This window comes from Neoarius graeffei, chromosome 21, assembly GCF_027579695.1.
Source record: "Neoarius graeffei isolate fNeoGra1 chromosome 21, fNeoGra1.pri, whole genome shotgun sequence".
NCBI lineage: Eukaryota > Metazoa > Chordata > Actinopteri > Siluriformes > Ariidae > Neoarius > Neoarius graeffei.
The window spans coordinates 50,322,756-50,382,055 of NC_083589.1; the positions used below are offsets into that span (position 1 = coordinate 50,322,756).

Genomic DNA, 59,300 nt, shown 5'->3' on the forward strand with positions numbered 1-59,300 from the left:
TGAGTGTGAATGGTTGTCTGTGTCTATGTGTCAGCCCTGTGATGACCTGGCGACTTGTCCAGGGTGTACCCTGCCTTTCGCCCGTAGTCAGCTGGGATAGGCTCCAGCTTGCCTGCGACCCTGTAGAACAGGATAAAGCGGCTACAGATAACGAGATGAGATGAGTTAACCTAACCTGCATGTCTTTGGACTGTGGGGGAAACCGGAGCACCCGGAGGAAACCCACGCGGACACGGGGAGAACATGCAAACTCCGCACAGAAAGGCCCTCGTCAGCCACGGGGCTCGAACCCGGACCCTCTTGCTGTGAGGCGACAGAGCTAACCACTACACCACCGTGCTGCCCAGTACGGCATGTCATTTTAAATAAATAAAAACGTTTAATCTTTGCCAAAGTGCTATAGGAAGACAAACTAGATAGATACTGTGACTAAAGTCACAGTGATTTGCACTAACTCTTACAAACTGGGACGTCTGGTCACCGCACCCTATGGTAAGTGATAGAGAATGACAGTGATGGAAAAAAATCCGTTTTTCATGGATCATTCCAGTTCGGTGATCTGGATCAGCACTAAAGGTCACAGCAAATTAATTTAGCCCAGAGGTATTCTTCTTGTGAAATTTGGTGAGGATTGGTTGAAAACTGAGGGAGAAATAGCATCCTAAAACTGTTAGGAGGTTAATGATAATAACAACAAGAATAAGAATAATAAAGTAGAAAGATCCTGAGCGAGAGTAACAATTTGTGCTACCGCTGCTAGCGCAAATTAATAAAACACTTTAGGAAGGGCAGTTATTGGAAAATAATCAACTTCAGGGTGGTAACAGTAACTCTCTGTGTTGGTCAGGCTACATCACACCAGCCCATTGATTATTTTCCCATAACATTTCTAACACAAGGGTGGCACGGTGGTGTAGTGGTTAGCGCTGTCGCCTCACAGCAAGAAGGTCCGGGTTCGAGCCCCGTGGCCGGCGAGGGCCTTTCTGTGCGGAGTTTGCATGGTGTCCGCGTGGGTTTCCTCCGGGTGCTCCGGTTTCCCCCACAGTCCAAAGACATGCAGGTTAGGTTAACTGGTGACTCTAAATTGACTGTAGGTGTGAGTGTGAATGGTTGTCTGTGTCTATGTGTCAGCCCTGTGATGACCTGGCGACTTGTCCAGGGTGTACCCCGCCTTTCACCCGTAGTCAGCTGGGATAGGCTCCAGCTTGCCTGCGACCCTGTAGAACAGGATAAAGCGGCTAGAGATGATGAGATACAGTATCTAACACACCCTGTCTTGTTTTATTCCCTACACAACACACAGCTATTTTACACAGCGCTAAACAGTGAGAAGTTTGTAGTCATGTGTTCTTGCTAGCAGTGAGGCGGAGGCAAGACAGAAGAAACAATTTATTTGATTCATTTATTTTTAGCCTTTATAGTACATTTCTATAATGCAAACAAAGATAATAATCTGAAAAAAAAAACAGAATCGGGTCTGTTGTAACGCAGGAACAAAACATCTGTCTGTGTTTATAGAGGTATTATAAAACATTAAATGTAATGATTCCTCCTATGAGAAAAACATTCATCATTTCTCTTCCTCTTTGCTTCCAAAGATTCCTTCTCTTTACACCATCATTGCAAAACTAGGATCTGGGAACAATAAGGAGATTGAAAAAGGAATTAGACTGTTTCCCTTGGCATTGCTATTTCCATGGAAGGGATTGCGTACATTGCATCATAACATCATATCCTGTATGTGTCTCAAATCCTGATTTAGCAACAGGTCAGGAAACAGAACCTTGTCGTTTGATGGTGTTGATTTTATGCATGTTAACCCCATACCTGTTTCCAAGTGCTTGTTATTCTGTCTACTTGGGAAAACACTGCAAATCTAATTAAGCTATTATTACTTTATAAGAGTGAGGGCTTGTGTGGAAGTGTCCCTTTGTGTACGGTACACCCATCCGCCTGCTGTTTTCTGCAGTTATCTAATCAGCCGATCCCTTGACAGCAGCACAATGCATCAAATCATGCAGATACAAATCAAGAGCTTCAGCTAATGTTCACCTCTTCAAACATCAGAATAGGAAAAATTGTGATCTCAGAGTGTGACTTTCACTGTGGCATGGGTGTTGGTTTGAGCCGGATGGACTGGTTTCTTTGAGTATTTCAGAAACTGCTGATCTCCTGGGGTTTTCACACACAAAAGTCTCTAGAGTTTACACAGAATGGTGCGATAAACAAAAAACATTGAGTGAGCGACAGTTCTGTGGGTGGAAACAAACGCCTTGTTGATAAGAGAGGTCAGAGGAAAATGGCCAGATGAAATGGTTTGAGCCGCCAAGAAGGATATAGTAACTCATAGCAACTCTCTACAACCGTGGAGAGCAGAAAAGCATCTCAGCATGCAACAGCAGAAGACCACATTGGGTTCCATTCCTGCAGCCAAGAACAGGAATCTTAGAATAGAAGAAGCCTTTATTTGTCACACGCACAATCAAGCACAGTGAAATTTATCCTCTGCATTTAACCCATCTGAAGCAGTGAACACACACAAGTGAGCAATGAGCACACACACATACTCAGAGCAGTGGGCAGCCATGCTACAGCACCTGGGGAGTAGTTGGGAGTTAGGTGCCTTGTTCAAGGGCACTTCAGCCCAAAGCTGCCATGTTAACCTAACCATGTGTCTTTGAACCGTGGGGGAAACCGGAGCACCCGGTGGAAACCCATGCATACACGGGGAGAACATGCAAGCTCCATGTCCCCGTCGGCCGCTGGGCTCGAACCCAGAACCTTCTTGCTGTGAGGCGACAGTGCTAACCACTACACCACCGTGCCACCCAAGAATCAAGAACAAGTTCCTATTAAAGGGGCCGGTGAGTGTGTATATATGTGAGACAGTAACACAAATGTGTATGTGCTAGCTGGTGGTAGTTTTCAATAGGTCATCAATACCATAACGGCAACATAATACATCTCGGGGGCGTCGTGGCTCAGGTGGTTAAGGCGCCATACCATGAATGCGGGCGACCCGGGTTCGATTCCGGCCCGAGGTCATTTCCCGATCCCTTCCCGTCTCTCTCTCTCCCGCTCATTTCCTGTCTCTGCACTGTCCTATCCAATAAAGGTGCAAAAAGCCCAAAAAAATATCTTTAAAAAAAAAAAAAACATAATACATCTCATCATCTCTAGCCGCTTTATCCTTCTACAGGGTCGCAGGCAAGCTGGAGCCTATCCCAGCTGACTACGGGCAAAAGGCGGGGTACACCCTGGACAAGTCGCCAGGTCATCACAGGGCTGACACATAGACACAGACAACCATTCACACTCACATTCACACCTACGGTCAATTTAGAGTCACCAGTTAACCTAACCTGCATGTCTTTGGACTGTGGGGGAAACCGGAGCACCCGGAGGAAACCCACGCGGACACGGGGAGAACATGCAAACTCCGCACAGAAAGGCCCTCGCCGGCCACGGGGCTCGAACCCAGGACCTTCTTGCTGTGAGGCGACAGCGCTAACCACTACACCACCGTGCCGCCCTTCAACATAATACACAACAGGATATTTAAAAAGTATGATTTGCTTGGTTTGTGCTGTGAGAATGACCACAGCCTGGAATGATTACACTAACACAAGTGCAGTGTGTCAAAACTGAGTCATGACCTTTTCACAGCACAAACATCCCGAAGAGAGCTGCTCTATCTCCGAGACTGCTGACGGATATCTGAACTACATTGTGATAAATGAACGTGTTGATAGAAGCAGTAGAGTAAACAGCAAGAGTCATCACGAATAACAATAGCAGCACTTAGTACAAAGCCCAACAACATCCAAAATTCAGCGGATGAGCATGTTTTTACTTTATAAACAGGGTAACTGAAGAATGAATAGAGGAACTGTTTAGCCAAAGTCCATCAGTAGAAGAGACCTTCTTAGGTGATGCATTTGTGGGCTGCATATGACAAACATACCACAGTCTAAACCTATGTACATTTAAGACCTTAATCCTATTTCAGCCATTAATAACATAGGGTTAGGGTGCATTCAAATAATACAGCTTTGATGTTTGGTTGTGTGACTCAATGTAGTGTAATTATCAAATTATCATCAAGAACAAACCATAGCTCATTTCTTCAACTGGTTAATGCCACAACACAGTTCAATTCTCAGTTCTGAAGGTGTTGAAGTCAGAAGGTGTTGATTAAGTTTCTAATTTTGAACAGCGCTGACAGTAATGCTGTCTGCAAGGCAAATGACAGGTTTATAGACATCACTGTTTCTATTGAGGTTTTTCACCCACGTGACCAAGTCATGTGATGCATCGTTAGGCTGCCATTTTGGACGTCACGGCTCGAATCAGTTTGAATGCGAGGAAGGCGACAAACGAAAAACATAAAAGAAAAAGGAGCGAGATGCAGAAAACACCTTCACTATCCAGCGACGTAGGGCATTTACAGGGCGAGCAGAGGGAGAGGTATTTGCAAAAATTGAGGTTAGCAGGCTTAGAGAACGACGTTTACCTGCTTCCACCAGGATTGTTCACTGACGTACGGAAGTACACGAAGCCCTCGTCTTTACCTGACTTCGGCCCACATGATCTGTATACCTATGTCGTTAAAAACCCATCGCCATACACAGGTATTGATCTGAAAGCGTATAAGAGTTTGGATGCCTACAAATATTTTGTGTCAGGCTGGGTAACATGCCTACATCAGCGGGTCGTCCCTGGAGCCGGTGGTCGCCATCTTATTACAGCTAAGGTTTGTTCACATTTTCATTTACTTTCGGTCCTCAGGATAAACAAAATGTTATTAAATGTCATTGAAATAACTTCTTAGTCTGTTGAGACATGGCCCGTTATAAATTTGCTGTTACCAGGCAATGACCAAGAACTGTATTATTAGGGTCAGTGTCTGTGTTGTAGCAGTGTACTAGCAGCTAGCTGTTAGCACTAGCTAATGTCAACAACATAGTAGCTGGTATGTTACTGTAGCAATGTTTACGTTCAGTCATTTGGATGACTGTTAAAACCTTTCAGCCTCAAGTTTTTCCTTTACTGTATTTACTAGTTTACTGTAATTATGATCCGGCAGCTATTTACACCAGATCCAGTGTAAATAGCTGCCGGAGCGCACTCCGGCTTGCTCCCCCTCAAATTAAGCAGCGCGCTCCGGCTTGCTCCCAGACCACTCCGGGAGCAAGCCGGAGCGCGCTGCTTAATTTGAGGGGGAGCAAGCCGGAGCACGCTCTGGAACCTCGGCCGGAGCACTCTGGGAGCAAGTCGGAGCGCGCTGCTTAATTTGAGGGGGAGCAAGCCGGCGCGCGCTCCGGAACCTCGGCCGGAGCACTCCGGGAGCAAGCCGGAGCGCGCTGCTTAATTTGAGGGGGAGCAAGCCGGAGCGCGCTCCGGCAGCTATTTACACTGGATCCGGTGTAAATAGCTGCCGGATCATAATTACAGTAAACTAGTAAATACAGTAAAGGAAAAACTTGAGACTGAAAGGTTTTAACAGTCATCCAAATGACTGAACGTAAACATTACTACAGTAACATACTAGCTACTATGTTGTTGACATTAGCTAGCTTGACCTTCAAAATGGCGGACACCGGGGCGTCACGTGACCCTGTGACGTCAGGTGAAAAACCTCAGTAGTAGCAACTTGTATGATGAACATGCCACATAAATAGCTTTGGAAGGAGTCTCCAGTGTCAGCACTTTGTAACACTCTAAAGTTTAAAGTAACTTTTCTACCACGGAAAAGCCTTCAGAACAAATTTATTTTTTTTGGGTTTCTCGACAACATTACAATTTTATTTTTTGTCTCATTAACTGCAAGATACAAACAAAAAGAAAGGCTAATGAGGAAACATTCATTTATAGCCGTTCAATCACAAGTGATAAAAGGAACTAACTTGATTCATGGAACATTCCATAACATGAAACGTAACCATAAATGGATAAAAAGTCTGTGGCATTCTTTAATAAATAATACATTGTAATCATTGGCAAATTGGTGTGGTATAAGAGGAAGAAAGCATCTCAATGCATGCTGTTATTGATAATAATTATACATACAGAACACTTTTTCGATGGAATAAAATCATGTATTCTATTCCTTACTCATGGGTTTCATTCATTTGGTTTGATAGGATGCAATATTGTTAGCATATCGCTTATCCTACGTGTATTGTGTCACTCTACCCAATGAAGAATAAGCGTTGAATATGGTTTACGATATTGCATGGTTGTCAAGACAACATGACGTCACATGTCGGAAACGTAAAACTTCCGTACTAGCGAGCGACTGTGACAATTTGTAAACAAACATGGCCGCCAGGTTTGCTTCGTTAAATATAGAAGAGAATTTTGAAAGAGAAAGACGTGTTGAACACCCAGAAGGAATGTGTATGTATGTGTAATAATAATAATAATAATAATAGGGCGGCACGGTGGTGTAGTGGTTAGCGCTGTCGCCTCACAGCAAGAAGGTCTGGGTTCGAGCCCCGTGGCCAGCGAGGGCCTTTCTGTGCGGAGTTTGCATGTTCTCCCCATGTCCGCGTGGGTTTCCTCCGGGTGCTCCGGTTTCCCCCACAGTCCAAAGACATGCAGGTTAGGTTAATTGGTGACTCTAAATTGACCGTAGGTGTGAATGTGAGTGTGAATGGTTGTCTGTGTCTATGTGTCAGCCCTGTGATGACCTGGTGACTTGTCCAGGGTGTACCCCGCCTTTCGCCTGTAGTCAGCTGGGATAGGCTCCAGCTTGCCTGCGACCCTGTAGAACAGGATAAAGCGGCTAGAGATAATGAGATGAGATAATAATAATAATAATGGCTTTTTTTCATGGTATATCAGATATATTCCATTCAGCTAGCATGATATTGAATGAATTGAAGATGAGATCAATATCATGCTAGCTGAATGGAATATATCGGATATATCACTCAACACCAGACAATATTATTTAAATAATCAACTCTGTGGTAAAAACAGTTAACTCCACTTCACATTAGGCCATATCACACTAACCCAGGAATGATTATTTTGCCATAACTATAATACTACCATAATTTGATTAAAATCCTTTAGTGACTTTTATATATGGATTAGCTTATTGCTGCCAATCCTAGCATCAGTACATGTTTAAAGAAAAACAGCACATGCAGATAAGTGCAGCAAAGCTCAAATAAGATTTATTTTCTTGAACAGATGATTTTTGTATTCATAAACACTTTTAGCTTGTAGCTGTAGCTATCTGGACTATACACTGAGTAAATGTGATTCAAACAGGAACTTTCAAAAAAGCACTGTAAAACATTTCAGCCTTGTTTACTTACGTCCACTTACTTTTCCTCTTTAACTCAATGAGCTCTGAAAAGTGTTTTAATTTGAACTAATCTGTGCAAGTTTTCAAAGGTTAGACTTGAATTACTTAGTTGTCTTGACTAGTTGAGACTTTTTCTGAATTGAAACAATCGTCAAATTGAGTTACACTACCGTTCAAAAGTTTGGGGTCACCCAGACAATTGTGTGTTTTCCATGAAAAGTCACACTTTTATTTACCACTATAAGTTGTAAAATGAATAGAAAATATAGTCAAGACATTTTTTCTGGCCATTTTGAGCATTTAATCGACCCCACAAATGTGATGCTCCAGAAACTCAATCTGCTCAAAGGAAGGTCAGTTTTATAGCTTCTCTAAAGAGCTCAACTGTTTTCAGCTGTGCTAACATGATTGTACAAGGGTTTTCTAATCATCCATTAGCCTTCTGAGGCAATGAGCAAACACATTGTACCATTAGAACACTGGAGTGAGAGTTGCTGGAAATGGGCCTCTATACACCTACCGTATGTAGATATTGCACCAAAAACCAGACATTTGCAGCTAGAATAGTCATTTACCACATTAGCAATGTATAGAGTGGATTTCTGATTAGTTTAAAGTGATCTTCATTGAAAAGAACAGTGCTTTTCTTTCAAAAATAAGGACATTTCAAAGTGACCCCAAACTTTTGAACGGTAGTGTAACTTGCATTTTCAAGGCAGCAGGTGAACTTGCATTTCCAAGTTAAACCAATTTGAAATGTTTTACAGTGAGATCCTTTTGGTTCTGAGTTAAGTTAGAATGAATAATATCGCAAAAAATAAACCAGAAATGTCTTATGTTTAAATCATTATTTTATAATAATATACAGATCCTTAAATGTGACAATGTTTATAATAGAAGATGGCAATTAAGACATGAATATACAATGAAAATATAAAAATTGGAGTGTTTAATTAAAACAATAATAGTACTACAATAAAAATCAGACTTGACGTAAAGCATATTTGGGCTTTATCGAATACCACGCCCCTTTATTCCAACAATAGCGTAACATCTGGGGGACAGGAGTGGGTTGAAGAGCTGGACCAGGGTGGAGTAGGACACATTCTCCTGTTAAAGCATATCATTTCATATAAAATTAATAGTTTAGAGAGGCGCATGGACACTATATCGATATCCATAGTGCTATATCTGTTGCTGCAGATCAGTCATGAATAGCTATGTAGTTTAACATTCTTAGACAACAATGAGTGAAAAGCTGACAGCAAAGACTGTCCCGGGCTACTGATTTCTCCAACAGATTCCAGTATTGCTGGCTTCATTACCTGTTCCTTCAAGTAGCACAGACGGTCCAGCAGGATAAGACCTTCAATACATGGAGCCAAAGTCACCTTTAACTGAGAGCGAACACAACAGAGTCAAACGCCATTTATTTAGGGTTTTTTTCTTTTGCTCACCCCCCCGTAATATAGATAAACACCTACAAATGTTCTATATTCTGATAAAATACTAATATGTGTGTTTTAAAAGCCTTATTTGGACAGGGTTATCTCCAGTAGTATCACTCAGTCAAGTCCAGCCAAATCGTTCACGTCTATAATTTTTTACAGGTTACACATTTACACATTCCTGTGTCCATGCAGTCTTTAAAATACTGTACTACTTTTAAATGATCTGTAAAAATAACTCCAGGTACTGTATATCCTGTCTGAATTGGCATGTTAGTAAAGAGTCCATTATTTTACATGGGAAAAAGAGACACATCACACTTTTTCTTATGTATGAAGACACTCCAGCATGGGTGTAAAAATGCGTATGGACGGTATGGACACGTCCATACCAATATTCAGCGGAGTTTAAAATGTCCATACCATTTTTGAATGGAGAAGCCGCGATGCGGGAAACGCTGAATAAAAACACCAAACGCGGTATCGCTTCCAGCTGATTTTCAGTTGTGAACAGACCTCTCAAAGACGGCTGACTATTGGTGGGGACAGGTAAAAAAGCTTTATGAAGCTTTGATTGGCCCACCTCCCGTTGCCTTGACGTTGCTATGGTTTTTTGTTGTCATTGGCTGTAAGCAGTAGCAAGCGGTAAAATCAGCATCCAGCTCGCTGCTACAGCAAAACAGCACACAGGCAGTGATGTCGGGCAATAAAAGAAAACGTAAGGAGGACATAAGACATTATTTTACCCAGTCAACGGTAAGCTATTCAAAACAAAATAGCCTTGTTAGAGAACCTCTTCAGACAGTGACGTTTTCTTCTGCCAAGCGCTCTCTCTCTCACACACACACACTAATAAATGCTTGTAGGTAATGCTAAATGTTTACTTATATTTACTTTTTTCTTGCTCATTGTTTGCATGTATATGCATATGTATATATGCATGTGTATATGCGTATGTATGTAACCTCTGCAATAAAATGTGAAAATGTAAAAATGTGAAACAATTGTCACTTAACCCTTTCAACTTAATGAATAAACATTTTTGCAAAATGCACTACAACTACCAAAACTCTTCACACTTCTCCCACCCATACCTACATTACTTCCAGATTCTGAAATTGCAGTAACTCAAAAGGAAGCACATGATGTTTCAAATGTGTGAAAATAGTAAAAGTTGTGTAAAAATGAAGCAGCAGCACATAATTTTGATTGATTGTGTTGTTGTATTTTGGGTAGGTCATCCACTACAGCGAAATTCACAGCAACTTCAATGTCCACTTTCTCTGTGTGATAATGTATTGCCCGTATACATGCAGATGTTAGCCTAAGTCTAAGTGTACCTGGTGCTAAAAATCAAAATAACACAAAGGAATGGACAACCAATCATTTGTGCAGTGTAGGCCACATTTCGTGCGACAACCATGGCGCACTGGGGCGCTTGGCCAAATTATGTCCCCACCAATATCAACACCGTTTTTACGCCCTTGCACTCCAGGAAGCACTCTTTAGTATTGTCTGCCCAAACCAAACCAAATTTGACCAGGTTTAAAATGCCAAGCAATGAAATATTATAAAGAATACATTCTAGTAATGATCGTTTGGAGAGTATGAATTAATTTATACCAAGATCTTGTATCGTATTGAGAATGTACAAATCGCTTCAAATAATTAGACATCCTACACTGACATAACATAACAGATATCTTGTCCCGTCTGAATAATACTAATTATTCTATCCACATTCACTGGATATGAGCAATCACACGCTCTGACTGGCTACTCTACTACTAGGATATCAGCTCATATACCATGAGTAGAGAAAAACAAAATGGCGGACTGTGTTGCTGAACCAACCGAGGATGAAATAAAAACTCAGCTCGAAAAAAAAAATTCCAAAAAATACAAAAAAAAAAAAAGCAACAAAATATGAAATAAAAGAATTTGATGGTAAAAACGTATCTTTTTTTATTTTTCAAGAATTATTATCGCATTTTTCACAAATTGTGGTTGTCATTTCAGCGGTTTGTTTACATTCTAAGTGGAAATTATTTTGTTGGATGTTTTGTATCAAGTTTTTATTTATTGAATTTGCAAAAAATACAAATAAAAATGCTCTGTTTCTCAAAATCCAGTGAATGTGGACAGAATAAAACAGTTATTCCACTCAATCTCGTCGTACATGGCTTATAGACAACTCGGTGCTACGCTCCTCATTGGCTATCAGCTCATGTACGACTTGATTTCATGGAATAACTGTTAAATAGACTCTGAAATAAAAAAAAGATCTTTTATATTGATAGTTTATTCCTTCGATTCAGTCATTTAAAATAAATTCCTGTTTGTTTTGTAATTTTCTTTTAAAATGTACTAACTTTTGCCTGTTTCTAATTGTCTTCTGATTTTTGGTGATGGCACCATGCACGTGTAGACAGGATGAAAAAAAAAATGTAGTGTTGCATGTAGACTAGCATCCTGGTCTGACTCCATGTTCTTTTAAAGTGCCTCCTATTCAAAATTCACATTAAAATCCCATCCAGAGCAACTGCACTCTGAAATACGTGAATTATAATTTCTGTTTTCTTTTTTGTCTTTAATTCGATAATAGTTCTCATTATGTACAGTGGTGTCCAAAAGTCTGAGACCGCGAATGAAAATGTTTCTATTTTTACTTCTCTTGATTCAATAGATGATTCAAGAGATGAGGCATGAGGAAAATCTGACCTTTTCTACAAAGCAGTTAACATGGTCAATCTTACAGATCTGTTGGCATTTAAATAGGGACCGAGAAATAGTGCAGAACCTTGAATATTAAAGATGCAAGATACTGAACATTTACTCTCTTTCTTTGAAATATTTCAAATTTCTATAAACTTCTGTTTAGTTCCAATTTTAAATGAAGAAAAAATATTTTTGGACCCCACTGTATATATTATACATTGTAAATACAAACTGTCTTCGATATAGTTTGGACCAAAGGCCCTGAAACGGAGCTCACCATGTTGAAGGCCACCATCTCATTCATCCTAGAGATGTACAGGTCATGGTAACTCTGAATCACATTGTCTGAGAGCTGACGAAGAAGAATCAGAGACACATAAAAAAAAGAAAATTTGGACATAAGAAGCAAATCCTAAAATCAATCATGAGAAATGCATAGTTTACAAAACGACATGTATGAAAACGGACTGACAGAATAAAATTCAAGACTGTCACATTACAGTTTAACAAAATATTTATCTCTTGGAATTATTTAAAAATATCATTTTACCTGTAAGACATCTACATTTATTTATTTCTTTATTTGACTTAATTTCATTAAAGCTAGACTGCCTTTCAGATTTTTCAAGTGTAGGTCATAAAAAGAATTTTCCCCAACACCCAGTTATTTTTGTTTAGTGGACTGAAAGCTATTGAATTCAAATCACAGACTTCCAATTTTATTAGTTTTTTTTAAATCGAACAATTAATGAATTTAGGACCGCGTGGCCCTAAATTCTCTGCTATTTTTTCCTGCTTCACCATGACCCAATTCAAGATACTACGTCATGTATCACATGGTGGGCTTTCCCTGTTCATGCAAAGCATTGTGGGATGCAAATTTGAAAAAGGAGAGAAAAATGGAGGACGCGAATGAAACGTGAAAGACCGACTACAGTAACAGAAAGCGAGAAGAAAAGACGTTACGTTGCGAAGGAAAGGAAATGCAGGACCAAACTAATAAATATCGGCGGTCAGCGAGCACCTCGGTGTGATCAGCTGTTCATTTAGCGACAGAATGATGGAACTGTCAGTGCACGGTCAAAGGTAAACCTGTAGATGGCAGTAATGCAACACTGTGGATGGCAGCTGCCGTAAAACCCAAAAGAAGAAGGTGAACTTGCGCATGCGCACACGGACTTCCTCTGTTTGCTTGACTGCACGAAGTGAGAGAGTTCATGCACATTAGTTGCTAGGGAATCCCCTCAAATTAAACAACATCCCAGCCACAGAATGGCCTGTATATATATATATATATATATATATATATATATATATATATATTATATACACACACACACACTGTATATAACAGAAATAAACATACACTACACTACCGTTCAAAAGTTTGGGGTCACTTTGAAATGTCCTTATTTTTGAAAGAAAAGCACTGTTCTTTTCAATGAAGATCACTTTAAACTAATCAGAAATCCACTCTATACATTGCTAATGTGGTAAATGACTATTCTAGCTGCAAATGTCTGGTTTTTGGTGCAATATCTCCATAGGTGTATAGAGGCCCATTTCCAGCAACTCTCACTCCAGTGTTCTAATGGTACAATGTGTTTGCTCATTGCCTCAGAAGGCTAATGGATGATTAGAAAACCCTTGTACAATCATGTTAGCACAGCTGAAAACAGTTGAGCTCTTTAGAGAAGCTATAAAACTGACCTTCCTTTGAGCAGATTGAGTTTCTGGAGCATCACATTTGTGGGGTCGATTAAATGCTCAAAATGGCCAGAAAAAATGTCTTGACTATATTTTCTATTCATTTTACAACTTATGGTGGTAAATAAAAGTGTGACTTTTCATGGAAAACACAAAATTGTCTGGGTGACCCCAAACTTTTGAACGGTAGTGTATCACAATGACCAAATTTCAGCGGGAACTAAATTTCCCCGATTTTATGAAATCGAGAGGCCGTCTAGCTTTAAATATAAATGAATATATTGAGTTTAGGAAAAAAATATACCAGGATTATCATATAACCCAGATTATAATACATCTGACAAAAAGTAGCAGAATTATGACATGGTCTTGAGTTCTAAGGAAAATAAAATTAAGTTGTGTCTCTCTTTCATTTTCAGTGTCATCACATCTGACCTTTGAATCGTCCAAATCCAGTTTCCTGAGAGCTCTCCTCACGTAGTCCACAAATGAGGACACTTTGGCATAAACGTTCCCAACACGTTTCTCGCTGCAAACAAGAAAGCCGATCAGGATGATGTTGCAAACATGTTATTATTGCATGATTTATAATATTCAAAACCATCGTAAAATCCTCGATATACATGTGACCACATCACAGTAAATCAATTCTGTATAAATGCATCAGGTTTTAAACCAATAAAACAGTTATACTTAAGTTGTTCTTCTGGCCATGGAATACCTTAATCTTTATGGGTAAGGAGATTTTAGAAGACCCTTATCCTTAATAAAATCACTATACATACACTAACTTGCATGGTTTATTGCTTTATTATACACTGTCAGAGTAAAAAAAAAAAAGCAATGATTCAAAACTCAAGGTCTATTTCTACTTTTACAGTAAAGCCCTGGTGCTTTCACAGTTTTGCAAGAAAAAAAGGATGCAAACATTTGTACTGAAATGTACTGTGTGTATAATATCTCATATTGTAGGTACCTCTTATGTGCATCATAGTGATCCTGTAAAATAACATGAAGAACAGCCCGATAGAAGAGCGATTCCATAGGAAGCTGAGACGAAGAAGAGGTGGACATGGTAATTAGAAAATCTTTGTGTTTACAGTGGTGCTTGAAAGTTTGTGAACCCTTTCGAATTTTCTATATTTCTGCATAAATATGACCTAAAACATCATCAGATTTTCACACAAGTCCTAAAAGTAGATAAAGAGAACCCAGTTAAACAAATGAGACAAAAATATTATACTTGGTCATTTATTTATTGAGGAAAATGATCCAATATTACATATCTGTGAGTGGCTAAAGTATGTGAGCCTTTGCTTTCAGTATCGGGTGTTTAGTTGCAGCAATAACTGCAACTAAACGTTTGCGGTAACTGTTGATCAGTCCTGCACACCGGCTTGGAGGAATTTTAGCCCATTCCTCTGTACAGAACAGCTTCAACTCTGGGATGTTGGTGGGTTTCCTCACATGAACTGCTCGCTTCAGGTCCTTCCACAACATTTCGATTGGATTAAGGTCAGGACTTTGACTTGGCCATTCCAAAACATTCACTTTATTCTTCTTTAACCATTCTTGGGTAGAACGACTTGTGTGCTTAGGGCCATTGTCTTGCTGCATGACCCACCTTCTCTTGAGATTCAGTTCATGGACAGATGTCCTGACATTTTCCTTTAGAATTCGCTGGTATAATTCAGAATTCATTGTTCCATCAATGATGGCAAGCCGTCCTGGCCCAGATGCAGCAAAACAGGTCCAAACCATGATACTACCACTACCATGTTTCACAGATGGGATAAGGTTCTTATGCTGGAATGCAGTATTTTCCTTTCTCCAAATACATAACGCTTCTCATTTAAACCAAAAAGTTCTATTGTGATCTCATCTATCCACAAAAATTTTTTTCCAATAGCCTTCTGGCTTGTCCACGTGATCTTTCGCAAACCGCAGACAAGCAGCAATGTTCTTTTTGGAGAGCAGTGGCTTTCTCCTTGCAACCCTGCCAGGCACACCATTGTTGTTCAGTGTTCTCCTGATGGTGGACTCATGAACATTAACATTAGCCAATGTGAGAGAGGCCTTCAGTTGCTTAGAAGTTACCCTGGGGTCCTTTGTGACCTCGCTGACTATTGCACGCCTTGCTCTTGGAGTGATCTTTGTTGGTCGACCACTCCTGGGGAGGGTAACAATGGTCTTGAATTTGCTCCATTTGTACACAATCTGTCTGACTGTGGATTGATGGAGTCCAAACTCTTTAGAGATGGTTTTGTAACCTTTTCCAGCCTGATGAGCATCAACAACACTTTTTCTGAGGTCCTCAGAAATCTCCTTTGTTCGTGCCATGATACACTTCCACAAACATGTGTTGTGAAGATCAGACTTTGATAGATTCCTGTTCTTTAAATAAAACAGGGTGCCCACTCACACCTGATTGTCATCCCATTGATTGAAAACACCTGACTCTAATTTCACCTTCAAATTAACTGCTAATCCTAGAGGTTCACATACTTTTGCCACTCACAGATATGTAATATTGGATCATTTTCCTCAATAAATAAATGACCAAGTATAATATTTTTGTCTCATTTGTTTAACTGGGTTCTCTTTATCTACTTTTAGGACTTGTGTGAAAATCTGATGATGTTTTCGGTCATATTTATTCAGAAATATAGAAAATTCGAAAGGGTTTACAAACTTTCAAGCACCACTGTAAATGCCTAATTATACAGTACTGTGCAAAAGTCTTTGGCACATGTAAAGAAATGCTGTAGACCAAAAATGGCTTAAAAATAAGGAAATGAAATGTTTCAACATTTAAAAAAATACTATACAGTGGTGCTTGAAAGTTTGTGAACCCTTTAGAATTTTCTATATTTCTGTATAAATATGACCCAAAACATCATCAGATTTTCACACAAGTCCTAAAAGTAGATAAAGAGAACCCAGTTAAACAAATGAGACAAAAATATTATACTTGGTCATTTATTTATTGAGGAAAATGATCCAATATTACATATCTGGGAGTGGCAAAAGTATGTGAACCTCTAGGATTAGCAGTTAATTTTAAGGTGAAATTAGAGTCTGGTGTTTTCAATCAATGGGATGATAATCAGGTGTGAGTGGGCACCCTGTTGTATTTAAAGAACAGGGATCTATCAAAGTCTGATCCTCACAACACATGTTTGTGGAAGTGTATCATGGCATGAACAAAGGAGATTTCTGAGGACCTCAGAAAAAGCGTTGTTGATGCTCATCAGGCTGGAAAAGGTTACAAAATCATCTCTAAAGAGTTTGGACTCCACCAATCCACAGTCAGACAGATTGTGTACAAATGGAGGAGATTAAAGACCACTGTTACCCTCCCCAGGAGTGGTCAACCAACAAAGATCACTCCAAGAGCAAGGTGTGTAATAGTCGGCGAGGTCACAAAGGACCCCAGGGTAACTTCTAAGCAACTGAAGGCCTCTCTCACATTGGCTAATGTTAATGTTCATGAGTCCATCATCAGGAGAACACTGAACAACAATGGTGTGCATGGCAGGGTTGCAAGGAGAAAGCCACTGCTCTCCAAAAGAACATTGTTGCTCATCTGCAGTTTGCTAAAGATCATGTGGACAAGCCAGAAGGCTATTAGAAAAATGTTTTGTGGATGGATGAGATCAAAATAGAAATTTTTGGTTTAAATGAGAAGCATTATATTTGGAGAAAGGAAAACACTGCATTACAGCATAAGAACCTTATCCCATCTGTGAAACATGGTGGTGGTAGTATCATGGTTTGGGCCTGTTTTGCTGCATCTGGGCCAGGACGGCTTGCCATCATTGATGGAACAATGAATTCTGAATTATACCAGCGAATTCTAAAGGAAAATGTCAGGACATCTATCCATGAACTGAATCTCAAGAGAAGGTGAGTCATGCAGCAAGACAACGACCCTAAGCACACAAGTCGTTCTACCAAAGAATGGTTAAAGAAGAATAAAGTGAATGTTTTGGAATGGCCAAGTCAAAGTCCTGACCTTAATCCAATCGAAATGTTGTGGAAGGACCTGAAGCGAGCAGTTCATGTGAGGAAACCCACCAACATCCCAGAGTTGAAGCTGTTCTGTACGGAGGAACGGGCTAAAATTCCTCCAAGCCGGTGTGCAGGACTGATCGACAGTTACGGGGAATGTTGAGTTGCAGTTATTGCTGCAGAAGAGGGTCACACCAGATACTGAAAGCAAAGGTTCACATACTTTTGCCACTCACAGATATGTAATATTGGATCATTTTCCTCAATAAATAAATGACCAAGTATAATATTTTTGTCTCATTTGTTTAACTGGGTTCTCTTTATCTACTTTTAGGACTTGTGTGAAAATCTGATGATGTTTTAGATCATATTTATGCAGAAATATAGAAAATTCTAAAGGGTTCACAAACTTTCAAGCACCACTGTAAACAGTAATCAGTAAGCCATAATAAATAAAACAAAGTCAATATTTGGTGTGAGACAATGCTTTACTTAAAAAAAAAATTAAAAATAGTAATCTCAGGTACAAAGAGTGCAGTTTATGCAGAAATGAGCTGTAGGTTTTACTGAGCGCCTTCCAGAAACAGCCAAAATTCTTCTGGACACTTTATCACATTCGCTTCTTAATTTTGCACCAAAACCCAGCAGCCTTCATTATGTTTTAGTTTTTAATCTGAAAAGTGCTCTCTTATGTAATATGCTGCTCAGATTCAAACATTTTTTTTTTCCTGTAACATTTAATTTTGTGCTGGAAAATGAACGTTTGGACTCTAAAATGTTTTTGTACCAACTCGATAATGTAGAAGTCATAAAATAGAAATCGATAAAGTTTGTATGAAAAAAAATAGGGTTCCTAAGACCTTTGGACAGTATTGTAAATTTTTATTTTTTATTTTTTGCTAAATCATTGAAAACACATAACTCTAACCACAAAGTGATGAATATTTATATCCCGCCACTCTACTGTAATGGTAGCACTGGTATTCAATATGCTCTTATTACTGTAATACAAAATCTCTCTCCATTTGCTGAATGGCATGAATTGATTTAATGAGTTACTCACCCCTCCTCCAACTGATACTCTCTCAAGAGCCTAGGAATGAAAGACGAGTAAATAAGAATAGAAGCCTGACGTATAACCCACGTGGGTTGTAATGCATTGAGAGTGAATCAAGTATAATTCTATCAGTTGATCAGTAATAAGAACAATATCTTCAACCAAAGTTAAAGCCAACTTTTTTTTTTTTTTAACTTACAAGACATGCAGACATTCTGGCGTTCCGCCCGCAGAAGCATGTCTGCTCTCGTAAATATTGGCTCATGGGAAATCCATACACACCACTCTCACATTCTGGTCAAGACAGGCAAGTTGTGGAATAGAAAAGATGAAATCAAGAATGAAAAATATATAATTATATAGATACATAATTATATAAAACTGTTCTCATGTCTCAGTAATGAAACATGACATAAACAAGAAGTTAGCCTGCAATACATTATTGCTTCACATTTGTTTTCTCATTGGAACCTGAAGCATGGGAGTGCACGTACACAGAATTGAGGAGAGACAACCAGACTGCAACCTTCAGGATACTGAAGCTTTTGGTGCACAAAAGATAATACACATTCCATGAGACACTTCATGAGGTGCTCAGTGAGATGGTCTATGAGATGCTCCATCAAATAGTCTGTGAAACACTCCATGAGACAGTCCATAAGACGCTCCATGAGACAGTCCATAAGATGCTCCATGAGACAGTCCATGAGATGCTCTATAAGACTGTCTATGGGACACTCAGTAAGACAGTCCATAAGATGGTCCATGCTTTATGAGACACTCCATTAGATACTATGTGACATGCTTGATGAGATGTTTCATAAGACACTTCATAAGCCAGTCCATGATGTGCCATCAGATACTCTATGAGATGTGCCACAAGATGTAACATATGATAGTCCATGAGATGATCCATGAGACAATCCATGAGATGAGATGATGATGTTTGTCCTTTGGGGTCGAAGATGACCATGACTTTAATTTGGTGGGTGGCGGTCATGGGTCTAAAGGTGACTGATGAGGCCAATCCAGGCTTTGAAGGTACACCCACATGTTGGGCACGTGTGGGTGGGTGCTGTAGTGGGGGTGGCAAGAGTTTGAGCCTTCCGTGCAGCTCGTTTCTTCTGGGCCTCAGTGATGCATTTCATCTCTGCTGCACATGCACCACATGGTGAGCTTTGCTCGCCATGCTGGACGATCCTGAGCAAGCGACTCCCAGGCGTTGAGATCAATTTCTCGGGTTTTGAGGGACACTTTGAGATTGTCCTTGAAGCGTTTCTTCTGCCCATCAGATGAGCACTTGCTTTGGCACAGCTCTCCATGCAACAACTGTTTGGGCAGTTTGACATTCTGACAACATAGCCCGATTCATGAGATGCGCCATGCATGACACACTCCATAATATGCTTCATGACATAGTCCATGACTAACTCCATGAGATGCTCAATGACATCCTCTAAGACCTGCTCCATGAAACACTCTACGAGATGGTCCATAAGACATTCAATAAGACATTCCATGAGGCAGAGCTTGTGACACTGAAACTACTGCTACAAAAACTACTGCTGCAGTGTTAGCCAGTACGACTTTACAGAGTTTATACCTGTGGAGGACGGCCCCGTATGGACTGTTGAAAGTCACACTTGGAAGACGCTCTGGACACTTACAGTAATACTTTTATGGCTGAGGACTACAGTTGACTTGCTAACTTTAGGACTGCAGTTGTCATGAACAGTTTTGCACTCAAGTTTCCATCAATGAAGAGTTTTTAACATCAACAAAACTGACTTCATGTTAAAACTGTTAATGTTATAGTCATGTTATCTGTTGTTGCCCAAATGAGGATGGGTTCCCTTTTGAGTCTGGTTCCTCTCGAGGTTTCTTCCTCGTGTCGTCTGAGGGAGTTTTTCCCTTGCCACCGTCGCCACAGGCTTGCTCTTTGGGGATAGATTAGGGATAAAATTAGCTCATGTTTAAAGTCATTAAAATTCTGTAAAGCTACTTTGCGACAATGTCTGTTGTTAAATGCACTATAAAAATAAACTTGGCTTAGATCACTTTGTAGAAAATACAGAATGAGGATTTATTGTCATTGTATAAATACAACGAAATTAAAAGCTAACCTTAAGGTGCAAAGCTCAGTGAGAAAGTGCCATCAAGGAGGATGAAGCTTGCTGGTCACTACCATAGACATCGAGAGCTCCCAGCCAGTAGACTGGTGCTATGGGAGCCAGCACATGGGGGACGGGCACGAGGACGTCCCACCCCAACATACGTGGACGTGCTGAGGAGAGACGCAGGAGTGGAGAGTTCTGGGGAACTGGCCAGATGTATGGAGGATCGAGACGACTGGAGACTCCGTTGTCAAGCTCGTCTGTAGACGACTTAACGATGATTAAGGTGCAAGATGACATATAAATAGGGGGAAAAAAACCACTAGACCACAACATAGTACAATACCCAAAACATACAACGTACAACAGACATCTACGAAGAGAGGGAAAAAAAAACAACAACCATAAAGTGCATATTACATTGGTTATTATTGCACTATTGAGGTAGATACTAATGATAGATAATAAATAATATGGAACAGTCAACAAGGAGTGGGTTTAATGCATGTTAGCATTCAGTAGGGTTATGGCTCTAGGGATAAAACTGTTCTTGAGTCTGTTAGTCCTGGACCTGATGCACCTGTAGCGCCTCCCAGAGGGCAGTAGGTCAAACAACTGATGACTTGGGTGAGAACTGTCCTTAACAATATTTCTTGCTCTGGTGAGGCAGCAAGAGTTGTAGAGGTCGTCTAAGGTGGGGAGAGGGTGGCTGACGATTTTCTGCGCTGTCTTAACCACTCTCTGCAGCCTCTTCCTGTCTGCTTCAGTGCAGCCGGCATACCACACAGAGATGCAGTACATCAGCAGGCTCTCAATGAAGGATCTGTAGAAGGTCTCCAGCAGCTTACTATCCAGGTTGTTCTTTCTGAGCACCCTCAGGAAGTGTAGTCTTTGCTGAGCCTTCTTGATGATTGCCGTAGCGTTTGCAGACCAGGAGAGGTCTGCAGAGATAAGGGTGCCGAGATACCTGAAGGTGTTGACCCTCTCTACAGTTGCCGTTGATGTAAAGGGGGTTGAGGTCAGCCCTGTTCTTCCTGAAGCCAACAATAATTTCTTTAGTTTTTGAGGTGTTCAGTAGCAGATTGTTTGTTGAACACCACTCTGTCAACCTCAGGACCTCGTTCCTGTAGTTCACCTCATTGCCTCCTGAGATCAGCCCAACCACAGTGGTCTCATTGGCAAATTTAACGATGGTGTTTCCAGGGTAGGCAGGAGTGCAGTCGTGTGTGTAAAGAGAATAGAGTAGGGGGCTCAGCACACAGCCCTGGGGAGAGCCGGTGCTGAGTGTGCAGGAGGAGGAAAAGCGAAGGCCAAGTTTCACTGTTTGGGGACATTTGTCAGAAAGTCCTTTATCCAGGAACAGGTGAGTGAGGGAAGGCCCAAGTCCAACAGCTTGACAACTAGTATGTCTGGGATGATGGTGTTAAAAGCCAAGCTGTAGTCTACGAAGAGCATTCTCACATAACTCTCTTGCTGCTCCAGGTGGCATAGGGCAGTGTGCAGAGCTGCGACTATGGCATCTTCAGTAGATCTGTTTGCACAGTAGGCACACTGATGTAGGTCAAAGCTGGGAGGGAGACATGCTTTGATATGATGTTGAACCAGCCTCTCAAAGCACTTTGTGATGACAGGTGTGAGAGCGACTGGGCGATAGTCCTTGAGGCTGTCTATGGTAGGTTTCTTTGGAACAGGGATGATTGTGGATGATTTCAGGCAGTATGGGATGACAGCTTGTGACAGGGAGAGGTTGAAGATGGAAGTGAAAATTCTTGAGAGCTGGTCAGCACATGCCTTGAGCACCTTCCCCGGCACTCCATCTGGACCAGCAGCTTTCCTGGGGTTCACTGCCCTAAGCACCCGCCTCACGTCATGCTCCTCGACAGTCTGTTGCTGCCTTTATGTGAAACCGTCTCCGCTACTGCGTTGGATTAACGCTACTGCTCAACTGGCCCCTTTTAGTTAACAGGCTACAGATAAAAAAAAAAACCTTGTTCATCGCTCAGCAAGCCCTGCCCACTATCAACAGGGCAAATAACATGAGAGAGGGTTAACACTAGCTAGTTCATTGCTCATCAAGCCCCGCTATCAACAGAGCAATGAACATAGCATGTCATTTCCTTCTCTGGGTGGAGTCTTACCAAATGACGATTGAAGTTCGAGGTTGTCCCTGTCGTCTCCTCGATAGTTCTTCTACATACGGAACACATAGCAGTGCATTTTTCCCACTGTACGAGAAGTCTGTATAATCAAAGTGGACAATCCTAGGGGCTTCTCTCCAGGCATTTTAGCACCATTAACATTAGTTTGTTCCTGAACATGACGTATGAACAGGTGAATGTGCATTCTCTTGCACCAAATTAGTATAAAAATCAATGTAGATACAAAAATCTTATGCCAAATTATTATGGCATGTTACAAAAAAAAAAAAAATCAAGAAAAAATCTGAGTCCTCGGCTCTAATTTATGAGTCCGAATGCAGTTAATGCATGAATCCAAGTCCGAGGCATCAGTGCTCAAGTCCAAGTCAAGTCATGAGTCCTTAAAATTAGGGAACGAGTCGGACTCGAGTCCGATTCCTGAACTTGAGTACAACCCTGATTCCAAAAAAGTTGGGACAAAGTACAAATTGTAAATTAAAATGGAATGCAATGATGTGGAAGTTTCAAAATTCCATATTTTATTCAGAATAGAACATAGATGACATATCAAATGTTTAAACTGAGAATATGCATCATTTAAAGAGAAAAATTAGGTGGTTTTAAATTTCATGACAACACCACATCTCAAAAAGGTTGGGACAAGGCCATGTTTACCACTGTGAGACATCCCCTTTTCTCTTTACAACAGTCTGTAAACGTCTGGGGACTGAGGAGACAAGTTGCTCAAGTTTAGGGATAGGAATGTTAACCCATTCTTGTCTAATGTAGGATTCTAGTTGCTCAACTGCCTTAGGTCTTTTTTGTCGTATCTTCCATTTTATGATGCGCCAAATGTTTTCTATGGGTGAAAGATCTGGACTGCAGGTTGGCCAGTTCAGTACCCGGACCCTTCTTTTACACAGCCATGATGCTGTAATTGATGCAGTGTGTGGTTTGGCATTGTCATGTTGGAAAATGCAAGGTCTTCCCTGAAAGAGACGTCATCTGGATGGGAGCATATGTTGCTCTAGAACCTGGATATACCTTTCAGCATTGATGGTGTCTTTCCAGATGTGTAAGCTGCCCATGCCACATGCACTAATGCAACTCCATACCATCAGAGATCCAGGCTTCTGAACTGAGCACTGATAACAACTTGGGTCATCCTTCTCCTCTTTAGTCCGAATGACACGGCGTCCCTGATTTCCATAAGGAACTTCAAATTTTGATTCGTCTGACCACAGAACAGTTTTCCACTTTGCCACAGTCCATTTTAAATGAGCCTTGGCCCAGAGAAGACGTCTGCGCTTCTGGATCATGTTTAGATACGGCTTCTTCTTTGAACTATAGAGTTTTAGCTGGCAACGGCGGATGGCACGGTGAATTGTGTTCACAGATAATGTTCTCTGGAAATATTCCTGAGCCCATTTTGTGATTTCCAATACAGAAGCATACCTGTATGTGATGCAGTGCCGTCTAAGGGCCCGAAGATCACGGGCACCCAGTATGGTTTTCCGGCCTTGACCCTTACGCACAGAGATTCTTCCAGATTCTCTGAATCTTTTGATGATATTATGCACCGTAGATGATAATATGTTCAAACTCTTTGCAATTTTACACTGTCGAACTCCTTTCTGATATTGCTCCACTATTTGTCGGCGCAGAATTAGGGGGATTGGTGATCCTCTTCCCATCTTTACTTCTGAGAGCCGCTGCCACTCCAAGATGCTCTTTTTATACCCAGTCATGTTAATGACCTATTGCCAATTGACCTAATGAGTTGCAATTTGGTCCTCCAGCTGTTCCTTTTTTGTACCTTTAACTTTTCCAGCCTCTTATTGCCCCATCCCAACTTTTTTGAGATGTGTTGCTGTCATGAAATTTCAAATGAGCCAATATTTGGCATGAAATTTCAAAATGTCTCGCTTTCAACATTTGATATGTTGTCTATGTTCTATTGTGAATACAATATCAGTTTTTGAGATTTGTAAATTATTGCATTCCGTTTTTATTTACAATTTGTACTTTGTCCCAACTTTTTTGGAATTGGGGTTGTACTACAAGCCTCGGTATTTGAGCACAGAGACACCAAACCACACTATCCACCAAATTGGATATTTTCTGGTATGAGCTGCATTTCAAACCATAACATTATTATACAACTCCTTTACTTGTGCATGAATCTCATTAAACCCCAGAACAACTGGAGACGCTTCATAAGGTTAGGAATAGCAGGAATGTGAGCCCAACATCATAGAACTGCTCTCATTAATTCTGTTTTCACTCGCTCGGTTGTTGCTGTTGGCTCTTCTAAAGCTGGACTCTGATTGTAGGGAAGTAGTGTTAGTTGAGACAAAGCTGCTAACGACAGGATTTCTCTCAGTGTAAGAGCCTGCCTTTACTAACAGCTTTTTTTTTGACGTAGGAGACAACTTGACTAATCCAATGCAAGATTGCCACTGAATTGGGTTTAGGAATACACAACCTGTTCCTAGGAACCGTAAGACTGTTTCAGAGATGTCTGCTTAGGTTTGTGTTTCTATCTAACCAGTTTTGTCTATGTTATTATCACATGTAATGTCTATAAGCACAATAAGAGCTCAACAAGAGAGTCAGATTCCTCGTATACTCTAAAGCATGAATGTTCAGGAGACAGCACTTCAAAAAGATTGTATTTGCCTGAAAAGACAGTTGGATAATTAGTGAGAAAAAGGACCAGTTCTCTTCTTTTCAAACCCTGCATCAGGCATTTCAACATAATTAGATATCATAAATCATGGAGTTGGTCACGATCACTGGATCACAGCCACTTGGCTCCTGAAATAACTGCAATGCCGCATGATTGGAATCAACTGTGTGTGTGTGAGAGTAGCTGGGAGTGCACTCACCCTGTGCATCTTCATCAAACTCCTCAGAGAGGAGATGGTAGCAACAGCCTACGCTGCACACGGCCTGAAGCTCCTGTTTGGCCTCGAACATGCGCAGTGTGCTGGGAGCTAGATCTCCACACGTATGCAAGCCCACCATGACCGCATCCTGGAAGAGAGACATACAGTATCTCCTGACTTCACATAAACCACACCATGATCATTTATTAGAATAACTGCAGGCTACCTTACTGCTATATCACATCAGAAAGCAGTTTCTGGTGTTTATTTGGATCTTATTGCTGGTTGTCTAAAATATTACACTTCCAGCGGAGTGATCAGACGGATAACACAGATAAGCAGCTATCGCCTTTGATACAGTATATGCCATGCAACCCCAATTGTCATCTGACTTCAAAATAATTCAAGAATTCTGATTATGAATTTGTGGTGAAATGGGAAGCGTTGCCATCTCACAGCTCCATGATCGATACTAAAAGCTGATATATATTTTTTTTAAAAACATGAATTGGACTGAAATTGAAATCTCATTATATGGGCATTCATTTTACTCTAAGGAACAAATCAGGGGTGGGTTTCCCAAAAGCCTCTTAATGCAAAGAGCATCTTAACTAGGAGAGAGAGTGTTCATTGTGCTGCTCGCTCTACCATTGAAGGGCAATTCCACGAGTAACTGACGCAACATTCAGAGGGTTTAAAATTAAACTGTGTGGCTATTATAGAAAGAGCAAACTCAAACAAATGTATGATGACTTAAGGCCCAAAGGCCATCTTGGACAACACAGAGTTTTTCCAGATATGAATAATTTATTTAGTGGCATGCGGATAACATCGGTAACTGACGCGACTTGGAGAATTCGACAACAGTGAACACGCAAGTACAAACGCCAATTTCTGTGAAACTTGCTGCAATTTTATTAACATTTTTTCCAACTTTGCTTTTAACATGCCAAAGTATACAATGAAAAAAATAAACTATGAAAAATGTTTAGAACTGACAGTTGAGATCATGGAACGTACAGTAACTGACGGAACATTCTCGGTAACTGACGCAACACTTTCCAAATTTACATATGATTTGATGTACAGAGAGAGATGAAACGTGGTAATTTTCTCTTTCTTAGTCATAATATCAATCAGTGAACAAAGCTACTTGTTAGATCTAAAAGGCCCCAAAGCTGTGATAATTACTCAGTGGAATCAATTTTTTCATGGAAATGTAAAGAATAAGGTCCATTTGATATAAAACACAGTTTAACTTACCTGATTAGGACTTTTGACAGCAGTTTGAGTGCTTCTTTGTGTCTATTAGTTTTGGGTTTAAAGTACGTGCTTGGATCTGCCGATTTCAAAATGGCCGCCAGTCATGTGACATGAGTTCAGCACAAAAATACTGACTGCAAGTGAATGAACCAATCATTACTAATAATAACCCAATCAAATTTAATACCATATATACTACCATTCAAAAGTTTGGGGTCACCCAGACAATTTTGTGTTTTCCATGAAAAGTCACACTTTTATTTACCACCATAAGTTGTAAAATGAATAGAAAATATAGTCAAGACATTTTTCTGGCCATTTTGAGCATTTAATCGACCCCACAAATGTGATGCTCCAGAAACTCAATCTGCTCAAAGGAAGGTCAGTTTTATAGCTTCTCTAAAGAGCTAAACTGTTTTCAGCTGTGCTAACATGATTGTACAAGGGTTTTCTAATCATCCATTAGCCTTCTGAGGCAATGAGCAAACACATTGTACCATTAGAACACTGGAGTGAGAGTTGCTGGAAATGGGCCTCTATACACCTATGGAGATATTGCACCAAAACCCAGACATTTGCAGCTAGAATAGTCATTTACCACATTAGCAATGTATAGAGTGGATTTCTGATTAGTTTAAAGTGATCTTCATTGAAAAGAACAGTGCTTTTCTTTCAAAAATAAGGACATTTCAAAGTGACCCCAAACTTTTGAACGGTAGTGTATACAAAATGAGTTTTCACCCCTTGGGTTGACCATTTCGTGGAATTGCTCTTAACGATGACCTTTGTGCTACGATGCTTTTGGGAAACTGAGGCCAGATTATTTGGTAAATGTAGCTTGATATAGTAGATAATTTGGCGCATCAGTCCTTGATATGATTCTACCCTATTTAAAGGGATCACTTTGCCACACACACACACACTTTCTGTAGATACTGTAAAAAAAAAAAGAAAAAAGAGAGAGATTTTGCAGCACAAGATCTCATGTCTGATCCAGTCTCTGTCGGTAACCCTCTGCTACAGCTGAGCAAGCACACTTTGCATTTCTCTGTGGAAATGCAGTCTAGTTCCAGCTTGTGCTTTCTTTTTAGCATCATTGTGGCAGTTATATGATACACAATGAGGCACACTTATTTAAAAACTGATAAATTCAGTAAAAATACTTGTAAAACTTCGATGTAAACAGAGATTATAAACATCTGAGTTGCTCCAAGCGACCGCTACCTGACGTCATCAGATACGTCACCACCGCAGGAAACCCATCTGACATTTTAAAGAAAATTCATTTTTCTCAAACGCTATTTGGTCTCTGAAAATGAAAGTTTGATTTTTGAAATCTGTGACTACTTTTACTTAAAATAAGTTTGAGAAGAAATCCGCTGGAGGATCCCTTTAAAGGTCCCATGGCATGAAATTTTCACTTTCTGAGGTTTTTTAACATTAAAATGAGTTCCTCTGACCTTCTTAAGTCACCCCAGTGGCTAGAAATTTCATAATGTGTAAACCAAACTATGCCCAACATTTGAGAATGGCGCGTCAAAACGGCGCGTTGATAAGCTCTTCCCTTTACTACGTCAGCAAGGGAGATGATCCCCACGCCCCCCCCCTCTGAATTCCCACCCACTGTATGGATTGCCCGCCCAGTTGTAGTGAGGAGACCATAGAGGACACAACAACATGGCATCACCTAAGTGAGCGAAACATGGAAATTGCGTTGTACATGGATGTGACAACACAGAAAAGAGTCTGTTTTTACTGCCGACGGGAGAGCCCCTGAAGACGCAGTGGCTTAATTTTATTTACTTCAATAATACGCCGTCGAGTCTACCTAAGATGGTGTATGTTTGTCGGAAGCATTTTCCTGAGGAATGTTTCCACAACTTGGGACAGTACAGGGCAGGTTTTGCACATCAACTGTCACTGAAGCCTGGGTCCGTACCAAGCATCCCTGCCGCATCAGCAACAAACACCGAACAAGTAAGTGTATAACTGGTCGTTTTGCCGTGTTTTAAAATCGGTGCGTTAGCCTAGCAATGGCTACATTAGCTGTGCAGCTAACCGCTTCCTGCAGTTAGCCAGGTAATCTGCGCTACAAAACTACAGAGCATGCAGCATGCTCTGTTAAACTGAGTTTAGTATGGAAATTGACTGTAACTTATGAGCTTATGTTTCACTATTGCTCCGCAATGCATGTCTTCTGTTGGATAAGCGATATGTTGTTGTAGTTGCTGCTTCTATCCTCTTTGGTTATGGAGTGCGTGTTCAAGCCTAGGGTATTATACGTTCGTAAACTACCACTCCGAACACTCTCACTCTCTGTTCTCTGTGTCACGTTGAGTTTACGAAAGGAGTCCGAGGGAGAACGGGGTTTTGTCTTAGCAGCGTGGCTACAGGCGCTGATAGCAGCGAGTATGTGTGTGCGCAGCTTGGTCAAGCCCCTCCCCCTCCCCCATGGCCCGCCCCCACCCTCTACCCTTCCCCGCCTCCTGCTTCTCATCAGCAAAACGACGCACTGGGAAAAGCGCTGAAATGGGGCTTTCTCCCAGGAGGCTATATTTACGTGCCGAGGGTTCATTTCGAGAAAGGCTGCGGATATAACATCCGGAAGCCTCCACGAGCCCGTTTAAAGCATCAACAAACCACCATGCCATGGGACCTTTAAGCAATTACAATTCGGTTTTGCAAAACCTCATTGTGCTGAGCGTGAGCTTGACCTGTTAATCTCTGAATCTAAATAATGTTAAAAAAAGAAGTTGTCCATGCTCAGCGTGGTGCAGTATTGTTCACCCCTCACCTCCAGCTCTGTAATCAGTGTGCTGAGCTCTGTTTCTGCTGTCACGTAAGATGTCAGAGGTGAGTACAGGTTTTTGGGGTCACTGTTGCCTTTTCCATGCCGTGCCTTCCTCTCGAGGTTCTCTCTCTTCCTCCTCTCTCTCTCCTCCGCACTCAGCTGGCTGGGGGAAACCCGACAGGAGGCTTGCTCCACAACTTCAGGTGCTAACGTTGTGAAAAAAGGGTTCTCGAAATCATCATTTGTTGATTCTGATCCTATGGAGCCACTCAAGGCAGAGAGAGCATCCGTGTCCAGATGTGTTGAAGAAGAGCACTGCGCTTCAGTCATGTGATTATTTCTGTCGATTGTGGCATGCGTTTTCATTTCTCTCTCTTCTGCGCCATCGTCCTCCTCTCTGGATCTCTGATGGCTTTGCATTCTCTCTTCTTGTTCATCATCATCATCTTTCTTATCTCTCATTTCTTTATTTAGAACTTCCTGGTTACTCCTGACTTTCCAGTGCTTTTGGTAAGCTCTGGAAAACTTCTTTAGTTTCCTGTTCCTCTCCTGAGCACCACGCGTGTTTGTGCTGGAGCAGTCGATGCCAAACACCTCCAGGTTGTACTGCATGGAGAGGAAAGAGCACAGGTAACCTTTACCTGAGCCCACATCTATAACCTGAGAAAGAGAGAGGACATAAGGAAGTAGTAAGCACCTTTTCATACCAGCCCCAGAATAAATTCTGGGATCACTTGTTTGTTTGCTTATTAATTTTATATGTCTCTTCTGTTGTATGAAAAATATTTGGAAATTAAGAATTAATCGATAACCTTCACTGTTCTCAACAGAGGTGCCGACTCTGGCAAAACAGAAAGCCTGAGCAGGCAGAGAGAAAAAAAAAACAGAACAAAAACAATCACAGGTCAAATTTCAGTTAGATAAATTCAACACCGCTACCAGGAGCAAATATGTGTCTTTCACATTCCACAGCTTTTTTTTTTTACGCTGGGTGAATTTTATTGTCTTTGTTCTGGCTGAAAAGAACAAAAGTGTAGGTTTCAGTCATACACTATACTGCACGGGCAATTGCTCTAAGACAACGAGGGAGACTCAGCCTCCTCTAAAAATGCCCTTATAACTTTAATGTGTGCGTGAGTTTCTCCCCCTCGTGACAGCGCGATGCAGCCCAGCCTCAGTGGACTTGAATGGCATTTGGGAGCTCTGCGCTTTTCAATCTCAAAATGCAAGACGATTATCGGACAAATACTGCGAAAATGCCCGCCTACGGACTCCCACGGACTCCCAGCCTCAGTGGACTTCAATGGCATTTGGGAGCTCTGCGCTTTTCAATCTCAAAATGCAAGACGGTTATTGGACAAATACTGCGAAAACGCCCGCCTACGGACTCCGAGCCTCACATGGGAGGGACATGGCAGGTTCCGCGAAGAGACTGGTGATTGGTGAAAGCGGCCGGATATTTTCTTTGATGGACAGCTCGTTTCAAATATAGACAGGCAGCGGTGAATTTCAGTTCAGTCCCATGCGGATTCACAAGTGGTGTGGTGTATTGTAAGAGATCGGCTTACATTTTGATTTCATTCATTACATACAGTTTCTACCAGCTTTTTTAGTTTGTATACATTTTCATTGTAAATAAAGTGTAAATATAGTGTTGTCAAGTTTGCTATCTTAGTTCCAGAAATTTCGTTTATTTGAGTGACTGAACTTGAGGGGGCTAGTCAGCTAGCAAGAAAGCTGCGCACGGATGCCAAGCATTGTTGATTTAATTTTGGCGAAGCCATTTGCCAGTCTTCCTTTCGAGGAAAAAATTAAAATTAAAGAGCAGGGTAGACCAACGCCTCAAATTGACTTGGTGAAAAAGGTAGGGAATAATACTCGTTCCTTTCAGTTCTCCTGGTACGAGAAAGTGAATTGGCTAACAGCAAGTGACCCACATCAACAACAGTAAATAGGCTACTTTAGTAATATGTCATGGATGGACCAAAAATATAGAATCTATTTAAAATGTTTATGCTGAGTATATTATATTGGAATATATATTTTTCTGGATATGAATTAAACACAGCTACAATTTGTAAAACATTTTTAAACAAAAACACAGCCAAGAACATTTCACACTACAGACCTGGATTAAAAGTGAAGGGTTATCAAAATTGTCAATAAAACATTTCTCAGTCAAAATAAGTAAAATATAGGGAAAGTGTCATTGAATGAAATGTGTGGCACCCAGCTCTATGTTTGGCTCCCCAAGGTCAGTGCTTGTGCCTATTCCAGAACACTCTGCTGTTACTGCTGAGGTTCCTGACAAAGAGCTGCTTTCAATAATGATCAATTTTTAAACAACATGCCACAATTTTAAAATATAAAATGTTCAAATATACCCCCCCCAACACCACCATCATGTATATTGGACAGTAGGCTAATGGGCCAAAAGAACCTGTTATTTCACAGTTTGTGACCCTGCCAACAATCAGCCAGATCAGAGGCAAGAGTATGGGCAAAATTTATGTTTTTTCTTTTAAAATCTGGAAATATCGTAACCAACCAGCCTCCCCTGTTTGAAAGACTACCAGCCGCCACTGCTATACTGCCATAGCAAAGGGTTTGCAAAAAAATTGCAAATGCTTTGGATCAACCCTAAATGTTGGCACCTCTGTTCATAATAAAATATATTTCTAATTTGACCTGCTAAAAAATGTATACAGCATGTTGTAGTGACGTCCGAATGTCATCATTACGGCAAAGTGAGAACGACTTCAGTATCTTTCGCATCCATGCTGCTGTGAAATCTGAAACTTCAACTAATCACATTATTGGCTGCCAAGGCCTGTGATCTCTTTCACACCGAGTAAGGACTGCACCCGTGTTCACTTGGCGTAAACCCCAGACCACCGATTTCAGACAGGCCAGACATTCCTGGGGCCAATTTTTGGGACTGTCCTAATTACAAGATGTTTCTTACCTGTTTGACTTTGCAGCATCTGGATAAAGCAGCCACCACTTCAGCCATAGCTGGCACCTCATGAGCCTTCTTAGAGTTCATGAACTCATCAGGTAGCAGAGGTCCACATGACGTCCCATCTGGATTAAGTGCAGCATATTATATAACTTATTTGCTGAAGGTGAAGTGAATATCAGTGAATAATAACTGAGACGAAGGCAAGTTTATTATTTAAATAATATTGGCTGGCTTTTTTTTTGTGCTATATCGAATACCAGTATATTCCATTCAGATAGCATGATACTGAAGGAGTCAAAGACGAGTTCAATATCATGCTAACTGAATGGAATATATCTGATATACCACGATAAAAAAGCCAGTCAATATTATTATTATTATTATTATTATTATTATTATACATACATTATTATATTATACATATATTATTATATATTTTATGTCCCCGACATGTGATGTCATGTTGTCTTGACAACCATGCAATATCGTAAACCATATTGAACGCTCATTCTCCATTGAGTAGAGTGACGTAATAAACGTAGGATAAGCGATATGCTAACAATATTGCATGCTATCAAACCAAATGAACGAAACCCGCTAGAAGGAAACAGAATTATATTCTTTTATTCCATGGAAAAAGTGTCCTGTATGGATAATATATATATATATATATATATATATATATATATATATATATATATATATTATTTACCAGCTGGGAGATCCGTATCGTGAAATCCCGTGACCGAGGTCTTGAAAATACTGATCGAGGCCTCTGGGCCGAGGTCACGGTATTTCATGATACTAGAGATGAAAGTGGAGCAAAGAAAAAAAACCCTCAACTTTTGAAAGTCAAACTAAGATATGGGGGGGGGGGGAACGTCCCCCGAAAATATTTTAATAACATAACACGCAAAACCCTGCATTCTAGTGCATTTTAGTACTTATTTTCACTAAAACAAGTTATAACTTTTAAGCCTTTTTCTTTCATGTACATTAATGATTAACATGTCAAAAATATCAAATTTATTTCCCCTAGTTAATGAGTAGTTTTCAGGAGTGCATTTAGAAAACGCGGTGATTTTCCTGCTACACAATTCATTACTTTGAAAAAAATCAGACAGTTGAAGGTAAACTCAGCAAAATCCCTAAACAGTTCTGTTAAAAAGTAAAGGTCTGTTAGAGTTTCTAAAGCTTTCAGGTTTCAATGTTGGGGACATTGAGCCTCGTTTATCAATCTTTTAGTAGAGTTGTGCGTTTGCAGAAGCTAAAGTGAACTAAACATTTCCAATTCATATTTATGCGAGTTGAAGCCAATTGTTGACATTAGTTCGTATTGTCTGTAAATTTAAACACGCCAATGAATACCAAATTTCTCATGTAAATCAGGGGCGTTGCTAGGATTTTTCAAGGGGGAGGAGTCACACACTGACTGGCAGTCTGAGTGCATTATGTAACAAAAAATAATTACCATTGCTAGTTTTAGGCAGCTTAGAAACCGGCTCTTCCATTATTGCTGTTTCTTCCACGTTTTCTTGATGTCGTGTTCTAGAAACGGCACTAAAACTTAGCTTCGAAACCACAAAATGCAACTTTGATGGAAAAATACAGAATAAATCACTTACCTCTCTTCACATCGAAAGAAGGAGGAAAGTTTTGCTTGTTTTGACATGGCGAATTATTAACACAAGAGGAAATACTCGTAATTTGCAACTAAAAAGACTGCAGCTACACTGGCAGCTTGAACATGCTTTCTACTGCGATTGTGTTGCGCTTGCGCAGAACGGTGTCAGTCCTGCGCACCTTAGCTCATGCGAGCTCTGGCACGCGCGCCGTTAACAAAGAACACCTGTCTTTAATCAATGAACTATGTTTGGGCTATTTAAGGACCGCGCCCATGCAAGGACGATGCGAAAATGGTTAGAACAAGTAGGTAAAGAAGGAGACATTCATAACATTCTGAAAGAGGAGGGAATGAAGGGAAAGAGTATTAAAGCCTTTATGACGTATCTGACAGACACTAGACTAATGGGAAGAATTTAGTTCCATACACTTTCCTAATCCCCTTATATAATTTTTTTTTCTCTATCATGCCAAAGACTTGACCTGACCAACTCACACACTCCTATACAGTAGGTGGCGATATACAATTAAATATTGTGAAACGCCATTAATCAAAAGAAGAAGAAGAAGGAGGACGATGCGAAGTATTACGCCGCGTCTAGGAACGCGAAAAATCCAAAAAATAAATTTCTCCATTCGGAAAACCGGAGATTTTCAAGAGTTTTGTCAAATATCCAGATTTCCGGGTAAATCCGGAAGACTTTCATCCCTGATGATACGGGCTGACCTTAAGCTGGTAAATAATATAATTTTTTTTTCTTTACCAAATTCTAACAGAAAATCAGAGTGCCCGAAAGGGAAAACAAAGCCAAGGCGAGCCGGCATTTTGAATCCTCATTCACGGCTGTAATGCAAATGGCTTCCTCCTCGGTATACAAGTGCACTTCCATGGCAGGAAAAAAAACCTACATTTTGCCACCTATGTAGTCCCCTATTTATACAAAATTGAGTTATTCAGGATTCAGCCATGTTTTTGCTCGGTGTTAGCAACAGTTACAGGTTTTCACCTTTCTCTTGAAATGTTTTCAATATTTGGTCTTCATCAGGGTAGTAAAACTCGCTTTCGCTGTGAACACTGTCGTTATCGCTATCCATGCTGTAAAATTAATGCTATTATACTGGGAAATGCGAAAATAAATGTTACCAAAAATTGCTACTATGTTTGTTGTTGTGAACGAGCGAATCACCAAAGGTCCGTAACCGGGGTCCGTATGGTAGGATTCCGGACCACTTGCAAGCCAATCAGAGCGCAAGATTTGATGGAAACCGGACCGCGAAAAAAATAATCAATCACTGATATTCACTGAGCCTGAGGCAGATAATTAATTTTGTATAAATACACAGGTGATTTATTTTAAAAAATTTTACTAAAAATATTAATTTATTTCAAACTTCAAAAGTTAAAGGTAATAAAGGCACGGCACAGACTTGTGTCACTTATCTACGCCGAGTCACATAAAATACTTTGTTTTGAAATAGATAAAATAAATCACAATTCAGCCTTAACTTTCAATAGTTTTAGACCAAACTTCGTAGCATATTTAGTGCTTTTTGGAATAGTATTTTCTTTCATAATTCCTCACTTATGGCGTCAAAGCAATTGGAAGCCATTTTGCCGAGTCGCTCGAGGTGATTATCAAGAAATAATCCAAATTTCTCAACCAATCAGCGTGCGAGATTTCTTATAATCACCTGTGCATTTATACCATATATACAAAAATCCCAAACTGACAATTTATGTTGAAATTCTATGAGCAGACTAACCTTGAGTGTCTCTGCCCAAAACTCTCAGCGTGTCCATCAGTGTCTGCCGCTGCACACAGACTCCCAGGCCTGGCAGAGAGTGAGCTTCAGCCGCCCTCAGCAGAGCCGACACATCCACCAGCTTCTTACTGGCATCGCAGAACCCGAAACTCATGTTCACTTTAAAATCAACACATTAAAAAAGAAACACAGAGATCAAATAACCATCTTAGAGTCAGGAAACTGAAAATTAGATCACAATACTTGTTACTAATAGATAATAACACATTACTAATAGTGACAAAATGCCACTATAACAGGGGTTTTCAAAGTGTGGGAGAGTCAGCCCCCCCTCAGAGAGCAAATAAACAACAGCGCCCCCCCACACACAATTTTTGTTGTTGCTATACTTAATGTTCCATTCGTATTAAAAAAAATGGCTGTTGTACACATTTTTATTTTTTCTTTTACACATTTTAAACATCTGTGCTTTTTTAAAATATCTTTTTTTACACATTTTAAACATCTGTGCTTTTTGAAAACATCTTTTTTTACACATTTAAAACATATGAGCTTTATTAAAACATCTTTTTTTACACATTTTAAACATCTGTGCTTTTTTAAAATATCTTTTTACACATTTTAAACATCTGTGCTTTTTGAAAACATCTTTTTTTTACACATTTAAAACATGAGCTTTATTAAAACATCTTTTTTTACACATTTTATACATCTGTGCTTTTTTAAAATATCTTTTTTTACACATTTTAAACATCTGTGCTTTTTGAAAACATCTTTTTTTACACATTTAAAACATATGAGCTTTATTAAAACATCTTTTTTTACACATTTTATACATCTGTGCTTTTTTAAAATATCTTTTTTTACACATTTTAAACATCTGTGCTTTTTTAAAATATCTTTTTTTACACATTTTAAACATCTGTGCTTTTTGAAAACATCTTTTTTTACACATTTAAAACATATGAGCTTTATTAAAACATCTTTTTTACACATTTTAAACATCTGTGCTTTTTTAAAATATCTTTTTTTACACATTTTAAACATCTGTGCTTTTTGAAAACATCTTTTTTTACACATTTAAAACATATGAGCTTTATTAAAAGATCTTTTTTACACATTTTAAACATCTGTGCTTTTTTAAAATATCTTTTTTTTACACATTTTAAACATCTGTGCTTTTTGAAAACATCTTTTTTTACACATTTAAAACATATGAGCTTTATTAAAACATCTTTTTTTTACACATTTTAAACATCTCATAGCATCGTTAGCTAGCACCTCTTGGCAGACAACACACTGTGGCAGTGGAGCATCTTCAGATCCAGTCCATGAAAATCCAAACTTTAAATAATCGTGGTCATACTTCTTTCTTTTTTTGCTTGGCCCAGACTCTGTCTCCTCACTCACTGTAGCTTTAGGTACTAAAAATCGCTCCAGAAGTTCGCTAAATGTCCGCAATAGTAACTTATTCTGGTTTATTTTTCCTCACGTTGCGCCCCCCCGAAGAACTCTGGTGCCCCCTAGGGGAGGCGCGCCCCACACTTTGAAAAGCCCTGCACTATAACAAACATATCAATCACAATACCATCAGCATCTTTAAGTAAGGCATAAAACACTTTTGTGCATGCTGTTTTAGGAAAATAATCAATTATGGAGTGGTGTGCTGTGGAATTAGTGTTACTACCCCAGACTTATTGTTACCAGCTGGTTATTTTTTTTCCCTTTTAATCCAGCAATTTGCCAATGATTACCATTTTGTATTCATTACAGTACAACATGTTGTACTTTTTGTCCATTTATAGTTACATTTAATGACTTAATGCTGTGGAATGCCCATGAGACAGATTCCTGTTGTCACTTATGTTATAGTAGCTCTAAACATTTGTTCCCTTACCTACCAGCCTCTCTAGTTTTGCTGTTGAACTTGGGGGGGGGGGGGGGGGGGGGGGAGTGCAAGAGAAAAAGAAACGACAGCACCAAATCCTCTGTCCTGAAGACTTTCCCAAGCTGGAAAACTGACTGCTGCAAATCACTGACACTCAAGACTCCTTCCATAAATGTTAAATAAACATCTCATCTCATTATCTCTAGCCGCTTTATCCTGTTCTACAGGGTCGCAGGCAAGCTGGAGCCTATCCCAGCTGACTACGGGCGAAAGGTGGGGTACACCCTGGACAAGTCGCCAGGTCATCACAGGGCTGACACATAGACACAGACAACCATTCACACTCACATTCACACCTACGGTCAATTTAGAGTCACCAGTTAACCTAACCTGCATGTCTTTGGACTGTGGGGGAAACCGGAGCACCCGGAGGAAACCCACGCGGACACGGGGAGAACATGCAAACTCTGCACAGAAAGGCCCTCGTCGGCCACCGGGCTCGAACCCGGACCTTCTTGCTGTGAGGCGACAGCGCTAACCACTACACCACCGTGCCGCCTAAATAAACATCTCCTTATAGAAAACCTCACCACATCAACAACTGTACATTTCCTTTGGTAAATAACAATTCAACAAGTTTCTTCTTCTTCTTCTTTTGGCTGCTCCCGATTAGGCGTCGCCACAACGGATCTTTCGTCTCCATTGCTCCCTGTCTTCAGCATCCTTCTCTACCACACCTGCCACTTTCATGTCCTCTCTCACCACATCCATGTATCTCCTCTTTGGCCTTCCTCGTTTTCGTGTGCCTGGCAGCTCCATCCTCAACATTCTCCTTCCAACATGCTCTGCATCTCTTCTCAGGATGTGCCCAGACCATCTCAGTCTCATCTCTCTTAGCTTAATTCCCGAGCTCTCCACATGTGCTTGGGAATTAAGCTAAGGGTCACAAAGATTAGGACTGACTGCACTCAGCCCGGACAATGTCTTTTCGACACCCTTCTCTCTGGCAGGCTTAGGGTCAGAAAGTCACAAACAGCAAGACACCAAAATAGCTTCTTCCCCAGGGCTGGAAAAGCTCTGCTGGAGGCCTGATCCGGACTCGGACTCTCACTCCGCACCTTACTGTGTTTGGTTATGTTGTATAATTACATACTGCAACTTATACTGCTGCTTGTATGCCAATATGCTGCTTTTTAAAAGGTTATGTATATTATTTTATTGATATGCTGCTGTGATCTCAGCCCTCAAACAGTGCTTCGTTGTATAGTAATGTGCAATGACAATAAAGAATTTTTTTTTTTTTGTATAGCGCTTTTAACAATAGACATTGTCCCAAAGCAGCTTTACAGAATCTGAATGACCCAAGACAGCCAATTTTATCCCTAATCTATCCCCAGTGTGCAAGCCCGTGGTGACGGTGGCAAGGAAAAACTCCCTCAGACGACACGAGGAAGAAACCTCGAGAGGAACCAGACCCAAAAGGGAACCCATCCTCATTTGGGCAACAACAGACAGCATGACTATAACATTAACAGTTTTAACATGAAGTCAGTTTCGTTGATGTTATAAACTCTTCATTAATGGAAACTTGAGTGCAAAACTGTTCATGACAACCGCAGTCCTAAAGTTAGCAAGTCAACTGTAGTCCTCAGCCACAAAAGCGTTACTGTAAGTGTCCAGAGCGTCCTCCAAGTGTGACTTTCAACTGTCCATATGGGGCCGTCCTCCACAGGAGCGATGCGATGAGACTCCAACCAGACACAGGGCATCAGGATGGATCAGGCAGGTCCGAGGAGCAGAAGAGGTCAGCGTCTTGATCCCAGGATTGACATGTAACTCAGAGGGACAGATTTTTTTTTTTTGGGGGGGGGGGATCTATGTGCTGTCCCTCTGATGTGCTCGTTCCTTATCCTGTCCAACCTCGTCACTCCCATCGTAAACCTTAACATCCTCAACTCCGCCACCTCCAACTTTGCCTCCTGTCTCTTCGTTAAGGGTACGGTCTCCAATCCATACCAGAGGTGGACAGTAACGAAGTACATTTACTTGAGTACTGTACTTAAGTACACTTTTTGAGTATCTGTACTTTACTTGAGTATTATTTTTTTTGGAAACTTATGACTTTAACTTCACTACATTTGAAAGGCAACTATCGTACTTTTCACTCCACTACATTTCTATCAAGGTCCTCATTACTATGAAGCAACTTTGAAAGTGGATGTTTTTTTCTTTTCTTTTCTAAAACGTGATTGGGTTTTTTTGCAGCTGACACTGAGACAGCCGATCAGTAATCACTAGGGTCACGTCACGTCCATAGACTGTATAAAATCAAGTTCAGTGATTTCTCCGCAGCATTATTTGACCACGATCAGTTGATGGCAGAACGGAAGGAGACGGTTCTTCTGAAGAATGCACGCACCCATGGCCCATGAACCCATGTTTCACTTTTCTGAAAGGATTAAAGATTTGCTTTGTTTTAAATGTTTGCTTTGTTTGCCAAAAACAAACCACATCACGGCCTACAAAAACTCACCATCCAACCTGCGGAAGCATATAAACATTTTATTCCAAGAGAAAGCTTGCAATGAAGTTGTCTGTGCTTTTAGAGCTAGCGATAATGTTGCAATAGCTGTGCAGTCTGGTTAGTCAAATGACTTTCTATGGATTTGCCCGCCAAGTTACCGTCGCTTTGTCCATGGCTAACACTAACACATCGCTAGTTAACTTGGACATTGTTAGTTAGCACGTAAAAATGGAGTTACGCTAACATGAATAACGTTAACTTATCTGAAGTCCCTTCAGAACTATGTTTTAGCATAATCTTGCCAAATAAACAGAATGTAGAAATCTTTCTTTTCTAGTAGCGTTAGCTACCCAATATGATTTTGAGTTTGAAAAGAGTTTGCTAGCATGTCAGGTGGAGTTTCACTGACTAACTAGCTTAACATTAAACCACCATGATGGCACAGCATGCGTTCATTTTGTGAATTCACATTTCTGTCTTTGGTAACGGCATTAGGTTTTGTAAGCGTTGTGGCAATAATACAACGATGTGTTGACAGAAAATGTACTTTTAATACTTAAGTATTTTTAAATGCAAGTACTTCAGTACTTTAACTTTAGTAAAAATTTGACTGGACAACTTTCACTTGTGGGGTGGCATGGTGGTGTAGTGGTTAGCGCTGTCGCCTCACAGCAAGAAGGTCCTGGGTTCGAGCCCCGTGGCTGGCGAGGACCTTTCTGTGTGGAGTTTGCATGTTCTCCCCGTGTCCGCGTGGGTTTCCTCCAGGTACTCTGGTTTCCCCCACAGTCCAAAGACATGCAGGTTAGGTTAACTGGTGACTCTAAATTGACCGTAGGTGTGAATGTGAGTGTGAATGGTTGTCTGTGTCTATGTGTCAGCCCTGTGATGACCTGGCGACTTGTCCAGGGTGTACCCCGCCTTTCGCCCGTAGTCAGCTGGGATAGACTCCAGCTTGCCTGCGACCCTGTAGAAGGATAAAGCGGCTAGAGATAATGAGATGAGATGAGAACTTTCACTTGTATTGGAGTAACATTTGACGAGTGGGATCTGTACTTTGACTAAAGTAATGAAGTTGGGTACTTTGTCCACCTCTGATCCATACATCACAGCTGGTCTCACTACTGTTTTATATAAGACAATTGTATAAGACACAGGGACGTACCTGGGGTGCCCGTGAACCCCCCTTTGTCGGACCATAAATTTTTTCAATAGCTGCATAAGAATATTAGAAAAGCTCTCACTGTAATTTTTCGAACAATTTTTTTTTTTAACCAGATTGTCACCTCAGCCTCATTAGGGTTTCTATAACCCTGTATGGACTTCCTGTGGTTTGGGCGCGAAAACCCAGTTTGTCAGAGTGTGTGTGGGAGAAGCGGATGTAAATGCAGATATGTTAAATTATACACAGTGCGATATGAGCATAAAGTGCGTGAAACGCACACAACAGGCAAACAGTCTGAAACAGCAGGCAAAGTCGTAATCGAGGAAACAGGCAGGAAGTCAGTAGAGGCGCGGACAGAATATCAGAGGCAAAACTATACAAGATCAAGGGACGAGAAACAGGAGTCGAAAAACCAGGAGGTCAACAAGGACAGGAAACAAGGCTCAGTAAGGCACACTAGACGCGGCGTAATACTTCGCATCGTCCTTGCATGGGCGCAGTCCTTAAATAGCCCAAACATAGTTCATTGATTAAAGACAGGTGTTCTTTGTTAACGGCGGAGCTCGTTAGGCACGCGCCCAGTCCGAGGCGTGCCTTCAGGTGCACGAGCCAAGGCGCGCAGGACTGAAACAGTTCTGCGCAAGCGCAACACGATCGCACTAGAAAGCATGGTCAAACTGCCAGTGTAGCTGCAGTCTTTTTAGTTGTGAATTACGAGTATTTCCTCGTGTTAATAATTCGCCATGTCAAAACAAGCGAAACTTTCCTCCTTCTTTCGACGTGAAGACAGGCGAGTGATTTATTATATATTTTTTTTCCATCAAAGTTGCATTTTGTGGCTGCAAAGCTAAGTTTTAGTGCTGTTTCTAGAACACGACATCAAGAAAACGTGGAAGAAACAGCAATAATGGAAGAGCCGGTTTCTAATGGCCCTTTTCCACTACCTTTTTTCAGCTCACTTCAGCCCGACACGGCTCGTGTTTCGACTACCTTAGAGCAGCACGACTCAGCTCGCTTCAGCCCTGCTTAGCACCCAAAACTCGCACGGTTTTGGAGTGGGGCTGAAGCGAGCCAAACCGAGCTGAGTGAGGCTGGGGGTGTGAGCAGACACTCCCCTGTGCACTGATTGGTGAGGAGGAGTGTCCTCACATGCCCACACACACCCCGCGAGCATGCTAGGATCTGTAAACACCATAAACCTGGAAGAAGAAGAATTACGAATTACGAGAATTTCTGAAGCCTTATGCGCCTCGCCTCATCTATACGCTCTTGCCAGTATCTGTTGGCGTTGTCGGTGACAACAAGCCACAGCACCAAGACCAGCAACACTAACGACTCCATGTCCATTGTTTACTATCCGGGTCGTGAGACTACCGTTTAAAAGCTCACTGATGTCACTGTTTGCGCCGCTTAACGACATCACGTGACGTCCACCCACTTTCGCTAACTCCACCCAATGTGTCCACCCACTTCCAGCCAGCACGGTTCAGCGCGGTTGTAGTCGAAATGCAACTCCAACAGCCCCACTCAGCTCGACTCAGTACGGCACGGCTCGGCACGGCTCAGCCCAACTCAGCTGCATTTGTAGTGGAAAAGCGGCATAAGCGACCTAAAACTCATCTCATTATCTCTAGCCGCTTTATCCTGTTCTACAGGGTCACAGGCAAGCTGGAGCCTATCCCAGCTGACTACGGGCGAAAGGCGGGGTACACCCTGGACAAGTCGCCAGGTCATCACAGGGCTGACACATAGGCACAGACAACCATTCACACTCACATTCACACCTACGGTCAATTTAGAGTCACCAGTTAACCTAACCTGCATGTCTTTGGACTGTGGGGGAAACCGGAGCACCCGGAGGAAACCCACGCGGACACGGGGAGAACATGCAAACTCACCACAGAAAGGCCCTCGTCGGGAACGGGGCTCGAACCCGGACCTTCTTGCTGTGAGGCGACAGCGCTAACCACTACACCATAGGCTGCCAGTCAGTGTGTGAGCCCCCCTTTGAAAAACCCTAGCTACGCCCCTGAGACAGCAGTGAGATTAGTTGTGATGTATGGATTGGAGACAGTACTGTCTTATACAATGTTGAATACTGTCTTACATAATAATTCAACAAGTTTATTAATCAGAGATTATGTAGAATATGCACCATCATGAGTGCTGGGATACCCTGGTGGGAAAGATAATTACCCCTTTACATCCATTTTACAATGTTTTAACTCTTACACTAATATCCAGCCAGCTACAGTTGAACTTGCCTTCTGGTGCCCCCGTGTGGTCACGAGTGGAATTAACAGCACTTAAAACCTCCTCAGGATCCACAGCCATGAACGCGCCCCAAACACCGCGTGTATAGAAATCTACAGTGTGCGCGTTCGCGATGCGTAATGATACAGAAAGAAACCGGCGAACCTCATCGATTTTCTTCTTTAACGAGTCAATGGAAATGTTAGAAAACGCCATAATGTACTGAAATACACCACAGCTGCTTCTGCCATGTTACTCACGGAGCATAAATGTGACGTTTACACTTTCCCAGACAGTACTAGCTGCAGTTCTTCTCCCAGGAGACACTATGCTACTCTAAAACCGTGTTTGTTGACTGTTTGCTTTAAAGAAGCAAATAAACCTGGTTTATTATTAAGTTCTGAGCATGTTTCTATTCGCAGTATTTTATTTTATCTGCAATATAGTTGCTTAAACCTGCCCACAATAAAGGATTTGCTTCCGTGCTCGATTACTAACGTCTGCTGGTCACGCATACGTCATCACTGTGCGACATTGTCATCTTGCAGCATGGTGAGATTTGCGTTTTTGTGTTGATATTCAGTGATTTGGACTTTTTGAAATGGCACCTGTAAATCCACGTTTTAAAGGTAAACCTTCATTTAAAGGTAGAAACACGAAGAGGAATTATGCGGATAATCGTCGGTCAGCTGTTAATAAAAAGAAGAAAACGTGGAATCCGGTGAATAAGTTTTTCCAGGGCAGTTTACAGGAAGGTAAGAGTTTTTGCACTATTTAATTTGGTTCACTATCTATCTGTCTATTAGGTTTAGATTTTTAGGATTCTGCAAATCCCTTTGTTTTACAGTCAGGTCCAAAAGTATTTAGACAGTGAGAGGGGAAGCCATGGCATAATGGTTAGAAAAGTAACTTTGGGACCAAAAGGTTACTGGTTCGATTCCCTGGACCAGCAGGAATGGTTGAAGTGCCTTTGAGCAAGGCACTGAACACCAGCTATTCCATGGGCTGCTCTGGGTCGCTCTGATCGCCCATGGACTACAGTGGTGCTTGAAAGTTTGTGAACCCTTTAGAATTTCCTATATTTCTGCATAAACATAACCTAAAACATCATCAGATTTTCACACAAGTTCTAAAAGTAGATAAAGAGAACCCAGTTAAACAAGTGAGACAAAAATATTATACTTGGTCATTTATTTATTGAGGAAAATGATCCAATATTACATATCTGTGAGTGGCAAAAGTATGTGAACCTTTGCTTTCAGTATCTGGTGTGACCCGCTTGTGCAGCAATAACTGCAACTAAACATTTCCGGTAACTGTTGATCAGTCCTGCACACCGGCTTGGAGGAATTTTAGTCCATTCCTCCATACAGAACAGCTTCAACACTGGGATGTTGGTGGGTTTCCTCACATGAACTGCTCGCTTCAGGTCCTTCCACAACATCTCGATTGGATTAAGTTCAGGACTTTGACTTGGCCATTCCAAAACATTAATTTTATTCTTCTTTAACCATTCTTTGGTAGAACGACTTGTGTGCTTAGGGTCGTTGTCTTGCTGCATGACCCACCTTCTCTTGAGATTCAGTTCATGGACCGATGTCCTGACATTTTCCTTTAGAATTTGCTGGTATAATTCAGAATTCATTGTTCCATCAATGATGGCAAGCTGTCCTGGCCCAGGTGCAGCAAAACAGGCCCAAACCATGATACTACCACCACCATGTTTCACAGATGGGATCAGGTTCTTATGCTGGAATGCAGTGTTTTCCTTTCTCCAAACATAACGCTTCTCATTTAAATCAAAAAGTTCTATTTTGGTCTCATCCATCCACAAAACATTTTTTCAATAGCCTTCTGGCTTGTCCACGTGATCTTTAGCAAACTGCATATGAGCAGCAATGGTAGACTCATGAACATTAGCCAATGTGAGAGAGGCCTTCAGTTGCTTAGAAGTTACCCTGGGGTCCCTTGTGACCTTGCCGACTATTACACGCCTTGCTCTTGGAGTGATCTTTGTTAGTCGACCACTCCTGGGGAGGGTAACAATGGTCTTGAATTTCCTCCATTTGTACACAATCTGTCTGACTGTGGATTGGTGGAGTCCAAACTCTTTAGAGATGGTTTTGTAACCTTTTCCAGCCTGATGAGCATCAACAACACTTTTTTTCTGAGGTCCTCAGAAAACTCCTTTGTTTGTGCCATGATACACTTCCACAAACATGTGTTGTGAAGATCAGACTTTGATAGATCCCTGTTCTTTAAATAAAACAGGGTGCCCACTCACACCTGATTGTCATCCCGTTGATTGAAAACACCTGACTCTAATTTCACCTTCAAATTAACTGCTCATCCTAGAGGTTCACTTACTTTTGCCACTCACAGATATGTAATATTGGATGATTTTCCTCAATAAATAAATGACCAAGTATAATATTTTTGTCTCATTTGTTTAACCGGGTTCTCTTTATCTACTTTTAGGACTTGTGTGAAAATCTGATGATATTTTAGGTCATATTTATGCAGAAATAGAGAAAATTCTAAAGGGTTCACAAACTTTCAAGCACCACTGTAGCTGGGCGTTCAGTGCCTTTGAATCTTCAGTGTCTTGCGTGTAATGTAATATTTTATTTTCTATCTGTTATTGTTGTTGTGCTTGACCAAAATGCAACCAAATTTAATTTTATTCATGGATTTAAAACATTGGGAAAATCAGCAAACCTAACGAAATATCAAATACAGTTAAATGCAATAGTTCATGGAGGCTATATCGTAATTTTTTTTACGTGTATATATCATTAAAAATATAGTCAGGTCAAGAAGTATTTGGACAGTGACACAATTTTCGTAATTCTGCCTCAGTTCACCATCACAGTGGATTTAAAATGAAGCCATCAAGATGTGATTGAAGTGTCAGCTTTAAGTTTTACATAGTCATTCCATTTTCACAGGCTTAAAGGTCATTTAGATATTTGACTGATAAGCAGTTTCATAGCCAGGCGTGGTCTGTTTCCTTGTTATTTCATGACACATTAAGGAGTTAAAAGGTCTGGGGTTGATTCCAAGTGTTCAATTTGTATTCAGCATTCTCAATATACAGTCCAAAGAGATGTTGATGCAAGTGAAGGAGGCCATCACTGGATGGGGGGGGCCAAACCAAAAAAAAAAAAAACAGACCTATCAGATAGATAGATAGCAGAAACTTTAGGTGTGGCTTTAGAAGAGGCTTTCTATCAAAATCTCATCTGGTCTTTCTGTTCTTCACTGTTAATAGTGGTTTGCATCTTGACGTGAACCATCTGTGTTTGCATTCAATGACTGCGTCTCTTGATTGTAGACTTTGACAATGATAGGCCTACCTCCTCGAGAGTGTTCTTGACTTGACACAATGTTGTGAAGTGTTTTTTTTTTTTTTTTTTTTTTTTTTTCCTTCACCAAGGAAAGAATTCTACGATCATCCAGTTTAGTTGTTTTCTGTGGTCTTCCAGGCCTTTTGGTGCTGCTGAGATCACCATTGCATTTTGTTTTTTTAAGAATGTACCACATAGTCGATTTGCAACCCCCCTGTCCAAATACTTATGGACCTGACTGTATAATTAAGTCATCAAAAATGGTTATATCATGCAAAAATGCACCCATTCAAAACATGGCCTGACATGACAAAAATTGACAGATAAATGGAAAGAGAACTAAAAGAAAGATGTCTCTAAATTTTACCTTGAGCCTCTTAATTCATCTCATCTCATTATCTCTAGCCGCTTTATCCTTCTACAGGGTCGCAGGCAAGCTGGAGCCTATCCCAGCTGACTACGGGCGAAAGGCGGGGTACACCCTGGACAAGTCGCCAGGTCATCACAGGGCTGACACATAGACACAGACAACCATTCACACTCACATTCACACCTACGGTCAATTTAGAGTCACCAGTTAACCTAACCTGCATGTCTTTGGACTGTGGGGGAAACCGGAGCACCCGGAGGAAACCCACGCGGACATGGAGAGAACATGCAAACTCCACACAGAAAGGCCCTCGCCGGCCACGGGGCTCGAACCCAGACCTCCTTGCTGTGAGGCGACAGCGCTAACCACTACACCACCGTGCCGCCCTCGCCTCTTAATTTCCAGATCTAATTTGAAGCCCAGTAAAATAAGTCTTTTTGATATATGTTGTATTTCTTTATTTTGTCCTTAACAGTGTCAGATTTTAACAAAGTCATATGTCTGTAGGTCAGGGCTTTGCCTTCCAGAGGAAGCAAAAAGTACAACAAGAATACAAGAAACTTCTGCGAAAGGAGAAATGGAGAATGAAGGATTCCCAGCTGAAGTTAGAAGAGGAATACCCCGAGCATCTGAAGCACCTCTACATGGCTGAACAGCAGAGATTGAACGAAGAAGAGCAACTGAACAAGGTTCGCAGGAGGAAAGGAAGGGGTGCTGATGCAGGGGAAGAAGAAGAGTCGGTCCTTTCTAGCTCTGTCACAAGGACTTCTGAGACAGGAAGCCCTGAGAAATCATCTGCCTTATTGAATGAAGGACCACTGACATCACAGATTGAGAGGTTTGTAATTTGTTATACAAGTTCACCAGAATCAGTGATCTTATACATTGTGCACAATATAATCCATGTGCGCCAACACTTACACTACCGTTCAAAAGTTTGGGGTCACTTTGAAATGTCCTTATTTTTGAAAGAAAAGCACTGTTCTTTTCAATGAAGATCACTTTAAACTAATCAGAAATACACTCTATACATTGCTAATGTGGTAAATGACTATTCTAGCTGCAAATGTCTGGTTTTTGGTGCAATATCTCCATAGGTGTATAGAGGCCCATTTCCAGCAACTCTCACTCCAGTGTTCTAATGGTACAATGTGTTTGCTCATTGCCTCAGAAGGCTAATGGATGATTAGAAAACCCTTGTACAATCATGTTAGCACAGCTGAAAACAGTTGAGCTCTTTAGAGAAGCTATAAAACTGACCTTCCTTTGAGCAGATTGAGTTTCTGGAGCATCACATTTGTGGGGTCGATTAAATGCTCAAAATGGCCAGAAAAATGTCTTGACTATATTTTCTATTCATTTTACAACTTATGGTGGTAAATAAAAGTGTGACTTTTCATGGAAAACACAAAATTGTCTGGGTGACCCCAAACTTTTGAACGGTAGTGTACACTTTTTAGCTATAATAACTGTAAATCGATTGTAATTGACTCCTTTTTACTGTGAGATGGGAGACACTTGAAATGTAGACTTTTTTGCTAAAAGTGTCAGGCCAGACGTGAATAAAATTCAACAGGAAAGGAAGATGATGCATTTGTGTCTGATAGCTTTGTACCATCTTTATCTAATAGTCATATGTCAGCTCTTTGGGCAAACATTAAAGCTAGACGGCCTTTCGATTTCATAAAATCGGTTAAATTTAGTTCCCTCTGAAATTTGGTCATTGTGATGTGTATGTTTATTTCTATAATCTCAAAAAAAAAAAAAAACCAGACCATTCTGTGGCGGGGAAGTTATTTAATTTGAGGAGATTCCCGAGCAAATAATGTGCATGAAGTCGCTTGTTTTGCGCAGTCAAGCAGACAGAGGAAGTCCAGTGTGTGCATGCGCAGGTTTACCTTCTTTTCCTCCTTCTTTTGGGTTTTATGGCAGCTGGCATCCACAGTGTTGCATTACTGCCATCTACAGGTTTACCTTTGAGTGTGCACTGACAGTTCCATCATTCTGTCGCTAAACGAACAGCTGATCACACCGAGGTGCTCGCTGAGCGCCGATATTTATTAGTTTGGTCCTGCGTTTCCTTTCCTTCGCAACATAACATCTTTTCTTCTTGCTTTCCGTTACCGTAGTCGGTCTTTCACGTTTCATTCGCACACTCACTCACATCCTCCATTTTTCTCTCCTGTTTCAAATTTGTATCCCACAATGCCTTGTGCGAATGGGGAAAGCCCACCACGTGATGCATGATGTAGTATCTTGAATTGGGTCATGGTGAAGCAGGAAAAATAACGGAGAATTTAGAGCCACGTGGCCGTAAATCCATTAATTCTTCTATTTAAAAAAATAAATAATAATAAAATTGGAAGTCTGTGATTCGAATTCAGTAGCTTTCAGTCCACGAAACAAAAATAACTGGGTGTTGGCAGGCCTTTAAATTACACCTTGGCCAGGCCGTTTAACCGTGTGTCCAAATTAAATGCGCCCAAATTAGCATCCCCAAATTAATCAAGGAAAAAAGGGCTGATACGCATCTTTATCACACCTTGATTGTTCCGATTTCCGAGCAAAACAATTAAGTTATTTCCAAAATCGACCGAAAATGTCAAGCAAGCGACGGAACATTACCTATAACCAGAGGTGGAAAAACCCGGGTGCAGAAAGTAAAAACCCTGCCACATTTTTGCTCCAGCCAATTCAATGAACCAGCTGATCCTAATTACCACATCCCCTAAGCCAGGTTGATGAGCTAATTGGTGAAATCACCTGTGTTGAGAGCACAGGCAGAAGGAAAACCTAAGCAGGACTTTTACTTTGTCAATCCAGTTTTTCCACCTCTGCCTATAACCCACTCAGAAAGGTACCAGTCTCTTTCCTGATGGGCGGAAGTTGGATTCCCGAGGTTTGATTGGTTAAGGCATCTGCCATTGACTCGTATGCTAGCGTTTCTGCTTTGATTTTCTGGAAGCCACGATGCCGCGTGGACGGCCCCTTACTACAGGACGCTCGCACAACAAGCTAAGCGATACTTATGAGAGCCGCCGTCTATACCTGCTTCAAAAAAGGCAAAAATTCATACTATCATTCTGATCAATTGGGACATCTGAAACCTCTGTGAGAGAGGAAATTTAACCTGCAATCAGAAATTTTCTTCTGCGTGCAGAAGGGGGGGAACCCCCCTCCCGGTGTTGCCAGATTGGGTGGTTTCGAATTCTACTTTGCGGGCAAAAAATGGCTTGGGCTGGTTAACAAAAATTGGGCGGGTTTGACGTTAGTTCGGCGGGTTTTTATCAGATGTTTATTTATGGCCCTTTTCCACTACCCTTTTTCAGCTCGCTTCAGCTCACTTCAGCCCGACATGGCTCGCGTTTCGACTACCTTAGAGCAGCACGACTCAGCTCGCTTCAACCCTGCTTAGCACCCAAAACTCGCACGGTTTTGGAGTGGGGCTGAAGCGAGCCAAACCGAGCCGAGTGGGGCTAGGGGCGTGAGGAGACACTCCCCTGTGCACTGATTGGTGAGGAGGAGTGTCCTCACATGCCCACACACACCCCGCGAGCACACTGGGATCTGTAAACACCGTAAACCTGGAAGAAGAAGAATTACGAGAATTTCTGAAGCCTTATGCGCCTCGCCTCATCTATACGCTCTTGCCAGTATCTGTTGGCGTTGTCGGTGACAACAAGCCACAGCACCAAGACCAGCAACACTAACGACTCCATGTCCTCCATGTTTGTTTACTATCCGGGTCGTGAGACTACCGCTTAAAAGCTCACTGATGTCACTGTTTGCGCTGCCTAACGACATCACGTGACGTCCACCCACTTTTGCTAACTCCACCCAATGTGTCCACCCACTTCCAGCCAGCACGGTTCAGCGCGGTTGTAGTCGAAATGCAACTCCAATAGCCCCACTCAGCTCGACTCAGCCCAACTCAGCACGGCACGGCTCAGCCCAACTCAGCCGCGTTGGTAGTGGAAAAGCGGCAATAGTTTCACTACCACTAGAAAGCAGAGATTGGAGAGAATGTAAACACCTAAGCCGAATGATGTCCTTGAATATGCGAAGGAAATCAGGAAAAACAGCTCTCTTTGGTCAACTGAGGCAAGTCAGAGACCTAGTTTACCCAGCACCCCTTAGGTATTTTAAACAACCAAAATCGAGCATTGGCCTAAATTAATCATTAACAATAAACATTAATCTCATTAAGTGTTATTTAAACAAAAAAATGTTGCCGTAACTGTAAGACTAATATGAATGTGTGTAATGTAGTGCAGAAACTGAACTCATAAGCTAGTAAATAAGAATGACGCAATCCATTCTCCATTTTCTCTTCTCATGTTACATTCAGCCATGCATCGTAGCCCAACTTTTTTTTTTTTTTAATTGAAGTATATAAAACAGGTACAATCTAACAAATCCACAAAAATCAGGATAACAGATGAAGAAAATACATGGATGTAGACAAAAATAAATTAAGCAGAATAACTAGGCCTATAAAATTAATAAAACAAACAGGATAAATAAATAAAAGACAAATAAAAAATAAATAACCTCAGCAATGCAGATGTTAGATATGCATCGTAGCCTAACATAGCCTACATAATATTCTGCGTGTGCGTCACCTACTGGTGCATGTAGGATTCAGAACACAGCAGGTGATTGCAAAGTTATAATCTGATTCAACTACACGGAGCCGAGTACCAGACGGCAGATTTTTCACCTCCAGCACTGACGGTCTCATGTTGCTATTTAGAAGTTGTTTGCATTGTTGTTCGATTTACAAATAGTATACTGGTCTTTAGCTGCATATTTTTACTTTACAAGATAGGCATCAAGTACATTTTACATTTTGGGCGGTTTTAAGTGCATTTTGGTGGGTTTTGAACATATTTTGGGCTGGAAAACGTCAGCAGTATGTGGTAGGGGTCGACCGATAATCGGCCTGGCTGATATATCGGGCCGATATTCTGCATTTTTAAGGTTATCGGTATCGGCCATAATTTTCACCGATATGCCGATAACATGCCTTTTTGCAGCCATTTCGTTCCTAACGCGACGGTCACTGCACGTCCTTTCCTGCACTCGCCTCTCTGAGTTCAAGAACACAGTCCCGCCCACCACAACATCTGATGTGTTTGGCACAAGAGATATAGCCAATCGACACGTGTAGCTAAACGCTGTGAACTGTTTCAAGGCGGCCGTACGGGCACTCGGGCAGAAGCGGCACAAGGGATACAGCCAATCAACACATGTAGCTAAACGCTGTGAACTGTTTCAAGGCGGCCGTATGGGCACTCGGGCAGAAGCAGATCCCACTTCAAGGTAAGGACGCGCTGCTTTTGCCGCAATAAGTCACAAACACACAAGTTGCAAAAGCACAACATCATTATATGTTTACATTCTTCATCTACTACTCGTTAAAATTGTCCATTTGCATCTGTGTAGCCAGGCAAACTTAGCTTACGGAAAGAAGCACTTGAATTAGCCTACAACCAACTAGTCTCGCTGAAACTACATGTAATGCTTCCTTCACTACAATATAATCCTCCTAAATTGGGAATATTAGGCTTGGGCATTAAAAGCATTAGAATGTAGATGGTTACTTGTTAAGTTGTTACATAATAGGGAGTGATAGCCTACTTTATGTTTGATTTTACTTTTTAAAAAATGCTGCAGACAGCTCCCTACACTTGATTTGTTATTTAAAAACTACTTGAAGTTGGTAAGTCTTACTTAGTTCTTAGTGTAAAAGAATCCAGAGTGTATTTTCATTTATTTTCCACTGAAAATGGTGAGCTGTAATATAGTAGGGAGTGATTTATTTTTTTTATTGGTGAATATTTATTTTATTATTATTTTATTTCTCATTTTATTCTAACTAATGTTTGACTTTATTGTACAAATGCTGCTGGCATCTTGCACAAAATTTCATGTTCAATTTTACAATTAAACATACATTTCATGGATATGAAGGTCTGTCAGTGTGTGCTATGTTTAATTTCATGTGAATTATAATGTTTACATTTATCGGTTGCACATATCGGTTATCGGCATCCCAATTCCATAAGTATCGGTATCGGCCCTGAAAAAAACATATCGGTCGATCCCTAGTATGTGGCAACACTGCCCCTCACTCGCTACGCTTGTTCGCGCAGTCGCTTTGCTCCTTTGATGTGCCCAAATTAGTGTAATCTAAAGGCCTGGTTGGGGAAAATTCTTTTTATGACCTAAAGTTGAAAAATCTGAAAGGCAGTCTAGCTTTAAGCATTGACACTTGGTGTGCGTCTGGGCTGTTCATTACAGTAAATATAAGCAAAATAACATTAATGTTGGGATTCTTACTATCTTTGTTAATGCACATTTGCAGTGCTTTACTGATTTTACAATTTTAAATAGATTTTTCAAAGTGCAATGCAAAGTAGTAATATTTTGTTTTTCAGAATGTAGTAAGAGTTCATGAAACAATTTCAGTCATAGTTACGCAAAGAGGCGGCACGGTGGTGTGGTGGTTAGCGCTGTCGCCTCACAGCAAGAAGGTCCGGGTTCGTGGCCGACGAGGGCCTTTCTGTGCGGAGTTTGCATGTTCTCCCTGTGTCCGTGTGGGTTTCCTCCAGGTTTCCCCCACAGTCCAAAGACATGCAGGTTAGGTTAACTGGTGACTCTAAATTGACCGTAGGTGTGAATGTGAGTGTGAATGGTTGTCTGTGTCTGTGTCAGCCCTGTGATGACCTGGCGACTTGTCCAGGGTGTACCCCGCCTTTCGCCCGTAGTCAGCTGGGATAGGCTCCAGCTTGCCTGCGACCCTGTAGAACAGGATAAAGCGGCTAGAGATAATGAGATGAGAGATGAGTTGAGTTACGCAAAGAAGAATAATCAGTGATCAAACCCTGCACTTGCATTCAACCAAGTGTTAAATCTGTTCTTCTGTTATACGTACCGTATGGTGTCATTTACTTGTAGCAGCATGAGATATTGTAATGCCAGTGTCTAAGCATTGTCTTGATGTGTCAGCAGTTCTGGTCAGGACCAACTTGGGAAAAAGAAATGGAAGAAAATGTCTTCCAACCAGAGGATGATGGAGGAATATAAAAGGAAAAAAGAGGAGCGAGAACGGAAAAAAGAGGTGAGGAAAAACGGTAGTTTATTAGAAGGCCTTTGTTCTGTTAAACCATGAAAATAATTACATTTCATTGTTCACATACAACCCCAATTTCAAAAAAAAAAGTTGGGATGCTGTGTAAAACATAAATAAAACAGAATATGACGATTTGCAAATCATGGAAGCCCTGTATTTAATTGAAAATAGTACAAAGACAACATACCAAATGTTGAAATTGAGAAATTTTATTGCTTTTTTTTGAAAAATATATGCTCATTTTTAAATTTGATGTCAGCAACACGTTTCAAAAAAGGTGGGACGGGGCATGTTTACCACTGTATTGCATCACCTCTATTTTTAACAACACTCTGAACTGAGGAGACCAATTGCTATAGTTTTCAAAGGGAAATGTTCTCCCATTCTTGCCTGATACACAGTTTCAGTTCCTCAACAGTTCGGGGTCTCCTTTGTCGTATTTTGCACTTCGTAATGCGCCAAATGTTTTAAATGGGAGGCAGATCTGGACTGCAGGCAGGCCAGTTTAGCACCCGGACTCTTTTACTTCGGAACCATGCAGTTTTAATATGTGCAGAATACAGTTTGGGATCATCTTACTGAAAGAAGGGAGATCTTCTTTGTATCATTGTACCTGTATGTAAATGCACACAAATGTTTGTGTTTTGATTTAGGAATACTTGAAAGACAAAGCGCAGAGAGAGGAAGCTCTGAAAAGGTACAAGGAAAAGAAAATGGCGACATATCAGTTGCTGAAGAAGAAGACCAAAAAGGGTCAGCCCAACCTGAATCTGCAAATGGAGCTGCTGCTTCAGAAAATCGAGGCTCAGCGAAAATAACCAAACCGCCTGCAACCTGCTGTTTAAAGGCCTAAAGTGTAATTTATTCACCTGCAGACAGTGCGAGAGACCTGGAAATGTGTTTATATTACACAGAGACTGAAACAGAGTAATATGTATGTCATTGCTCTGTCTGTAATGGTTGAATCAGTAGATGGTGCTGTCCTGTGTGTTTATGAACTGGTTAATGGAGTTGGGTTAAAATGTGGATTTGTGTAATTCTTAAAATTTTACAGAAGCCTTTATTTGTAGTTTGTTATAATTTTATGATCTCGGATTTAATAAGACCCAACTCTAATGTAAATGGAGGCTATTTGTACTCTATCTTTTTGAAAATAAAACTACACTTCATGCACTTTGTCACCAGTTTATCACTTAGGCCTTCTTTATGTACAATACTTAAACCATGCATTTGTTCATTTTTCAATGAGTTGTTATCCACGTTTTTGGCGTTACAATTTTTCACTTTTAAGCCACACATTTTGGTGTTATTACTCAAACTGGAAGTTTATTTGAGGTAAACCTACATTCTTTTGTTGAATTACAGATGTACTTGGTCATCAGGAACACACATTATCCTCACCTGGATGGATGGATGGATGGATGGATGGATGGATGAATGTAAAGGCTAAACTTTAAAACAATCAAGCAGCTGTGTTGTATATCATGTCGCAAGAGTTTCATGGAAACTTACAGCTGGTAAATCATATACTGTTAGAAACAAACGATTTCTAGAGGGTTCTTTGGATAAGTACGTCGTTCTGCTTAACCCTGTAACTTTTTTCTTTTTAGGAATTAACAATGAACCTTTAACTCTTTACCCCTTAATGATGACATATGACGACCCCGTGTATATCCCATAATGACGACATATGACAACCCTGTGTATGCACCATAATGACGACATTTGACGACTTTTTTTTTCTTGTAAATATGTTCTACGGGTGAACAGTATATACATATACAAGGGTGGCTATAGCAACTGCTTTAAGGGGTAAAGAGTTAAGGGTGGTTGTGAGAGAGATAAATTCAAAAACCTTATAGTGTTCTTTTCTCTATTTTATATATAAAAAACAACAAGAACTGGAAGATTCGTATGTACACACTCTGGCCACTTTAATAGGAACTTGTTCTTGTTTCTAAGTTTCCTGTTCTTGGCTGGCAGGGGTGGAACCCAGTGTGATCATCTGCTGTTGCATGCTGAGATGCTTTTCTGTTCACCACAGTTGTAAAGAATTATGAGTTACCATATCCTTCCTGGCAGCTCAAACCAATCTGGCCTACATTTCCCAAAAGCATCACAGCACAAAGATCATCGTTAAATAGTAGAACGAGCAGCACAATGAACATTGTCTGTCCTAGATAAGACGCTCTTAGCGTTAGAGGCTTTTGGGAAAACCACCACTGGACATTTTCCTCTGACCTCTCTTATCAACAAGGCATTTCCACCTACAGAACTGTTGCTCAATCTATTATTTTTTTTCCGCACCATTCTGTGTAAACTTTAGAGGCTGTTGTGTGTGAAAACCGCAGAAGATCAGCAGTTTCTGAAATAATCAAACCAGTCCATCTGGCTCAAACCAACACCTATTCCACAGTGAAAGAAAGTCACACTTTGAGATGACAATTTTTACCATTCTGATGTTTGAAGAAATGAACATTAACCGAAGGTCTTGATGTGTATCTGCATGATTTGATGCATTGTGCTGCTGTCAAGGGACTGGCTGATTAGATAACTGCAGAAAACAGCAGGTGTATGGATATTCCTAATAAAGTGGCCAGTGAGTATCTAATAATAATGTAGGAAATCATATAAATTAAACTATGTTTAAAAAAAATCCTAACATTTCAACTCAGGCATATAGATTAACGGCTCCCAAAAAAGGGGACTATGAAGGATAACCAGGGATTCTGTGATGATTATTATTATTATTATTTACAGAAATAGAAATCACAAGCCAGCATTATGGTATTTATTATTTTTTATTTAGTCATAGTTATTAGCCTGTTTAACTGGCTATTGAGTGGGTTTAATCCAAACCTCAATAGAAGCAGGCCTAAAAATAAATACAAATGTTATTGTACATACAGTGGTGCTTGAAAGTTTGTGAGCCTTTTAAACTTTTCTATATTTCTGCATAAATATGATCTAAAACGTCATCAGATTTTCACACAAGTCCTAAAAGTAGATAAAGAGAACCCAGTTAAACAAATGAGACAAAAATATTATACTTGGTCATTTATTTATTGAGGAAAATGATCCAATATTACATACCTGTGAGAGGCAAAAGTATGTGAACCTCTAGGATTAGCAATTAATTTGAAGGTGAAATTAGAGTCAGGTGTTTTCAATCAATGGGATGACAATCAGGTGTGAGTGGGCACCCTGTTTTATTTAAAGAACAGGGATCTATCAAAGTCTGATCTTCACAACATGTTTGTGGAAGTGTATCACGGCACAAACAAAGGAGATTTCTGAGGACCTCAGGAAAAGCGTTGTTGATGCTCATCAGGCTGGAAAAGGTTACAAAACCATCTCTAAAGAGTTTGGACTCCACCAATCCACAGTCAGACAGATTGTGTACAAATGGAGCAAATTCAAGACCATTGTTACCCTCCCCAGGAGTGGTCGACCAACAAAGATCACTCCAAGAGCAAGGCGTGTAATAGTCAGCAAGGTCACAAAGGACCCCAGGGTAACTTCTAAGCAACTGAAGGCCTCTCTCACATTGGCTAATGTTAATGTTTATGAGTCCAGCATCAGGAGAACACTGAACAACAATGGTGTGCATGGCAGGGTTGCAAGGAGAAAGCCACTGCTCTCCAAAAAGAACATTGCTGCTTGTCTGCAGTTTGCTAAAGATCACGTGGATAAGCCAGAAGGCTACTGGAAAAATGTTTTGTGGACGGATGAGACCAAAATAGAACTTTTTGGTTTAAATGAGAAGCGTTATGTTTGGAGAAAGGAAAACGCTGCATTCCAGCATAAGAACCTTATCCCATTTTGTGAAACATGGTGGTGGTAGTATCATGGTTTGGGCCTGTTTTGCTGCATCTGGATGGCTTGCCATCATTGATGGAGCAATGAATTCTGAATTATACCAGCGAATTCTAAAGGAAAATGTCAGGACATCTGTCCATGAACTGAATCTCAAGAGAAGGTGGATCATGCAGCAAGACAACGACCCTAAGCACACAAGTTGTTCTACCAAAGAATGGTTAAGAAGAATAAAGTTAATGTTTTGGAATGGCCAAGTCAAAGTCCTGACCTTAATCCAATCGAAATATTGTGGAAGGACCTGAAGTGAACAGTTCATGTGAGGAAACCCACCAGCATCCCAGAGTTGAAGCTGTTCTGTATGGAGGAATGGGCTAAAATTCCTCCAAGCCGGTGTGCAGGACTGATCAACAGTTACCGGAAATGTTTAGTTGAAGTTATTGCTGCACAAGGGGGTCACACCAGATACTGAAAGCAAAGGTTCACATGCTTTTGCCACTCACAGATATGTAATATTGGATCATTTTCCTCAATAAATAAATGACCAAGTATAATATTTTTGTCTCATTTGTTTAACTGGGTTCTCTTTATCTACTTTTAGGACTTGTGTGAAAATCTGATGATGTTTTAGGTCATATTTATGCAGAAATATAGAAAATTCTATAGCATTCATAAACTTTCAAGCACCACTGTATCTAATATTAATGAAATAAATCTGTACTAATGGGTCCATACAGTTTATAAAGTGGTCAAAACATTTAAGCACCCCTGTTATTATAAAGAACTGCTGTAGAGTACATAAAGTAATTGCATAAAAGTAATTTTACGACTGTATTAATCAGCAGTGACATTTGCAGTCCAGGAGGGAAACTAGCTACGTGTCAAATCGCACGTCCATAACCTGCTGCACTAAAGAATAGCCCAGTCGGAGGTGGTCATATTGCTGTTCTGACACACTAGTTCCTGCAGGAGGTTGCTATCGGACTTGGCCTTCATCATGACT

General features: G+C 40.8%; 2 protein-coding genes across 3 annotated transcripts; one reads left to right on the plus strand and one right to left on the minus strand.

Annotated features, from left to right (window-relative positions):
• Nucleotides 1-7,200: 7,200 nt before the first annotated feature.
• On the minus strand, nucleotides 7,201-43,888 carry mettl25 (methyltransferase like 25). Of its 2 annotated transcripts, XM_060903314.1 has the most exons (12): nucleotides 43,641-43,888; nucleotides 35,803-35,961; nucleotides 32,419-32,537; nucleotides 29,457-30,113; nucleotides 25,400-25,547; nucleotides 18,459-18,553; nucleotides 18,266-18,295; nucleotides 14,168-14,241; nucleotides 13,627-13,720; nucleotides 11,762-11,836; nucleotides 8,644-8,715; nucleotides 7,201-8,428 (listed from the first exon to the last, which is right to left on the minus strand). In XM_060903314.1, exons 1-12 carry the CDS (start codon nucleotides 43,843-43,845, stop codon nucleotides 8,330-8,332), a joined length of 1,827 nt encoding a protein of 608 aa, XP_060759297.1. In that variant the 5' UTR covers nucleotides 43,846-43,888; the 3' UTR covers nucleotides 7,201-8,329. The 2 variants fall into 2 exon arrangements, 1 of the variants encoding a protein (XP_060759297.1); XR_009651015.1 differs by lacking the exons at nucleotides 7,201-8,428; nucleotides 8,644-8,715; nucleotides 11,762-11,836; ... (1 more) ...; nucleotides 14,168-14,241; nucleotides 18,266-18,295 and adding exons at nucleotides 18,754-20,196; nucleotides 20,383-20,633 and having other exon boundaries at nucleotides 18,466-18,553.
• A 276-nt stretch (nucleotides 43,889-44,164) lies between these two features.
• Nucleotides 44,165-55,654, plus strand: ccdc59 (coiled-coil domain containing 59). The gene is made up of 4 exons (XM_060903315.1): nucleotides 44,165-44,384; nucleotides 47,854-48,184; nucleotides 54,361-54,469; nucleotides 55,135-55,654. Exons 1-4 carry the CDS (start codon nucleotides 44,231-44,233, stop codon nucleotides 55,297-55,299), a joined length of 759 nt encoding a protein of 252 aa, XP_060759298.1. The 5' UTR covers nucleotides 44,165-44,230; the 3' UTR covers nucleotides 55,300-55,654.
• Nucleotides 55,655-59,300: the final 3,646 nt, after the last annotated feature.

Excerpts from the sequence above, each read along its gene's own strand:
- ccdc59 (XM_060903315.1), top strand. The coding sequence starts at position 44,231 with ATGGCACCTGTAAATCCACGTTTTAAAGGTAAACCTTCATTTAAAGGT. Across the intron at positions 44,385-47,853 it reads CCAGGGCAGTTTACAGGAAG|GTCAGGGCTTTGCCTTCCAG; the intron begins GTAAGAGTTTTT and ends ATATGTCTGTAG. Across the intron at positions 54,470-55,134 it reads AGCGAGAACGGAAAAAAGAG|GAATACTTGAAAGACAAAGC; the intron begins GTGAGGAAAAAC and ends GTTTTGATTTAG.
- mettl25 (XM_060903314.1), bottom strand. The coding sequence starts at position 43,845 with ATGGCGTTTTCTAACATTTCCATTGACTCGTTAAAGAAGAAAATCGAT. Across the intron at positions 30,114-32,418 it reads GATGCTGCAAAGTCAAACAG|GTTATAGATGTGGGCTCAGG; the intron begins GTAAGAAACATC and ends TCTCTTTCTCAG. Across the intron at positions 18,296-18,458 it reads CCAGAATGTCTGCATGTCTT|GCTCTTGAGAGAGTATCAGT; the intron begins GTAAGTTAAAAA and ends TTTCATTCCTAG.